Source organism: Anser brachyrhynchus, assembly GCF_964034855.1.
Source record: "Anser brachyrhynchus genome assembly, chromosome: 1".
NCBI lineage: Eukaryota > Metazoa > Chordata > Aves > Anseriformes > Anatidae > Anser > Anser brachyrhynchus.
Genome location: NC_137694.1, coordinates 124,501,122 through 124,573,210, shown reverse-complemented (window position 1 = coordinate 124,573,210; position 72,089 = coordinate 124,501,122). Strand labels below are relative to the sequence as shown.

The 72,089-nt window shown below is 43.0% G+C and overlaps 1 protein-coding gene and 2 long non-coding RNA genes across 32 annotated transcripts in view; 1 reads left to right on the top strand and 2 right to left on the bottom strand.

Annotated features, from left to right (window-relative positions):
• Positions 1 to 21,774: 21,774 nt before the first annotated feature.
• LOC308187897 lies at positions 21,775 to 31,303 on the bottom strand. The gene is made up of 3 exons (XR_013944994.1): positions 24,024 to 31,303; positions 22,921 to 23,151; positions 21,775 to 21,882 (listed from the first exon to the last, which is right to left on the bottom strand). It is a non-coding gene; the product is annotated as an uncharacterized lncRNA (long non-coding RNA).
• Positions 31,304 to 31,427: 124 nt separating this feature from the next.
• LOC308187893 lies at positions 31,428 to 40,579 on the top strand. Its single transcript, XR_013944989.1, has 2 exons — positions 31,428 to 31,804; positions 33,935 to 40,579. It is a non-coding gene; the product is annotated as an uncharacterized lncRNA (long non-coding RNA).
• A 4,360-nt stretch (positions 40,580 to 44,939) lies between these two features.
• DMD (dystrophin) overlaps positions 44,940 to 72,089 on the bottom strand; it is a 1,241,121-nt gene continuing 1,213,971 nt past the window's right edge. For 25 of the 30 annotated variants that reach the window (XM_080576230.1, XM_080576221.1, XM_080576219.1 and 22 more), the window contains 4 exons: positions 67,568 to 67,811; positions 67,092 to 67,215; positions 62,966 to 63,058; positions 44,940 to 47,424 (listed from right to left, as the gene is read on the bottom strand). In XM_080576230.1, coding sequence (XP_080432356.1) covers positions 47,327 to 47,424; positions 62,966 to 63,058; positions 67,092 to 67,215; positions 67,568 to 67,811 — 559 coding nt within the window. In that variant the 3' untranslated portion in view covers positions 44,940 to 47,326. Of the gene's footprint in view, positions 47,425 to 54,344; positions 54,377 to 62,965; positions 63,059 to 67,091; positions 67,216 to 67,567; positions 67,812 to 72,089 lie in introns of all 30 variants that reach the window. The other 5 variants (XM_080576246.1, XM_080576249.1, XM_080576244.1 and 2 more) reach the window with 1 other exon arrangement.

Sequence of the window (72,089 nt, the reverse complement as noted above, 5' to 3'; positions counted from 1 at the left end):
ACGCAGGCAAATATTCCCATTGACTCTGTTGCTCTGCATTCACTCAGCGGTGCCTTATCAGTGAGTTCATGCATGAGACTCACGGGTACAAATTATGCAGCTTTTTATAAACTGTCCATCTGAAAAATTTTCTGAAAGTGCTGATGCTTGAAATTACACTGTCTCCCTCTAGTGACTGCTACTGTATCTCAGTTGTAACTTGAAGTTTTCAAGGGTAGAGCATGTCCTACTTTTTTATTGCAGTAAAACCAAAGCCTCACTTTGGGTTGATATGGTTGGCACATCAGGGTCAATCACTTAGTTTGTGATTATCAGGACTTTTTTATTATTATTATTTTTATGCAAGTTTAGTACACAATTATATATATTTTTTATGTTTTAACAAAGAGCAAATCTGATCCTATAGAAGGTAAATATACCAACATATTTCAGTGAGGATTGGACACTTCATGCTAGATAAATGGCTGTAAGTTAAATTTCTGCTAGCTGAGATTCAGTTGAGAAAGTTTTGCTTAGCAGTTCATGGGTTAGAATGTGGAATGGCTAGGAAAAATAGTCTTTTACTCTGTTGCTGAGTTTGGCAACATCAAAGCCAAAATAATACTGAGTGTAGGTTGTATACAACCCTAAGAATGTCACCACTAATGCACCACAATTTTGATTTTTGTGTATCTAATCACTTCCTTTCTGTAGGCTAAATGAGCATGCTGGTGATTGCAGCAAGTGGAAGCAGGGAAGCAGCAGAGCACCTCGTTGATGGCAGCAGACCGGGTGGAGGCTTGTGCCAAAGAGCAGACAGCACGCCCTGTGTTGGGGCTATGTTTAGACCTTAGAAATACCCAGGTTTGATGGGTCTACACCTCCCAGCCTGGTGGTTGCTACATAAGTGTCCAATGAATGGGGAATTAGTGGAAAGTGCACTGTCTGTACCCATTTGGGGTTTGACCTAATAGGGAATTAGTGTGCTGGGTGCCCTTAAAATCATGCAGACTGAAGACGGAATAACAACACAGAGTTTGTCTGGCGTACATGGACGTAGCTGGATGAAGGTGAGGAACTGTGGATGAAAATAAGGGCATAATGCAGGAGCTTTAAACACAGCCCTGTGTTAAAAAGTCTGCTCCATGGGCTCCTAGTGTCAGCGGTGACCGAGAAGAAGTCTCCCAGCTGTAACCCCAGCATCATGGTGACTCCTGGGCACTTCCCAGCTTTCAGCCTGTGTTCGCCGTTTCACACCTGTGTAGCCTGGGTGAGAAGTGGCATGCAGCATTCAGGAGCTGACCTTTCTGAGTCCGGGTGTGTGCAAAAACAAACTAGAGAATGAAGAGCACGGCAGGAGGCACTGGGTTAGGCAGTCATGTATGGCTGTGGTCTCCGCTGAGGGATCACGTCAGCGTATTGAAAAAGGAGAAAAGTAAATGTCAGAGCTCAGGAAAGAGTACTTTAACCCTGCCTTTAGGAAGTTCATTTTAGTAAAAGGAGTCATGAACTAAAAAGGCATTAAAATCAGTGGCTGGTCCTGTTGTCTGAGGTCCCATGGACCAAAGCCTCCTCTGGCCTTTGGTTCATGCCTTTATCTTCATAAGAAGATAAAGGAAAAAAAAAAAAAAAAAAAAAGCTAACACAGGGTTTGCATTTTTTTCTGCAAGCTTCCAGTTTGCTTACATTAGCAGTAGCAAGTAAGCCCATCTTGCCTTCCTAGCACATATCCAAGTCTGAGCATTTGGAGGCAGAGTGGTACTTTTCGAACCAATTTGTGATCTCACTTGTGGAAATTCAGTTCTGAAAAATGCCTCACTAAATTAAAAGGGATTAAGACTGAGGCAGGTTGCTCTGCAGACTCATCCTGAGCTGTAGGACAAGTGTGTTTTGCCTTGTTTGCTCACCCTCATATTGTGCGTGGAGGTCCAGGTGCTGTGCACTCATTTCCTCCCTGGTTTTGCGCCCCTGAGTTCATTCCTCAGGCTCCCCAGTTCAGGTACACCAACCATGAGTAACGAGAAAGAGCAATAATAACTTGCTCTCTCGCTACCATTTCCCAAGGAAGGTACTTTGCTAAAAGGCAGCATTACTGCAATTTTACGGGTGAGAAAACAGGATTGCTGGCTGCAGGTAGGGCAGTGGGGGCAAGTGGGAGTGCAGCCTCTCTTCTGTTTGCATTCCCCTGACAAGTCTGAACGGTGCTTCTGACTCCACACAGCCTATCATTTCTCCCCAGTACAAGACAATCCGGTGACTGCAACACCAGCTTGAGGACACAGCCCGGGTCCTGGGGCTGTGCTTCTGACGGAGCCACTCGATGTGCGGGGTGATCTCCCATGTGCTGCTGCCACTTCTCCTTTGGTGGGAAGAGGGGATGGTGAGCCTGATCTCAGCCATAAAGCGCTTTGATCTAGCAATGTCAAATGCTATAAAAGAGTCAGACAATTAATTTAAGCAAGAAAGTGTTTTACCTTGGCGTATCAAGGTCTTAAGCCTCGTTGTGCCCTAGTTTGCAGCTGGCAACCTAAAAGGCTGATCCAGTCTCTTTGAAGCTCATAGTTAATTACAGGGCAGATTATGGGTTCTGCTGAGGCAGGTTGTTGCTTCCAATATAGAGAGACTTAATTCTGCATAAGCAAGCTTTGCTCTTCAGTAGCACAGGAGTCCTCCTCATGTTCAGGGAAAAATGCAAATCCTTCAACTTTTCTCTGCAGCAGCCACACTATCAGATTAATGGTGGCTTTTTCCTAAGAGCACCTCCAGCAAAGATCAACAGCTGATCTCCCAGTGCCCCCCTGTTCGCCTAGAACTGCAGTCATGAAGGTAGTTCCAGCATCACCAAAAAGTGCTTTTGGAGTACCAGCTTTGAGAATGCACGTAACAGTGTTCACCTCCCATGTTTTTTTCAGAGAACAGGTTATGACATTTACCAGCAGGTCTCATTTAAAGAAATGCTTATCCAGAACTGACTCGGTAGTCAGTCCGGTCAGTACTGAGATCAGTAAGATTTCAAAGGTAGAGGTGATGGTGATGGCAGTAAGTGAAATTGCCCAGTAGATGCAAACACCTTTCCTTCAGGTGCCCCCCTTTCTGCTGGGCTCCTTGTCCTTGCCTTTTCCTTGGCCATCTGTAGGTCTAAGTCCTCATCACTCGTGTCTCAGAGGAGTGACCTTGGCTTTCTCCTTAACCCCTCAGTGTCAGCAGAGGCACCACAGGCACTGCTCAGCAGCTGGGGGAAGAAAGCATTTTGGGTGCATCCCTGCCTCTGGGCAGCCAAGGAGCAGTCAAATGTCTCAGTCCTCATGACTCTGTGGGAAGGCCTGCCCAGATACGCAGGTGAAAAGCTGTGTGGTGATGAAGTTTGTTTGGAAAACTCAGTGTGAGTCCCTAATGAGTCTTTACCAGCAATAAACAAACTGAATTTGTTAATGCTTGTTGCTTATGATGCTAGAGCAGATAGATGTCCCTGGCAGTAGTGAGGACACATTGCTGACACCAGCGTGACTCTTCCCTGTCATACCTCATTTTTCCACTGCCAACACTTTCCCTTAATTCCCTGAAACAGTTGGATCACTGTGCCTTAAACTTAAAATCAAAACCAAGAGACAAGTGAAAGCAAGCCTCCAGCCTGGAAAAATGTGGTGCAAATGTTAAAGCTTGCTAAATCACAAGCGTCTGAAAGCAAGACATTTAAGTCTGGCGGCGTTAGCTACAGGAAGGGCTACCAGGCACCGCTATGACATCGGATTTCAGTGCCTAATTCATACTTAAAAATAGAAACTGAGATGAACTTGTACTAAAAACAGAAATCAATCAGCCTATTCATTACTGCACTTCAGAAAACAGCTGGGGCAGAATGAAATAGGCAAGTCCAAAGGAGGACGATAAACCTGACAGCTAAGTACTGGTTCTCAGTTTTTGGATCCCCACTGGGTGATATTTTCCAGAGTAGGGTTTCCTTTGAAAAAAGTATTAAAAACGGAGGAGAAGTGGGGCTGGCCATTTTGATCAAGGAAAGTGCTCCTGGATGTGCAAGTTAACCCAGATGCAGAGAACTGATTAGAAAGATCTCTGGCCCAAACCATCGTTATTATGTGAGCACAAGGGGAATAAATCAAGCTTTCTCAGGCAGCTCCAGTAAATATGAATTTATGCAAAGATTAATGTGTTAATGATTTATGCACCTGGCCTTTATCTGTAAGTCCTTTTCTCTGGGAATAACTCCGATTTCTGAGGAGCTCAGCACACTGGAACAGTCTCTCTTCATTACTAATTTTACACCTTTTTTTCTCTTTCTTTTATACCAGCCCCTTTTCCCCACATCTAAAAAGGCAATGTTCAGTTTGCCACTATTCAAACACCTAAAATTCAGTGCTTTCCAAGGCACAGGGCTTGAAATACAGCTCAATACCACCAAAACGGGGATACTTTCATCTTCTCACTGTAATATATAGCATTTACGCCAAGCTCTAAAGATGTCAGCACAGTTCTTAAAGTCAGGAAGTTCTCAGGCACAAAAAAAAAAAAAAAAAAAAAACTGTTTCTTTTTGGTTCTCAATAGCCCCATAAGGCCAGATTCAGACAGTGCAGGGTGGTTTGGGTTGTGCCCCAGGTGTGCACTGTCACTGGGGCTCTGCTGAGGGGACACGGGTGTCCCCTCCCTCCCTCGCACGAGCCCCCTGCCCTGGGCCAGGTGTTGGGGTGGCAGAGCAGAGCTGGCAAAAACTACCTCCTTTTTGCAGCTTCCAGAGCTGTAGCATCCAAAAGACTTGAAACTCACACACAGCCACGGTGTAGCAAGGTGTAGCCGCGGTATAGCAAGGCACACTGATGCTACGTGGTGCCTGGCTAGCACTGAGATGAGAGCATCATATAAACACCCAGAAAGAGTACATGAAAGTTTTATCAGCACTAATTTGAGATGACTTGCACGCTGTATTTCTTTTGGTGTGCCACTCCTAGTGAGTTCCTGTAAAATCTTTATACCTTACCATTCCCTCAAGCCTTGGATACATATTTTTAGTTAAAGTAGAGGAAGTAGTGCCAGTAGTATATAAAGAGCAAGGGTCATGCTGTTAAGTATTCCTAAGATGCTGATTTATTCTCTACTTCTGCCCATATTCCTTCTCTGCTTTTAGCCTGAACAATATTTACCCTACAGAGATTTTTCTCTGTAATATCACTGAGACAGTGGGCTTCACATTTCTGACCTGCAATTCCTCAGATGCACAATGGGTTATATTGGGTTTGTTCTTACTCCTTTTCCAACAATAATGAGTAAAAAGTGTACATTTGAATAAGCATAGCTTTTCACGGGATGTGTCAAAAGGCAAGATCGTGCATTTCACCTTCTCCAAGGACATATTTTGGGGAATGTAGATTCAGAAGGGTCCACCATCACCCCTGCAAAGCTGTTCCATGGGCTGCTAATTGAGATACGAGCACGGATTTTGCTGTAGGCTGCAAACACCTAGGTACCATGAGACATAAGGTATTTGCCAGCACTTCTGATAGAGTCAGAACAGAAATATAAGCAAAGCAGGTATGATATGGCTTAGAAAAAGAGCTGGGTATCAACTTAGGTCTGCTGTAGCAAGAGGTGAGTTAGAGGACACTGGAAACCTGCAGAGGTGGACAGCTCTCCCTGCTACAAATAAGAAAAGAAAAAAAACCCACATACTTATAATATAAAAACTTTTCCAGACAATTTCCAGTAAGTAAATCTTTGGTATTCCACCTACATCTATGTTGACCTGTTATCTGCATTTGGGGGCATTTGATCTAACTCCTCCGGAAAGCTTTGGTCACTTGGTGGCTGACCCTGTTGGTCACCAGGGGACATTTCAGAGCTTGCCTAGAGCAGCGGGGCCACCTCAGCAGCGCTGTAACACTGCTCAGGCAGGGTTATAAATGCTCCAAGCTCATCACTCATTGCCTTGAGGTTTCCTGAATTTCAGTCAGTGTCTGAAATTTTCCTCCTTTTTTATGTTATATTTGATAAGCAGTGATTCAGTAGGAGTCACTTGTCATGACCTGAATTGATTAACACAAAGTTTATGCTATGTATAGTGCAAAATAATTATTTGGTTTCTATTTAAATACAAGGTTATGATAAAGAGTGATCAGGTCAGTAAGGAGGGTTTATAACACAAAGACTGCGAGGGATGCAAGATTTGCCTTATGCCTCGATTTATTCAGTCCTACAGGCAAACATGAAAGTAGTATTTTCATGCCTTCAGAAAAGTCAAATGTTGGCGAAACAAAGCAAGCATATTTTCATGTCTTCACAGTGTATAAATGTGGAATAAAATTGTTGAGCTGAGAATACAGTTGTTTGCATTTATCTACAGGGAAAACAATTTCAACAAACATGACTATACTTACCTCATGTAAATAACAAATTACAAACCTTTGATTTTCCTTCAGCTTTTCCATTGAAATGAGAAAAGAAGAAAGTCAAAAGTAAAAATAAATAAATAAATAAATAAATCACCTCTCTGGAACATAGGTTAACTCAAATTAGAAAGAGGACACATTTCTTAGACTGAGATTTTTTTAACTTGTTTTTATGCACATGTTGAAAGCTTAGAGATCTTTATGTTGCCTTGCAGCTAGGGACTAAGAAGAAAATGTTTAAAAGACAAGGTATGTGATGGAAATTCTAAGAAAGTACAATTTTAATCTCCTAAAAACTGTGGTTTTAAGGCATTTGGCAGCATGCGTAATAGCAGATGTTTAACTCCACTGTTGCTGAGTTTTCTTGGCAGATATGGCTCAAGAATCTTGTGTGCTGAGGACATTACCTGAGCACTGAATTCACTGTTGTGCTCCTGGAGTATGTGGCGTGTTGATTTCAAATAAATTTACCCACGTAAATAATTCACAATGCATGTCTTTTTTTTTTCTTTTTTTTTTTTCTCTTCTTCTCTAATGCTTAGCATGGGGGTTTATCATCAACCATGAGAACTTTCTAAAAGACTTATAGTTCTTTCAGGCCAGTGCCTGAAGAAATGGGTATCACTGGACCTCACTGGTACAAATTTGCAGAATGAAACCTTTAAGATGGTGTAAAAGGAGAGTCTAGAGGTTTTGCTCCTCTCTCTTGAACCAACCTCCAGACTGTTCTTCCGTGGGATATACTCTGTTGCCTGACAGAAATGGTCTTGTTGGCCATATTTCCTCTTCACTCACAATGAAATTATCATTAGCTGTGAATAAATCAAGGACCTGAGCTCCTGCCAGCTGAAGCTAGTGGGAACCCCCTGACCAACCCCAGTGGTTTCTCATGAGGCTCTCATGGCTCTCCAGCATGACAACAGCAGTCAGACCCGGTAAAGGTAGGCCTTACCTTTACTCGTTTCACCAGTGAAGAAAATAATCTTCCCTATTTTCTCCTCATGTTAAGTGTATTGTCTTCAGACAGCTAAATAAACATCAATGTGGTCTCAAGTCATACCACTTAAGCAGCATACACAGCAGTTGTAATTTAATTTATTATTCAGATGTATTCCGCTATTGAAAGCAAAGTAATTGGTACAACATACATATGCCTTGGGGATTTTTCAGCATTGTAAAGTCACAATGTATTCAATGACAAAAGTAGCAGCATTTGGCATGCTTTTCCAATCCAAAAGTTGATTAAGGTGTGGTTGGTCACAGCAAGCAATGGCAAGTCAGATAAACAGGACCTAAATCTGAAAAATTCAAAATTGCCAAGTGATTTTATTCACAGGTTACCCCCCCAACAATTATTCTGCTGCTTGGAAATAGTGTCTGTCACAACTGAGTCACCCATGAGTTCAGCGCTGTGTCTCCTTGTAGTTACGAGGGAAGCGATGCCGGTCCTGTAACGCTTTCTGAGACACTGGGCAGCTGCCAGGGGAGCCTTCTGTTTCACTCAGTTGTGAGACTGGTGATGTACATACACACCTAGAAAGAGAAATTTCAGCATTTTGGTTCACAGCGAAGAGTCAAGGCAACATCTTACCTCTTAGTGAAGTCTGATGGGAGAAGAATGGCTAAACAAGGCAGCTTTCCTAAACACTAAGAAAAAAAAAAAAAGCAAAATATGTTGTCATGAAATTCTAGCACTGCACATCAAGAAAATGTTTTTGATGAGATCCTAGGAAGTGTAGTTCCTCAGCTCTCCTTCCACAGGTTTCTTGTTAGTCCCAAAACTCTGCTTCTGCAGGTAGGTCAGCTGCAGAGGTGCTGCATGTAAGGAGGTGGATGCCTCTGCCCTGCTTTCCTCCTCTAAGACTGCAGCTGCTCAGCAGCAGGTCTTTGGTGACTCCTGGTGCTGAGCCACCGGTTCTGCTCGCTGCAGTCACGTACGGGGGGACCCCTATCAGAAAACTCGTATCCAGTGAGATTGTACCAAACGTTATCAAAACCGCTGTCATTTCCAAGCAACAGGATCTTCGGCCAATCTCTGCTAGTGCCCTCTCATGGAGACCACTCAGCTGGATGTGGAACAAATCAAATGGCACTAAAACCTTTTAAAATGATAAATCTTGCACGGAAGAGCACTTACCGGCATTTGAAAGTGGGATGTATTTGACGTACGATTGCATTTCAGGTTAAAATGGTTTCTTTCCAAACTAAAGATTTTCTCAATGTATTAAGTTAATAAAACTGGATTGTGTTCATATAAAGACATGTGAACTTATAAGATAATTTTTTTTCCTACCAAGCTGCTGCTATGGCTTCTGTTGTCAGTGTGATTACCCTGCCTATTTCTTTGAGGTAATGTCAAGTATTTTTAGCCTTAAACTTCATTATAAATAGCCTAAAAAATGTTGGTAGGGAAGTGGGCATAAGAACACGGACTCCTTTTATTTTCTTAATCTTTTCCACATTATTTGCCTGCTCTTCATAAATATTATTTTATTTAAATAAATGCCAAGCATCCAATACCATACTTACATTCTTCCTTCAGTGCACATTTTTCAGCTCTCCATCACCTGTCCTTGTGTTGCTCAGTCATTTGCTCTCATTGTCTGTCCCAGCTCAGCAAACTCTGTGCTTTCTTCATGCTCAGTCTCTGTGTAATCGAGCTGTCCACAAGCACAGGTTTCTGCAGGGCGAGGCTGGGGCTGGTCTCTGCTGGGACAGTAAGGAAACGTTTGATTTCAGTGGAAACCAGTAAGGAAACATTTGATTTCACCTGATGTAGGTCAGCCCATACCTTAGAACTCCTTGTTCCAGGCAGCTCTGTCCTGCAGACAGCATGTGGATGACTTTTTAGAATTATTATTACTATTACTCTTATTATTTATTTATCTCTCTATTTATTTATTTATTTATGTTTATTCCTGAATGGATGTTCCCTTTTGGTCATGGTTTCGCACTAAGCCCCATCACAGCAGTGACTGAGCCGGGGGGGCATTGATGAGGACAGTGGTTACAAAGCACGTCCTGATCCAGCCCCGAGCAGAGCTGATCTCCTGCCCATTCCCATGCCACAGCCACTGGGTGAAGGAGACTTTGCTAGCACTGTTGACAAGTTTCATCCAGGGCTCATTGATCTGGGTTTATCTGTGAATTAAGCATCCCCATTACGTATTCACTGTGGGCACAGGGGTTACTGTGATATCTTAGACAAAGCCCTCTTTTGAGATTTACTGCTTAGCTTTCTGTTCTCCTGAGTGCCCTTTGATGCAGAGGGAAGAAATCAGAGGTTTTTAAACTTTAATGACAACAACAGCATTAGCTGGCTGCAGGTATGTGGGCCCGTGGGCTGCCAATGGAACCACAGGTATGTAATGTCCACAGAGCTGGCAGCAAAGTTTAGCAGGACTAAAACATTTTTGCCTTGATTTTCAGTAAACACAAGGAAACCATAAGAAAGTGTTTTGTTTTGGTTTGGTTTGGTTTGGTTTTGATTGCTTGTTAGTTTTTCCAAGCAGTAGTTTCGAAAGTATTCATCAACTGAGGAAAGAGAAAGGTAATATTCTAAATAAAGAATCACAGGAGAGAAAAATAAAATAAAATAAAATAAAATAAAATAAAATAAAATAAAATAAAATAAAATAAAATAAAATAAAGTAAAATAAGATAAGATAAATAAAATAAAATAAAATAAAATAAAATAAAATAAAATAAAATAAAATAAAATAAAATAAAATAAAATAAAATAAAAACAATAAAATAGTCTTGGAGAAAGAATTTGTGATTTGCAGGGACCGGGTGAGGTAGTGACGACCCCTCCAAGGAGAGAGCATTCTCATAATCAAAACATGTGCAAGGCACTGCTGAGTACCTGAAGGTCTTGCATGGCTGCGAGTAGCAGCAAGGTCAGCAGGAGCAAAATGCAGCCCATGATTCTGTTTTTGTAGTGAGCAGCTAGAATGGGAATTTAAAAACAAATAGTTTCTTGCTCCTAGAAAGCTTGGTGGAGCGTGCACTGACTTTTATTGCAGGGTAGGAAGGAGCAGAAGGGCAATTTCACTCAATGTGGCAAAAACTGGTAAGGCACGCGGATGTGTGTATGCTGATGAGCCTGCTGCAGGTGGGTCATTGGCATGATAATTGGTGATACCAGGCCATGGGCTTGGGCTGGGAGCACTGCTGTGTCCGCAAGGCCAGTCTGCTGTCACCGCGTAATGGCTGCGCTAACCCTTGGTGGTCTCATGTGTCCCAGTGTGTCAGAAGCAGTGAACTCCTCCTGGGAATGTGTTCACCTTGGGATTTAACGAGCACGTATCCAAAGGTGATGCACAATGAGTTATTGATTCCCACCTCTGGACTCGCTTTTTCATGTGCACAGGCAAAAAAAACCATTCAGCAGGCAGCCAGGGCAGGGAAAATAATTATACAGCCCTTTTTTAAGCCAAAGTTTACCTCTTTAGGGAAATACCAAGTGTAATGCCTTAAAGAAATAAAATGTCATCAATAATGTGTGCTTTGGGGTGAATGTTGTATAACCATTACCACTGAATGGCATGAAAGGTCTATGGACCACCTCACCCTGCTCTAGTAACAAATGTGGCTGGGATAGAAAAAATAGTGTAAACTTATCTCCCCTAGATAAAATATTTTTATATGTAAAATCCATTAAAAAGTAAAGTGAAATAAAGTACACACAAAACCCCAAGAGATTAATTGGTTTTAGGCTCTACAAAAAGCGAACAAGAGCAAAATGGAGTAATTGTTATTGAAAGTTGATCTGGAGAAGTGGCTGCTCCAACAGAGGCTGCTACCTCTCCCTAGGCAATAGGGTCACTGATACTCTCCCTGCCCAGAGGCACAGCGGAGCCCTGGTGGAGGCTGAGAGATGCAAACACCACCAAGAGCAACGGCAAAGCCCAGTGTCAGCGGGCGGCCCTGCGAGGTCTGGCCAGCAGGCCTGTGAAGCTCCACGTGAGCAGGAGGAGCGGGGGGCAGGAGGCAAGGCCTAGCACACAGCAGCACGTCTCACCCACAGACCAGGAGCACTAATTAACCCCCACTGGCAATGAGAGCACATCTGCATCAGGCCAAAGAACAAACATGGCATAACTGTACACTAATACCTGCTAGGGGAAAAATACTTTTTCACCGTAGAAAACAATACCGCAGAAAAGCAACAACAATGCAGGTAACCACAATTTACTGCAATGTTCCTCAGAAGCTGCAGCCACAGAGGATATTTTTCAGCTGTCATTAAGTATTTGAACACAGCAATGCCCCAGAATGGCACACATATTGCACAGCAGTGGGTTTTTGCCCTCCTGAGGGATTTGCTACAGGTGCCACAGATGCCCAGGGACTGACTTTATCCTCTCTTTCACTGAGTGCATGAAGCACAGCTAAATACTTGCCAGCAAGGCAGGGCAACATGACCTCACAAATTGGTTGCTCAGAATTAGAGGGTTTGAATTAACCATGAGCTCTAAAGGGAGTCTTGAAAAAAGGCCACATACAGCTACAGTAAGAGGGCAACCTGGTCATTTTGCCTTTTAAATGCATTTCAACATGGGGAGAGAGTGGGAAGGAGGAGGGGAAAGGAAGAATTATTTCTTTAGAAACAAGAGGGGGCATAAGGCCTCATCCAGATCTGATGTGAGGAAAGCTCATCTGTTGGTGCATATCAAAACTGGCCAGCACTGAAATCATAAATATTAGAGTTCATTGCCTTCTTATTCTGTGGACAGCAGAAGTCCTCAGATCAAGAATATTTTTAAATGTATTAAGATAAAATATCTAAGGCCCTTTCCTCTCTTTACATTCATCTGATTCAGCTCCCCAGTGCTCCAGTATATCCTCGTGCTGCACAGAAGAATCACACGTTTTCTCTGCAGATACCAAAATGTGCATGCAGAGTTGAAGAAGAGTGCACTGGTCCACAGTGGGTGCAGGTAACACTTCAAAAACACCTAGAACAAGGCCCCTGCTGACTGCCAGAGGCAAAAGCTGGTAGCTGATGGCAAAGCATAACGGTAATACACTGTGATGTATAATAGGATGTGTATAACATTTTCTGATCCTCTATGGATGAAGGAAAGAAGAAAAGGGATGCATATTACTCTGGTGACTAGGGATTATATAACCCTTTCACACAAAAAAAGCCAAGAATACGACTTTGTTGCACCAACCTAGCATATGCTTCTTCAGGTCATGTAGAAGGGTTTTTGGAAGTCAGCACAGTGTTGAAATGGAGAGAGGAGCCTTTCATGTTTAAAGGAGAAGAGAAGTCTCGCTGAATGTGTTTGGACTTTCTTCTCTCAGAATTGTTGTCTACTGCCTAAAATACTTTTTTCTAAATCAGCTGGAGAGTTTCTCTCTCTTTTTTTTTTTTTTTTAATAAAATTTTAATGAAGATTCTGCTAATGAAAGCTCTGTTAAAACCTTTCAATTATTACCACAATATCCCTTGATGTTTGTGGAGCACCAACTATTAACTGAGCTCCCAATAGTAAAGAGGACCCCTATAGCAGAATGAGAATTAAAATTGAGAAGCTCTTGGACTTCAGCATTACAGTAGGGAAGAAAGCTCTGAAGGTCATCAGGATGATCCAAAAAACCTTCCTGTGCAGGGAAGTGAAAATAGCTGGATTAGTGAAATACTTTCATTCCCAATGCTGAGTTTATCCAGAAGTCAAAATGAGCTGTCCTCCAGCATAAAAAGTATGTATGGAATTTGGATAAAGAAGAAAGGGTTGCTTCTTTCTCCCATACATGCCTCTGAGTGCCCTCAATGTAGCTGAAGTCTGTAAACTGCTGTATGCCATATTGCCAAGAAATGTTTTTTTAGTGCTCTTTTCAGTCAGTTTTGTAGGTTTTTGTTTTTGTTTTAAAAAGGCAAACAAAACCAGGCAGAAGCTCAGAGAACCTGGTAGTTCTGAGAGCTTGGGGACTTTGCTTCAGCACTGGCCATCGCTAATCATAATGATTGCCACTTCAGTCTTCCCTGGAAGGAATAAATTATCTGAGGAGGAGTAATATTTCTCCTCTAGGAGATCAGGAGAAACACTCCGCAGAACGAACGAAAGCCTGAGAGGCTTAGTGGATGGAATTAGATGAAATACCTATGCCTAGAAAAGTATGTGACAGACAGTCCATAAAAATGTGCAACCAAGTTGCTGTTGACTTGCCTAATCTATAAACGTCAAGTTTAGGTCTGAACATACACAGTAGTCTACATATAAATTTTAGGACAAATAGCAATTTATAACTAAGTTCTGCCCTACATTTCTACAGGTGTCAGGTGGAAATATGCAGTAGAGTTGCATTTGTCCCCTTGAAAGAAGTGAGACCCATAGTCACTGCATGGTTGTGCTGGTGGCACAAGTTACACTGGCTGTTGGCAGTTCGACAGAAAGCTGTAAGAAAATATCGCTAAGTGGAGACCCTTGAATCTCATTTAACTGCGATGAACAGCCCTGTAGTCTTAACTTCTTGCACCAATATAAAAGGTAATTGTACTACTTGTAGGGAAAGTATGAAGGAGGGTAAGAAGAGAGAAATTAAAGGCAAGAAGAGCAATGCATTCAGAGATATCCATTCAGTTGAGCGTACCACCTCTCTAACGTGCACAAACAATGAGGTAAGAGTTTTGGTGTATTTAGGCTCTTCACACCAGTTAATCACAAAATCACAGAATGGTTTGGGTTGGAAGGGACCTCTGGAAGTTATCTGGTCCAACCCCCTGCTCAAGTAGGGCCACTCAGAGCAGACTGCTCAGGACTATGTCCAGGCAGCATTTGATGATTTCTACAACCTCTCTGGGCAACCTGTGCCAGTGCCTAATCACCTGCACAGCACAGAATTGCTCCGTGGTGTTCAGATGGAACCTCTTGTGTTCCAGTTTGTGTCCATTGCCTCTTGTCCTGGCACTGGGCACCACTGGAAAGAGCCTGCTTCCACCTTCTTTGCACCCTCCCTTCAGGTACTTACAGGCATTGATAAGATCCCCCCTCAGCCTCCTCTTCTCCAAGCTGAACAGTTCCAACTCACTCAGCCTCTCCTCATAGGAGAGGTACTCCAGTCTCTTCATCATCTTGGTGACAATGAGACTCCACTTACATAACTCATTGCATGTCAAAGTTTCCACAAGGCAGAGAGCTCTAAAAACACACTACATGCCCTGAAGGAGTGAAAGAAGGAAAACACCCATCATATTGTGAATTAGACTCCCATCATAGCTTTCTCCCAAGGTGAGACCAGTCCAAGCATCAGAATTGCTTCAACACTGGTTATGAAACGTAGCCCCTGGACAGGAGCTGCGTTTGAACCACTCAAGATCCATGGGCTGCACCAATCTAGTTTGTAGTATTTTGGGTGAGGAGTGTAAGCGTCAGATAGTCCAGTTCAGATAACCCTTTCCCACAAACTTTCAGAAGTTTATGTAAGCCACTTGAGCTTCATGAGTAATACACTTGGACTAGTAATCCAATGGAGAAAAAAAAATAGTGTTTTTCCTTGTTGCTTTACTTGTCTGCAGCTTTTGTCTTGCAAGATCTGATTCATCTCCCACTTAAGCTGATGGGAATGATCTTTCCACACTCTGGCTGGAAAATAGTCTGTCTCATTCATTTCTGTGATTTGGGCTTCTGGGGAAAAGAGTTAGAGGTGTATATGTCAGTGGCCTGTTTAAGTGGCCATCATTTCAGCAGGACTAGCTGGCTACATCTTAGTAAATTAAATGTACCTAGGACCACACTCTGGTAATGAGGTCAATAAGCACAAATGGGTCTGAATCCGCACTGTCCATCTTTCTTAGCTCCCCGAGCAGCATAGCTGTACACAAAGTGTGTCATGGGATGGTCCCTGACCTGTGCTAACTCCCGGCCTGAGAACAGGGACTATTTTGGGAATACAAGTTACCCTGAGACAAAACTGTCTCAGGGACTGCTGCAATAGTTTAAGAGTATACCTGACCAAGTCAAAATGTCTGGGAACTTTTTACAGTGTTGAATAGTATGGACATAAGCACAGTCTGCTTAAAACGAGATCCAGACATAAGTATTGAGTACGGGCCTAACTGATGACCTTTCAACTTTATACTGACAGAAATTCTTACCAGATGCTTCATCTTTTTAATGCAAAGTCCTATCTTGAAAGACATCAGCCAGCACATGCAGGATAAGGAGATGATCTGAGACAACCAGCACAGCTTTCCAAAGGCAAATCACGTCTGACTAATCTGGTGGCCTTTTATGATGGAGTAAGTGCACCAGTTAACAGGGAAAGACTGACTAATGTCATCTACCTGGACATCTGTAAGGCCTTTGACACGGTCCCACATGACATCCTGATCTCCAGATTGGAGAGATACGGATTTGATGGGAGGACCATTCAGTGGATAAGGAATTGGCTTGAAGGACACACCCAGAGAGTGGTGGTCAATGGCTCTATGTCCAGGTGGAGGCCGGTGATGAGTGGTGTCCCTCAAGGGTCTGTCCTGGGATGAGTACTGTTTAATATCATTATCAATGACATAGACAGTGGGATACAGTGCACCCTCAGCGAGTTTGCAGATGACACCAAGATGAGTGGTGCAGTTGATACACCAGAAGGAAGGGATGCCATCCAAAGGGACCTGAGCAAACTTGAGAAGTGGACCCATGTGAACCTAATGAGGTTTCAACAAGTCTAAGTGCAAGGTGCTGCATCTGGGACAGGGCAATCCCAGACATGAGAACAGACTGGGAGAAGAACTCATTGAGAGCAGTCCTGCAGTGAAGGACTTGGGGTTCTGGTGGACAAAAAGCTTGACATGAGCGGTCGGTGTGTGCTTGCAGCCCAGAAGGCCATCTGCATCCTGGGCTGCACCAACAGAGGATTGGACAGCAGGTGGAGGAAGGTGATTGTCCCTCTCTACTCTGCCCTTGTGAGGCCCCACTTGGAGGTCTGCGTCCAGGTCTGGGGCCCGGAGCACAAGAAGGGTGTGGGGCTGTTAGAGCAGGTCCAGAGGAGGGCCATGAAGATGATCAGAGGGCTGGAGCACCTCTCCTGTGAAGAAAGGCTGAGAGAGCTGGGGTTGTTCAGCCTGGAGAAGAGAAGGCTCTGGGGAGTCCTTATTGCAGCTTTTCAGTACTTAAAGGGGGCTTATAAAAAGGATGAAGAAGGACTTTTTACTCAGGCAGACAATGACAGGACAAGGGGGAATGGTTTTAAACTAAAAGAGGGGAGATTAGATTAAAGGCTAGGAGAAAATTCTTTACTCAGAGGGTGGTGAGGCACTGGAACAGGTTGCCCAGAGAAGCTGTGGATGCCCCATCCCTGGAGGTGTTCAAGGCCAGGCTGGATGTGGCCATGGGCAACCTGATCTACTGGGTGGCATCCCTGCCCATGGTAGGGGGTTGGAACTGTGATATATTCAATGTCCCTTCCAACCCCCGAGCTGTTCTATGATTCTGTGATTCCATGATTAATCCCTATTTACTCCCTATTTACTGTTTTTCATGGTAAACTATTTAAAAAAAAAAAAAGAAAAAAGAAAAGGAAGGCACCTTTGCTTTTTGCCATTTTTAACTCTGTTTAACCTGGAACTTTATACAGGATAGAAAACAGCTAATATGTACATGATGAATAAATAGAAACAGAAATACTGCAGCTGATAAATTCAAATCTGATAATTCATGCAAGGTGTTGCAGGAAACAATTTGGTCCTGATACAGGTGTTTACAGTTCTGCTGTGGATGTAGGAGCCACAAAAGCACCTGGAAAAAATACCTGGGGGAAACAAACAAACAAAAAAAAGGCAAATTAGCCCTCCAGTTTGCTAGGAGTAAATTTTAAAAATATCTTGCGAGTTCTTCTGCCAATACTCTTTTAAATAGCAAAGCAGAACTCATTCACACTTTCTGGGTAGGATAAAATTTTGTTTGACACAGGCAATGACTGTAGCCAGCCATGATCTATTCTGCATCACCTCTAGCTTAGTGATGTACTGGGTCATTGTTGAAACAGCAAATTATTAGAGAAGTTAGAAGTACTACAAATGACAGTAGGTTAATGCCAGATTTCTTATCCCCATATATGTGACAGAATGAGTACAGTTTTGAAAGCTTCAGTATCAACCAGAATAGAAGTGCAGCTTTTAGTACGTTGGTAATAGTGTTATTAACAAACTATCTCTAACCCATACCAAAGTACTGTGTTCTATAATGACATCAATTAAAATACAATAATGGACTTAATAACGTGTCCCATAATGGAAAAAAAAATCGCATATTCATGTGGATTATCTCTTCATACCCAAGAGAAATATTCCGATGAAAGACACTCTAATGAACATAATGCTAAACATCCTTAATATAATATGAGTTAGAAATATGTCAGGGTAGAAAATACCTTGCAAAAAGTCAAAGAGCTGTCCAGAACGTTCATCAGCTGCCTTGCTTGCTGCTTTGAATACATAAATCTTCAAACACGCCACTAAAAAAGCCAGTTATTGGCCCAAGTCATTCTGAGCTGCACTTCCAAGTAAGTAGCCCATCAAATTTGGTCTTGCTGAGGGCAGGTTGTCTTGGTGGCTTCTTCCAGGACCAGCCTCTCTTGTATTAATCAGTACTGGCATAACACTGACATCAGTACCTCTTCTGGGCAGGCCACGGACCCTGATCCAACTTTGACACTCCAAGATGAGGTTGCTCACCTCTGGCTTCATGTGGTTGCTCAGGTTTGTCCATAAGCCTAGATCTTGGGACCAGGTTCATTTAGCTTAGCCTTAGGCACAAAGCTTGGCTGCACATCTTCAGAAAGGTCATAAAGAAAGTAGTGATAAAATAGTATGTTTGGGATGCAGCAGCTTAATGTCTTTTTTGACAAGTGAAGACTTTCTTCATCTCTTAAACAAGCACAGGAGCTGTGCTGTTTCTTCAGCATAAGCTGTGTCCCTTTGAGTTCTGTATTTGGAAATATCCCAGTCTGTATGTCTGCAGTCTACAGTCCCAGAGTACTCTTGTGTAGATGTTTGTTCGTCCTTTGACATACTGCAGATATATTATTAATTACTCTATTATCTACTTAAACGTTTGTGAACTGCACACTTTTTCAGCTGATATTTACAAGACTTCATTCATTGTTACTGCAATATTTCTTTTGCTTACTGGCCTTTGATAAGCATTTTTGAAAATCTAGCTACAACTGCATAATGCCACAGTGAACTACTCAATTCATTTTTTTACCAGGGTTCATCTTCACCCAGCAGGAACAGGCTCCCAGCCCTGGGAGCTGTGACAGTGCACTTCAGCCACCACCCACAATCAGCAACGTGAACAAGGCTCGGCTCAGTGACAGAGGTGAGATGCAAGCTTTCCCATCTGTGGGAATGCAGAAGACATCACACATTTGAGGTCCTGGCAAGGTCCAGCCAAGAATTCTCTACTATTACATCCAGGACAATTGAGTTAGGTCCAATGCAACATCTTAAGGTTTTGACCTGCAGTCCTGAGTGTCTACTGAAAGATAACAGGAATCTAAATCACTTCCAGAGACATTTGGAAATAGTGTCCACAAATGGAAAACACACTTAAGACTACAGTTATTGTGAACTCAATTACAATATGGGTTCAGTTTACAGTTCTTGAGAGATGAATTTAGGGTGGCATTCAAAATCCATCTCTAAGTTACAGTAAAAAATAGCAAAAGCCAACATTCTTCTCCTCAGTCCTCTTATTCTGACAGTGTAAATTGTTATTTGTAGCTTACCAAGACTAAATAACATCAGAAAGCATGAACACTAACAGCCAGATAAGTATTTAATCCAGAAAGTAATATGCAAATCTGCTAAAAGAAGTGTTTTCTTCTCAAAATCAAATCTCTTTGAAGAGGCACTCAACTCATTCAAAACCAGCAGTGCAGAATGAAATACGCAATGTGCCAAGCAAGAAAATATATGACACAGAAAGCAAAGAAAGGGGATGATTATTAGAGTATGTTTGTTTAGTAGCTACACATTACTTCTCTTAAAATACACTACTACACTATAGTTACTATCCTGTTGTCTGTACTTGTCTCTGTTTACCTTTCCAATAGTGGGATCTAATCATTTATACGCTTATGGCATTTTGTTGGTTTTGTTTCCTACCATAATGTCAGATTTGCATAAACAAAGAAATGGATAGACTTTAATGTGTTTTTAAGAAAAAAAAATCTAGTCACAGATATATTTAACAAAGTGAAAGAGATTTTCAAATAGAAAGATGTGACTAAGAAAAAGAACTCATACTTCAGAGTATGAGTAAAACTTCAGAGACTAAAACTTGCATGGAAAAATACACTAACTGGGAAAATCCAAATTTGCTCTCATACCAGTCCAGAAGCAGCTCAATCCCTGATTATTCTGGCTAAGCCCAGAAACATCTAGATTTGTCTCACATCAGGATTTGCTCAAATTAAATAGATTTCACATTAATACATTTCCAACCTCTACAGTAAAACAAACAAACAAACAAACAAACAAAACAAAAGTCCCTTCCCAATCAAGCAACTAGGAATGCTATACATTAATATGAACGACTGCCTATGATATAATTAACACCCATTGCCAGGGGACCCAGGTTTGGTAAAACGAAGCTCTCCACGCTCCCCCTCTTCTGTGCCCTGGCCACTCATGCGCCAGGTGAGGGGCATGCAGGAATCTCACGGCTGATCTATGCCATCCGACTCCTGTCACCCAGCACTTTCCCTTTTTTAATGAGTATCAAATGCATGCTGACCCCGAGATGATGATGGTGCAGAATATTTTTGGGTTCTTGAAGGTCACAATAAATTTTGGAAAGCATTATCAGCATAAAAGGGCTTTGGTGTTCTTTCATCTGAAGCTAGATAGAAACACATCGTGACCCTTACTGGACTCACATCAATACTTGTGAGCGATGTACAGCTCATGTGATGAAGAGACCAGCACCAGCACCTTTTGTTCAGCTTGCTGCTGACTTACAGCTGGTTGGCTGACGCCTGTATAGCAGCTAGCGGGCAGAAAGCCTCTATAAACAGACTGTCAAGTTTAATTGGACTACTTGGTAATTATTTTGTTATTAAATAAGTACGTGCTTTTGTGTGGCATTGACCTCTCTCCTTGGACTTACTGGGGACTGCGGCAGCTCAGCACTTCTCAGGATGAAACCCAAAGTGCCTGCTGTTCTTTTCATCAAATACAATTGCAATTGCATCACTGACGTTATTGCCAGCAGGAGTAAGCTTTAAAACTTGTAGAAAGCTTTTGAGCCTCGTTTGATCTACACATGGCATAACAGCAAGGCTCTCCAACGCTATTAAGCACGTATTGTGGAAGCGAGATTGTAATCGCTGATCCAGACAGTGACAATGCAGCCAAATGAGCCCTGTTCCTGAGTGTTTGTTTTCTCAAAGCCCCAGGGACAAGTAGTTTCGGGGAAATCTTGAGTTCATTAAAATCAAATACGCTCCCGGTGTGCATGATTGCCAGAGAAAGTGATGTGAGCGTTCCCTGGGCAGGGACCAAGCAATATGTGTGTGTGTCCGTGTGGTAATGTGCCCACTGTGATTTTTAAGAAAATTTAATGAATTCCAGAGGCCTGACTTCATGATTTCTGTGTATTGTACAGTAGCAATAGGTGGTTGTTTGTTCATACGTAAAGTATTTCACTGATGGCTGAAGCAGGAATTTTTAGGAGACATTTATTTAATGATAAAAAATGTGTCATCAAGTCAAATGTGCTGATGCTACTTCTGTAAGCTAGTCTGCCTGCCTGGTCTCATAGTCCTACCGCACACACAGGAATGGTGCCGACCGTAATAAAAAGGAGTGTCAGCATACCCTCCTCGTAATGACAAATGCTATTCACTCCAAACAGGCTTTTTTTTTTTTTTTCAGAGAGGGAAAGGCATAATTTCAGGCTTACACAAGGCAGCAGGGGAGGCGAAATTCCTAATCCTGGCATCAGCCCCGCAGCCAGTGCCAGCCCCACAGCCCTCCAGGTCAGACCTGAGGCTCTCATCTCACAGGCCTCTGGTTCAGGTAAGTTATGTTGCTTTTTCTTCAAACATTTGTTCAGAAAACCATGTCCAAAAATTGTGGTCTGCTTTGTTTTACCACTAAACCTCTTTGGGACTGGAGACGTCATGAATCCAGTTAAAATTAATGAACACGGTCGGCTTTGTCTCCCCAGAGGCAGCAAGCCCCCCTAACGTGTTGTGGCCAGGTACCCAGGGCATGCAGATGTCCCTGGTGGTTCAGGGAACTGTTCAGAGGGGTCCAGACTGGAAAACTTCTGGATTAGTAAATCTGTCAAAGGGCTGTGGAGGGAGTAGGGTGAAAATATTTCCTTTAAGCAGCCTAGCATCCCTTCTCCAAAGGGACAGCTAGTGAGAGACATGCCACCGCTTCAGGCAAACCCCACGTCTCACACTTGGCTTTGTGCACTTGACGTACTTCTGTTTGGGTAGCTTGCTTGCAGAAGGAGTGCTGCCTTCTCCATTTCCAGCATCCTGCAGAGAAAAAGTATCACTAGTAATGAAGCAAACAATTAAAGCCCACCCAATTTTACTATTCAAACACACCTAGAAATAATTACATTAATCTACTTAGCACTTGAGAAAGAAAAAGGTTTTCTGTTTCACCTAATGCAAGTCACTTAATAGCTCATTTGACTTTGGTTTCCCAATAGCTAGTAAAACAAATGCTACCAAGTACTTTTAAAGAATGTGTTTTTGCTAGTAAAAAGTAGCTACTTAGGCTGGACCAGCTCAGATTTAGCACCACCAGTTTGTAACATTGCACATAAACTTTCATGAGCTCACTTCTAGACAGCTTCTAGCTGTTGGCAACCATAAAGGTAAAGAAGACACTTGACAACTTCATGCCTTCTTCAGCCTCTCTCTGAATGCTGGAGTCACTTGCCTGTATCTTACAAAACATCAGACATCTTTACTCCACATCTGACAACAGGAGGTGAATCCAACCTGCTGAAAGGATCGCTGCTCTCTGGCCAAGAATGAACTTGTCTCACGAGTGCGTTGTGTTCTCAACACACCAAGCCCCAAAATAAATTGCCTCTTCTCCTGTTAGAGCCTGGGAAAAGTCTAATTGTGTGATGAGCTAAAATAACACAATCAAATTACCATATAGCAACCAGGAAGAAATTAAAATAGCAGCAAGGTCCTGTCTGGCTCTACAGCTGGAGCACGGCCAGCTTGCAGGCTCCTTTCTGCTGATGCTCCCTTGCTGCAAGCGAAGTCTGGCACCCAAGGCACCTTAGAAAACTACCTGCAACAGGCTCCCAAGCCACAAATAGGACTGCAGCTAGTTACATGGAAAGGCTGGCCTTACATATATGTTACAGCCCTAAGGTTTTGGGAGATGTCTTTGCCATGAGTGAAAATGTATTTAATTAATCATACTTGATTGCCCGACATATTTTTAATAAGTAATACTTACCATTACTTGTGGAGAAACAGAGATACGTTCTTTGTTGCATAAAACACAAAAGGAAACACTGTCTCCTCTGCTGCAAAGTTCAAGAGAACCTGAATCTGCTGAACCCTTGACAAGAGTTTTGGACAAGGAGATTCCTCGTGCATGCAGCTGTCTCTCAGATGTTTCAGTGGGGTCACTCTTCTCAGAAGTCTCCTTTCCTGGAGGGCAGAGTTGATGCCACCTTCTTGTCCTGGGACTCTGCTTTGCTCAGCCAGCCCTTACAGAAGCTAGCCCAGAAACCAGGCACTTCTCAACCCTAATGAACTGTAGCACTCACACTGCTGGAAAGACAAAAAAGAAAATGCAAAAACAACTCAGCCCAAAATCTTAACTGTACTTTAAATGATTACTAGCAGAACTAATTAGTTGTTTCTGATTTGCTGAATTCAATCCAATAAATTTGGCAAGAATGAATATATAAATATATATTATAATATATAATATATATATAATATAATATATAATATATAATAAATATATTCATTCAGGGATCAAACAAGCATCCATCATCAAAACTAGGTGCAAGTGACAACTCGTTATATCTAAGCAACCACTATTGATCAGCAAAACCCAGGCCCAGATTTTGCAAAACTCTAAAATTCATCACCTGGCTTTCAGAGGCACCAGGTATGCAGCAATGTTAGCCTCAGGGGAGTCTGGCAGTGGCTTTGCATCAGGCCATTTCCTTAGCTGTGTAAGTGCAGATTTATAAACCTACACTTCCATTTAAAATTGCAGGGTTTTATATGCTTGCTAAATCCATGCCATTTCATGAAAATAAGAGTTTGAAATCATAAGGTAGGCTAATGGACTTTAGAGAGCTGTGCTCAACACATTTTTCATGTTGCTGTTCTAATCCTAGTCTCCCTGTGGTCCCCTTTACAAGGCGGAGCTGTCAATATTTGGCAGGAAAAAGGAATCTGCATGGAGGAGGGTGGAGGCCAGCAAGGAAGGGGCTGCACCTGCACCGGAGCTGGGAAGGCTGACCCCGGGGTGCTCCCCACTCACCTTTCTCTCCCTCCTTGGAAAATCCCCAAACCAGCCCCTCCACACCCCCACCTGCCCGAGTCACAGAAGACCCCAGGTGGGAAGGGGCCTTGAAAGACTGCCAGGTCCAACCTTTTGTGGGAAAAGGAAGCCTAGAAGACATTACCTGGCACCCCCTCCAGTCATTTCTTGAAACCTCCAGTGATGGGGACTCCACAGCGTCCCTGGAGGGGTTGTTCCAGTGATCGATGGTTCTCTCTGTAAAAAATTTCTTCCTTATATCAAAGACAAAACCTCTCCCGGTGCAACTTGTACTCATTGCTCCTTGCCCACTCCATGCGGCTCCTTGTGAAGGGAGAGCCTCCGTCCTCCTTGTAGCTGCCCTTTAAGCACTGGAGGACTGTGACCAAGTCCCCGCCGAGCCTTCTCTTCTTCAGGGTGAGAAGACCGAACTGCTCCAGTCTTTCTGCATAGGGCAGGTCCTCACGCCCTTTGATCATTTTGTGGCTCTCCTTTGGACCCTCTCCATTCGGACCAGACCTGGACACGGTACTCCAGGAGCAGCCTGACCAGCGGTGAGAAGAGCAGTATGGTGGCATCTCTCTCTCTGCTAATGATGGCCGTGTTAATCCCCATGTAGCGTCAGAGGTGGTCATTTTGACTCAAACCCACCCCAAGCCCTCACGTAGGTGCAGCAGGGAGTGGTGAGTGAAGAGCAGCCAGCAGATTCATGTCAGGATGAGGCGCTGCTGGTGAAGCGATGACTCAATTCCTTCCATAAATTGCCCCCAAATCCCCCTGATCCCCCAAGGGAAACAGCCAAACTACACATTTTCTTCACAGGAGAGCAGAGGAGAAAGAAAAGGAGGCTTTATCAGAATAACAAATACTTTTTACTAATAAGATCTGACAAAGGGTATGACTCACTCTCCTGGGCAAATATTATCTCCTATTGACAGGGGAAGAAAAATTGTGCTAACTCTAGTGGCACTAGCACTCATTTAGCTCTTCCTATTAGGAAGGTGATACTGAACCAGCATTGCCGTCCGCGGTTTCATCTTCTGCTTGTGAATTTCTCTGCTTTCAAAAAGCGCTGCCAGAACTGATACTGTCAAAAACAACTCTGCGTTACAGGGTTTTTCCCCTTTTCTGTGACCTTGGTGATAATTAAGTGTCTCGTTCTCACAGAGAAAAAAATGTGAAGCATGAATTGGGCCGGCTGGCCTATCTGCTGATTTATGGGTCAGGTCTCTGGTTGTTACAGACAAAATTTTTACGTCTCTGATTAAGAAGCCCTGCTGATTTAAGGATCTCACAAGAAATGTGTGCATAATGAATTATCTACAGATTACAATTCAAATTGTTCCTGGGTGATTCATATCACCTTCCTTTATTAAATTACCATTTTAGAAGTCTAACAAGGGCAATGCGAACCGACAAGTTGTGACATTTTGCCATATATAGCAGGTCAGCAGAACAGCAAGTTTGGGTAAGTGGTGTTTGGCCCTAGTTTGATACGCCAGTGGAAAGCAAAGGCTGAAGGAGATACAAGAGAAAAGCAGGTGTCATTACAGGATAAATGCTTCCCTTCACATTTCCACCTCTTGTGGTTCTGAATCTGTTGATTTCTTTTCCTTGCCTGAGCAAAAGTTTCCAGTGAGCTGTCTGCAGTAAAGCCCCAGCTCCCAGTGTTACAAAATGGCACTGCCTGCTCTTGTTTAGGAAATGCTGAGGGCTACCAGGCATCGCCAATATATATCTGGGGATGGGGGACATGATGAAAATACATATAAAAAGTTGTGGCACAGCAAATACTGTTTTCCCATTCTGGCTTCTTCTATTAGCAGAGGCTTATCAGGTCTCCAAGCGGCAGGCTGAGGAACCTGGAAATGCCTGCTGTGTCCCATGCCTGCTTGAAGGGCTGTGCAGCAAATCAGCGCTGCAGACAGCACCTGTCTCTCGTGGTCTGACAGCAGAAGGAAACACAGTGAGCTCAAGCAGTGAGAACTGGGAAATGAAAAAAAAAATTAATGCAAATTACAATTACAGCATAGATTTTCACATTGGCTTAGTGTCACCTTGCATCTTTCTCCAAGCGGATGCACGATAGCAATCTCAGTCTGTACATGTGACATACATCAGGAGAGTATTAGAAAATGCAATTACCCACTCTTAGTCTTTACCTCAACACACCCCAGTAAGAGGGCTCCACTTGTTCCCGTTCGTGCTTCATAAGCTGACGTGAGCCAGGTCTCAGGAGGATCCCCACCCCTCCAGGCTTTTCCAGAACTCTCATTTCCTTGCAGAAATGCACAGAAAGCATGGAGCAGGTGGCAGGTGGTGGCCTGACCCACAGCACTCGTGTCCCTGCAGCTCTGGTGAGGACAGAGCGGGGAAAGGAGCTGCTCTCTATGGAGAGGGGAGAGCAGTCCTGCGTGGGAATCAAATAAACGTGCAGGGAAATCAGAATATGGTATCTGCATTTTGAAGGTGCAGTAAAGGCATCATTTTACTAAATAAGCAGTAAAGGCAAAAGACAACTGCAGTAGTTTGACAAAGAGACTGATGCTCCTGTAAAACGGTAGCTCTGTAGTTGCTAAAGTCCTGGTGTTTCGTATTATCTAGCCATTACTAATGCTATAAATGAACAAAACCATTTTCTGGACTTCAGTAATTTTCACCTTCAGAGCCTCTAAATAGCATCTTCATGGCAATAATTTAGTAAGGCCAGCAAAACAAGGCTTCAGTAAATGCACTTAAAAAGTAGTTAATACACACAAAACCAGACCATAACAGCTTGTACAACAAAAAAATGACTTTATGCAGGAGGGTTTCCATCTTTTCCACAGGGAAATCCTGGAAGAGTTGTGTTTGCATACATATGCAGAGCACACACTCTAAATCCAGCATGTTTGGGATGCCCAGGGCTTTACAGAGCTTATCGAAACACTGCTCAGCACACGTAGCTCAGCCTGGAGCCGGACACAGAGGAGTCGGTGCACTTTCCTGCAGAGCACGCCTGCTCTGGCTCGGTGCTTCAGTCCCGGGGCCAGACCTGCTGCCCCAGCTGAGCCCTCAGGTGTCCTGAGGCCCTGGACCATTGCCCTGTGCATCCTTTTTAATGCTGGGATGAACTGTCTGGCTCAAAAAGAGGCCTTGTTGGGGCAACAGATGCAGAAATGCCCTCCAGGAGCAGCAGGACTGAAGAATTTTTATGAGCCTGGGTGATGATGGCCAGAGCTGCTGGGAGACATGCAGTCCAAAACAGCACAAGCGGCAAAAAGAAGCCGTTCTTATACCTGCCTTCAAAGGATGCTGAAAGGTGTTTCTGAATTGCTTTTTCTTAATTTCCGAGTTCTTAATTTAAGAACCAATTGCTTTAGTAATCTTTCACAAGTCTTCTCCAGTAGAGGAAGCCCTAACCTTTCCTCAAGTATCATTTTCTTTGCAAAAGACTCTCTGATTTAATTCCAAACCCCACTCAGCAACTGTATCCCTCCTGACCTCAGTGGCTTACCAGCCTTTCTGCTTTGCTTTTCCTCTTTTTACCCTATTACCAGGAGCAGTTCTATATATGTGTGTGTGTGTAGGTATGAATCTATTTATGTGATCCCTCTCTAAATTTTACATTGATTTTGAGGAGCTCTGGACTCAGTTCTGGGATATTACTAAGACAATATACACAAGCCATTTAAAAAACTCTAGGTATTTAAACTCTTTGGCAGTTACTCCTCTAAATTTCTTGTATGTATCCTCTAGTAGCTAGTTCTCATCTTAATGCCTATCCTAAAAGTTGAGTGTTCTTATAATTTGACTTTTAATATTTCTGTAACAGGTCTCTTAGATTCTCTCAGTAGAGTATCATCTTTTAGTCAACTAGGCTTTTCTTTTTCCCTCTCAAAGTTTTGTTTGTTGTGAAAGTCATTCAGTCGCAAGCAGAGACTCTCCTTTTTCTGGTGAGATGTGGAGGAGAAGATGAGAGAATTATTTTGAAGAGTGGAGCTGGAAGAAGAATGAAAATAAAAGCTGAGCTAAAAAATTAATGTTATTTATCAAAATTGTTAAATGTGGGAATCCAGGCTAAGAAGTGAAAATAATAGTTATTTACCAGCCATTCATTTTAATATCTGCCAAAGATTAAAGTGGGTAACAAAATGAAATTCCAGAGCAGACAGAGCAATTACGGGCTTCTCAGGAATGTATTTCTTCCTGGTATTTAAAAGGACCTTGGTGAGAGCTGGAGGTGTCTCGCCGACCGTGCTGTGACCATCCGCTCCCTGTACCAGGAACCCCAGACACTGCTCTGTAATGGGAGCAGAGATCAGGGGGCAAGTTTCCAGTGGCAGAGCTGGTGTCTACACTGGTGTGGGTATTTCTACAGAACACCAAAACCTGTGGTGTGGATACGTTGCACCTCGTGCCAAAACTCTTCCACATGAATGACTTACCAAAATAGGTTTCTTTTTACTTCACAGTCAGCAAACTAGAGTAATACTGGGTTTTTCATAAGTTATGCCTTCTTGAGTTACAGGTCCATTTGTCTCTGAATTCTTGGAGAATTTACTTCAGCATAATCAAATTGTTTAACACGGCTCTTTTCTGTTCTGCTCTGTTATATTTCCACATTTGAATCTGCTGCCTCATTTCATATGTATTTCTTTTTCCAGTTTTTTTTTCTTTTTCTTTTTGCATTCTCCTTCACTGCGCGTTTCCATTTCCATATATTTGCAGGTGAGAAATTAGCCCTGCAGACCATGTTGTTCTCCATGTCGGGAGATTTTGCTCTTGCCTGCTTCCCTGCCCTTTCCCTGTTCCTCCTTCATCCTCTGCCTCCTTTCTCCACGCAGCAGGTCGAGGCTGGCTTGCCTCTCCATCAACACCCTCCCAGATCATCTCTGCTTGCTGCTTTTATTCTCTTTTACCTCCCTCATCCTTCCTCTTCTGCTTCACTCCCCCTCATCCCAGGTGTGTGTGTGTCTGCATGACACACTGGTAGCAGGTGACTGCAACTGCTGAAGGTGGTGGCACCTCACCATGGCAGATCAACTCCCCTTCCACTATTTTACTTATGGTTTACTTACAGACTTTTCCAAAATCTCGTATGGGCTTTATAGTGACTGGGTAGTGTTGGGTTATGCAATGAAAGGCTGGTGTCCCCCTCACACAGAGGAGGACGGAGGCACACAGGTGGTGGGACCCTGCCCTGGCCCTTCCCTGGGCTGTCACAGGAGGTGGCCAGCCCCACGAATGGGGGGACATTCATCACCATGGGGCTGGGGAGAGGTCCCAGCTGGCCCCAAGCCATGCAGCCCCCCTGGCAGCCCCTACAGGTGGCATCTTTGCGGAGGCTGAGCACTGCCCTGACTCTGCCCTCTCTGTCCATTGGTGTGATGGGAGTGGAGCAGGGCTGGTGCTGAGAGCTCTCAGAGCTCCGCATGCACCATCTGAAGTGGAGGAAAGCTCAGATACAGGCTGTCAAACTTCAAATAAATCCTGCTTCAATTCACCTGGAAAACATAGTTCCACATGGTAAAGCTGTAATCCCTGTCGAAACCTCTTCATGAGGGCGAAAAAAGAAGAGAAGCCGTAACATAAGTCAGCATGCTAGTGCTCAATACTGCGTATTGGCTTTCTTTGCAGAAAAAAAATGTTTGCGATCAATAGCTTTGACTTCTATTTTTGCCTACATCCTATTACCCCTTCAAGCGACAAATAACTAAGGCCATATTTTTAGACCAAAGCCATGAGAAAAAGTCATTAATAGCTTGCAACACTCAATCTGTGTGCCCTTGGATTACAGTTTTAATACAGCATGCCTTGGTGTTCAGAGTACTAACTCATGTGTAATCGGCCGTTTCACACACGGAGCGGAAGAGGGAGGTATTTCCCCTCGGGGGAGTTCAAAGAAAACAGACTTTGCATGGCAGCCTCAGGGATTTGTCATGCAAAAAGGCCACTGGAGTTCTCACCTTTAATAAAGTGAGGAGAAAATAAAAATAAATCCACTTACTGAAGTAAAGGGCATGTTGGAAACAGATGGGATAGAAACCCATAAGGCCTCCTAACCAAAAGGATTACCTTTGGTGAGGGCAGTGAGGTATCCCAAGCCTCCAAGAACAGGGATGGGGAGGCTCTAACACAGCCAAAGCGAAAGCCTCACCTGCTTCTACTCAGGCCCTGTCATTTGCAGGGAAAAGGAGGAAGGAACTCAGGGTGCTGCAAATCCATTTTGGTAGCTCCTGGCCCCACGCAGGCTCAGCTGGGGACAGCAAGCCTCCCCGGCCACCGCTGCAGTCTGCCTGTCCAGCAGCCACGTCCGGCACCCGTTAGAGGTGCACGGTGAGCTGTCAGGACACGTTCTCTTCCCTTCCTCTTTCTGCGCTCATTTTTTTATTTTCTTCCCTTGTCTATTCTTTCTCTTGGTTTTTGTTGTTTTCCCCCATACCGCTTCATTCCATTCCTTGCCCCATCGTCTCCCTTGTCTCTCTACCCTCGGCCATGCCTTTGTCCTCATTAGCTCCCGTTCTGTTCCCCACTCAACCTTGTTGCTCCTTCCTCCTCCCTACCTGTCCTCTTGTGACAACACAGCCATAGAGCACAGCCATTTTTTAGCACAGACTGGAAGTAGTGTTTCCCCAGGCAAGTATCTCTCCCCATGCCCCTGTGTCCCTCTGTGGACTAGTGCATGAAGTTGAATATAGCATCAGAAACAGCTGCTTTGCTCATACAGCCTTTCTCTCTCTCTCCTCCCTCCTCCTCCTTCTTTCCCCTGTATCCTTCAAATTTTGTACATACTTGGGCAGTGTCATAGCCTCAATTCGATTACAAACTAGCATGGCTCTGCTGAGGCTAGCAGGCAGGGTTGAATTAAAGGCTCCCATCAATGCCCCACACTTTCTCGCAAAGTGAAAAAAGAAACACATTGTTTTTCAGTAGGAGAGAGACTTGATACAGAATGATGAGAAAGTAGATTAGATTAATAACAAGAACAAGGAAATGGTAGTAGGAGTGCACTTCAGAAGCCCACCACTCTTCCATAGCTTTCAAGCATTTCTGTAATATTTGCTAGGGTAATAGAAAGGAGCAGCTGCAGACAAAGGCATAGACAAATTACAAACTGCTGGTAATATCTGTATTCAGGACAGCTCTGAAATATATTCGGATGCTGTCCCATGAGATATTAAATGATACTGTTATTGCATTAACCTACGGTTAGTTACTTGTCTGTTGCAAACGCACTGCACTGTCTTGGGCAATTTCTTTGCACAAAGCTTTCAAGGACAGTAGAGATCAGAATAACTTGAGACACATCTGTGTGTCTGGGTGTAGGGTGGAGCGCCGCACACTCTGGCCATGCTCAAAGTAGATTGGGCAGGGCCATACATCTTCATTAGAATGACACCACAGCAGAGGGAATATGCACGTGGACAGTGCAAGTACAGGAATACCTGACCACGAGCGTGCAGCCATGCACTGAAATGCCTTAAAGCAGACTGTGGCAGAAATGAGCTTCCTGGCTCCTATGTGAGGGCATCCACTTATGCACATGTATGTATATGTGTAACTACAATATAGATACATATTTATAAATATATACAGTATGCAAAAATATTTTATATCTATTATATATATATATAAATTATGGTTCTGCATCAGAACATACCTTTTGGAGGCTGGGTTTTTATTTTTTCTGAAGGAAAGCCTAGCAGTGACTAAGACAGTCCTTTCATACATCAGAATACTGCAAAAGTGCTGACTTGCAAATGTGATTTTCTCTTTCGGATTGGGAGTGAAGATTGCCTCTCCCCTTTCTTCTTCCCTGACTGTGTACTGTGCACAAACCTTTTGGCTGATGGAGGTCCTAGAGATGACTCACCTCTTCCCTCCAGGACTTAGCAGCAGCTCTGCTGTGAGCTCGACAAACCATCAGACCTGGTCCTCATGAGGGTAAGTCCAAGAAATTCCCAGGAGACCATAGTGAGAATTTGATTTTCAACCAGCCTGATGGCACTTAAATGTCTAAGTCCCATGTACTTTTCATTCAGCACAGAGACTCTGACACACCATGTACTTTTGAACATGTTGCCTTCAGTCTGCTTTGTGTCACTGCTTCCTCTCCGGGAAGTGGAGAAGTGTTTCTGTCTTTCAAAGGAGATGTTACAAAGACTAAAGATCATAATAGATGAGAAAAGTCCTTTATAGAAAGTGAGGGCACGCATTCATTGACCTGAATGGAAAGGGAGTCCTGGACTGGGGGAAGGAGGCAAATGGGAGTGAGGTTTGTTTTGTTATCAAGGATTGGGACTTGGAGACAAATCTGTGGCCACGCCAATTGTAAAGGCAGTAGCAGCACCTATGATTGCACGAGAGAGGGTGTGGAGGGGGAGCACCCCAAGGCCCCAGACCTGCAGAATTTGTCCTTTTTCCCCCAAAGCCCTGGAGGGGAAGGCAGCTGCAACCAAAGACAGCAGGGAGCAGTCTGGGATGTGTCCTCTGCTGTCTTAGGTATAAACCCTGTTGATATCAATCAGAAATGCAGTGCAGCGTTCAGAACACTCTCCTTTGGGAATTTTGAAATAAATCAAAATCACATTACATAGCCAAGGTTGCTGCAAGCTTACACATGCTTGAAGTGCCTCCTTTTAAAATCAAAAGCTGGGTTTCCTTTTATATTTTTTTCTCTTGCCACGCAGTGTTCATCTTCTCTCACTTTCGTTGCTTTCGTTTTTTCCTTCACATACATTTTTATCCTTTCTTCTTCCCCCTGGCTGCCCTCTAAATGTAAAAAGCCAAGAGTGTGGCAACATCAAGCACTGGTTTGGTTCTCTTTAAGGATGCTCTTTTATCATGGTTCATTTTTTTTTTGTTACCAGCCAGTAGGTGGAGCACATCCACTGTTTTAAGTACCACCGGACTTTTTGTTTTCCCGTTTTTTTTAACTCCTGTAAAACAATCTATCATTTCTGCTGCAGTGAATCAGTAGTTGCAAGGTAGTACCACACTATACAAAACAGCTAATCTTGGTTGGGCCTCAGCATTATACCACTGTGACTCATGTCAAACCATGTGGGGCCAAACACTGGCTGATCTAGGTGGGAGATAAAGTCTGAAAAAAAGACAAAAGAGCAGATGTTTAACAGTTTCCAGTTCTGTGCACTATTCTACCCCCCACCCCCCCCCGCACACACACACCCCGCACCCCCCCCCCCGAAAAATCTGCTACACAAGTGAGCGTAAGCCTCAGGACCAGAGCCCGGGCTCTCCTGCCTTTCCATGTCAGGGATGCAGCCATGCTGATCCCTGCCTCTCACACCTCTGAGGCTGCTGTGGCTGCTGCGCTTCTGAAATGATGTCCGAGCACTCCGCATCAGCCCCTCAACCAGCACAGGGGCCCTCCCTTTCCCACTGACATTGGGCGTATGAGAAATCTTAGGATATCCATCATTTCTGCCTGAGGTTGCACTTCTCTTCTCTGTGACATTTTTCATGAGTACAGGGGAAAAAGGCAACAGTAACAACAAAAAAGCACAGACCAGCTTTTAGGCAAACAAGCCCATCTTTAGTCTTCAGCTTTAGCCTTTTTAGCCTTTTCCCACAGCCCAGTTTTACAGTTTCATGGTTTTTTGCAGGGTCTCAGCTAGCCTGACTGGCATCACCTGTGTCTTCCCAAAACAGCATCTCCATACCACCAATATCCCACCTCCTGGCCACATTCACCTCTGGAGTGTGGTGGGCATTACAGTAGATATTAATCTTTCATTTCTCAGAGTATTTTTAACAGGCTGGTGAGTGTTTAGAAGGTGCCTTTGCAATCTGGTCATGAGGCAGACTGATGCTTAGTACTTCCAGCAGCCCCTCCCCACCCCACCCCCCTTTGCCCCCTTGAATGTGCTGTATAAATATTCACCGATGATTTAGAAAGCCAGTAGAGAATGTGCAAAGTAGGTAAGTAGGATAAAGAGCCCTGGGTTGCCCTCAGTCATCAGGACTGAACCTGCCTCCTCCCACTGTGTTCAATGGAGGCTGATGGATTTACACTAGCAATAACCTGGCTGGTTTGTTTCCTACTTTGAACAGAGAGAATTTGCCACTGACCCTCTTGGTGCCACATCCATCCTCCTGACTCAGTGGGAGAGCCCCCAGCTTTGCTTTGGTCTGGGTACCCACAGGAGCAGACCCACCGAGCCCAGCCTGCAGCTAGGAAGTGCTGCACAGCCCCATCCCGTGCCGTTTCAGAAAGGCACCACCATCAGCGGGCCACAACACAGCCCTTCCGCTGGTGGTTGTGCTACAAGCAGTGTGTGCCCTTAGAGATAAGACCACAACAGGCCTCCCTTCAGCGGCCATACAAAAGCAGTGCAAGCAGGGGGACTTGTTTGCTCTCAGTTACACCAACGATCTCCTTGAGGTTTCTTGCTCATTCCCCACTCCTTGCAGTCTCCTGTTTTGCTGTGCCCATGACTGCTGTACTGAAGTGCATCGGTCAGCTGCAGGCTTGAAGGTGAAGGCAGTAGTGTTTGTGAGGCCAACAGTGGAGACTCTCCTCACGCAAGACCAACATTTCATCTCCGCACTGTGACACAGCTGCTACCTGGGAAAAATAACAGAGAAACCTGAATGTGGTGCACTGTGGCCAGCGGTCACTGCTGTGTGTATTTTCCAGAGTTCATTTTATTCCCTGCTGTAGCCCTCCAAATTAAAAGCAGTCTGGTTATTTACATTTGAAAATTGGATGATATGCTGGACTGCTATTTCTCTATTGACTCTGCGCTGCTAATACGTTTAGAAATTGCCTGTCTGCTGCAGATAGGCACTGCCTGCCTGGAAACGTTTGGATTTCCTCTATCAGCATCACAGAGGGAGATGCAGAAAATAGGCAAGGACATTTGATTGTTTGCTCTTACCTCCATCCAGCAATAACAGAGAAGCCTTTATGTTGGACACATCTGCCCGATGTGCACTAACAGCCTCTGCTCTGCCTTTCCAAAGAGGGCAAAGCCTGGCCAAAGTTTCTGACAGATGCAAGTGAAAAATTCAATTTTTTTAAAACTGCAGATGTTGTAATTAGCTCATCCAACTCCCTGTGTGCCAGCTCGAGTCACTTGCAAGGCAATCCAGGCAGCACAAGCATCAGGGCCTACGAGCCAGCAGAACATGGCGCTCCGCTGGGCGCCCAAGGTGGCTGCTGGGCCTCACCACCCTGCTGGCGCACAACATCCGTGCCACACACCACAGTGGCTCAGTGGCGCTGAGTTTGTAAGGTGAAGAACAGAACAGAAGCTGGTTTTCCACCAAGCTGGCAGCAGTGTATGGTGGGGAAGGAGCAGCTGAGAGCTGGAGAGGGGAAATGCTGTTTTGCAGGTGCAGCGCTTGCCTGTGAAACGTGCTTCAGAACGGGGTAACACTGGATGGCAAAGACCCTGGTGGGCAGGGAGAAGCAGAGCTCCCGAAGCCCGTAGGACAGAGGCAGGTGAAGAAGAGGAGAAGAGCTGCTGGCAAAACAGATGGTGGGGGAGACGAGGCCACTGGAGAGAGTGCAGTAAAAGCTTTGTGAGGAAGCTTGCCAGAAGGAGCATGCAGCAGAGGTGCCGCCAGGTGACAGAGACTGAAGGCGCAGGGCTGTGGCCAAAACCAGCTCTGCAGCAGGGCTTTCTGAGCCTGCATCTGCCCATGCTCTTGGAGGCCATGGGGGGGTGATGACACAGGGCAAGCTTGTGGCTGTTACAAACTGAGTGACTGGGAAAGCCTCCTTGGCTGCCTCTGCACCCAGCCATTTTATCCACTGGAAATTCAGGGCTTGTTGTGTGTGCTAGTGCTCGGAGAGAAAGCTGCTCCTCACTGCTCACGTGGGCATGGCAGACACCTCTGCCTGAGGGGATCCTTGGAGGAAACTTCCATGTGGTCCTTTTGGGCCTCTGGGCGTCCTCTCCTTCAGCCTCATCTCCTTCTGCCTCTGCCCCACTGCTCCCACCCTTTGCAGGACATGCCATATTCGCATACTTAGCTTGAAAACTGAAAGTCTCAGGAATTTTTGTACAGCTGGCTAATATTTGGGACACGGAGTTGCTTGTTATTTGCAGTTTGAGAATGAAAAGGCTTCTCTTCTGTTTCCTCCACTGTGATCTATGTTTGAGCTATCCAGCCTGGCGGCAGGAGCAACAAACCCTGATTTCACACAGATGACCTGAATCAAGGATTTCTCAGGTGGAGCCTCCTCAGCCACCTCTGCCACCTCCTCCCCACCCACCCCACATGGCCCGTGGGCAGTAGTGTGGATCTTGCTCCTGTCCCCAGGCACCACCTGGGTAGCAAACAGCAAACGGCTGCATGCCTGGTGAGTGTTACAAAGCTGTGCGAGTGCCCTCAGCAAACACTGACAAATCATGAAAACCCTTGCAGAAAGTCAGGAGTAGTTTGCAAATGATTTGCTACTCATTCAGGAGGCTACAGTTGTTATAAATCATCACTGTTTTGCCCGTGTCCTTTTGAGCTGGAAGGGCATGGGTTAATAAAAGTTTGATTAGATATATATATTTCTATATAACCCCTGCTGCTTCCACACACATACGTGCCCCCAGCTGCTCCGCAGTCTGCAATGCAATCACCAAGGTGTGGTAAAGGAGCTATGCTGCCTACAGAACTCAGGAGCTTTGTACTGCAATGGAGAGAAATATTTATTTCCTCAGCTGTGACTAAAGAGAATATTCCCTGTGTGCAGGGGTGTTTGATGATCATGTATGGCTGCATTTAGCATGATCACTCATGGATTCACACACTAGACCAGCACAACATCATACCTATACATCGTATTAAATATTACCTGTGTGTGGGAGCAGACACGTTTCACGGCTATTTTGTTAGCCCCTACAGTTTTAAAGCTTTTTTTCCCTTTCATTCTTTTCTTTAGATTACAGGGAAATTTCAAGTGCCAAATGATTTGCTCCTTGCGCTGCTGTTTCTTGCTTTTACTAGAGTACAGCACACAACCTGGGGTCTTGCATCCTGTACGAATAACTCAAGTGAAACCCACGGCACTGACAAGCACTCCAAATTAAAATGCCGGTTTGTGCTTACAGAAACGATGCTCATCAGAGCTTAGCAGAGGGCCATGGAGTTCAGAGGAAGATCAGGAAATCACACGTTAATGGATGGCTGCCTTGGAAAACAGCAGTAAGCCGGTGCTCCTGCCTTAGCCAGGAAAGCCCCATGTGAGCCTTTCATAAATTAAACTATTTCTGCCTTAAAGAAGCCTCTACTGCGAGCACGCTGCTAAACAAATTGCCCCACTGCCTGCTTGACCTTGAAATATTCTTCTAAAATGACTGAGCCCACATGTAAACCTGATCTCATCTGTCACCCACTCCACCCAGCACATGCACACACCAGGTCTCCTCCAGCACCCATTCCAGCACAAAGTATCCCCTGTTTTCTGTTTTCTATCATAATGTTCTCACTATGTGGGAGGAGTGAGTCTGTGGTGAGCAAATATGGGGCTGAGGAAAAAGCCCAGCCTCGGGAAAATGAGAGGACTTTTTCTTGAGGCTACCCACTGCCTTGCACTTCTGTAAATTGCAATTTGATATATTAACCCTTTCCTCAAGCCCTCCATAAGCTCTGGAAACTGCATCAGTATTGCTGATAGCATCATGCACGTGTTCATCCTAAGTAGGTTATCCTTCACACTGCGCGGCTTCAAACTGTCTTGCTGCAGTTCATCAGTGGGGAAGGATATTTTGGGGATGGGCCCATGTCTTTTCTCCACATCACAGGATAAAGTGCTACAGATAATGAATCCCACCTGTAGGATTTCTCAGTTTCCTGTGCAGTATCACACCGTAATACACGCAGAAAATATATGTAACTCTCTGTCTTTCAGGATCTTAGGGACTGTTAAGTGACCATCTAGTTCATGGCATCCTATACTTCCCTAAGGACTTGTTACACTGAGACAGTTCGTTGTAGTGCACAGCAGAACCATGCTCAATCACAGATTGGAGCTGCAGAAAATCAGGACACACACAGACACAGCTCCTCTGCACTGTGTTTGAGAGCATGGCTGTCTGTGTACTCTGTTGCCATCTTTTGTGATCTGGCCGAGGCACAACTTGCTCACAGTGGCACTTTGTGCACATACAGCAAGTGCAATGAAGCTGAGCTAATTCAGTGTCACACACGTGTTTTGGCAGCACCAGTAAAGCCCGGTACAGTGGGCAGGGGTGTGTGTGATGCTGCCAGTGAAGGAGTACTGTTCCCACGGCTGCCAGAATGAAGTGAAGGGGGCCAAGGGAGAAGGAAAGGGAAAAAAGGAAGGAGTAAGACCAGAACCCTGACTTCAATAGCCTTTCTTTTGTAAGCAATACTGTTAGGTGTCCAGACTTAGCAAATTCCAAATTTAGATAGTGTCATTAACTTAGGTTAAAAGGCATTCCCCATAAAAAAGTGGCAAGGTTTCTTAATGCTAGAAACAACCTTTTGCAGAAGTTATAGGTCCCACCATCATCCTCTGTATGGTTATACAGTCTTTTCTTACAGTTTTACAGCCCAGGGCAGAAGAGCCCAGGGCAGGTGCAAAGCCTTCACTCTGGGATATTGCATGGGGCATAATGAGGGAAACAAGTTTTTTTTTGCTGACCCTCTCCTTGCTCACAGTGATTTTTGGGGTGACTCATTTTTCTGCTATTCCTTTTTTGAATAACACAACTCTAAACAGTGGAAAAGGGGTGAGGAAGAAGAAGGTGGCTCTTGAACACCCCCAACCCAGCAGAAAAGAAGGCTATTCTGGTAAATAGGCTCCTGAGGGGTAAAGCAATTGCAGGGCCCTCCCTGTGTGAGTGGCACCTGCAGTCAGGTCACAGCTGTGACTCACTTGCAGAAAAGAAGCTGTAGGAAATTACATGAAAGGTAAGATCTTGACTGACAACACTATTGTAGTGCATTTGTACATGGGGCAGCAGCGGAGAAACAGGTATCAAATGCTTTGTATAAATCAGATGGATCAGTCAGCAATGTTATTCTGCAGATGCTAGGCAAGGAACAAAGTGATCGAGTCATTCACAGAGCCCAACTGGAGAAAAATTCTGTGCACTGGAGCTGAGCAAATGTCCCCTTATCCGTGGAAATGGAAAATTTCCATTAGAGTTGGGGGTAGCGGGCAGGAAGGCCACCAGAGCACAACGGCTAACAGTCTGGAAAAAATAATACAAAGTAGTGCACGCTATAATGAAACAGCTGCCTTAGCAATAACTGATGGGAGTTGCTTAATGGCCATGATTTTTTTTTCTTGTACAAAAGAAAAAAAAAGTGCCATTTTACTCTAGGCAAAATAAAGGGTGTCTCTTGCAGCCTGCTATTAAAGGGGTTTCCTTCTAAATGGTGGAATCATCACTATTATTTTTTCACAGGTAATTACTCACCACAGTTAATTTGAAGCTGCATTTGAAGTGGAGATATCCTATTTTACCCTTTTCCCCTTAGCCTGTCTTAATATTATTATCATTTGCTGCTCCGGTGCCCATAGCAACAGCCTCTGAGTTAGCCGCTTTCCCCGAGCGAGGGAGCGCTGCTAATGCCTGACATTTAGCCAGCGGGCTGCGTCTCTCCGTGGGCTGTGCCTGTCCAGGGCTGGCAATGTTTCCAGCTGCCGTGGCGCCCAGGGGTGGCCCTCAGTCAGCAGCGGCTCCAGGGTGCGCTCGGGGCCCCGTTTCCTAAGTGCCACCCTGGAAATTTGGCTGCGGCATCCGCAGAAAGCCGCTTTAAACGCTAGCGGTCTGATTCTGCCAGGTAAAAATTCCCACAACTGCACTAGATAAAGTCTTCCAAGCATTTATCTTTTGAAAATAAGAGTCACTTCAGTGACCTGCCTTCACAGGCCACGAGCCGAGCAGATTGTGGCCACCCTTGGAAGCAGAGCCCCTTGGGCTGCTCTGGTGGCCACAGCCTGCGGGGCCTTTGCGGCGCTGCTGGTCGCACAGGCCAGCCTCTGGCCTTCACACAAAGTCCAGCCACACACCACCTGGCAACCCTTTGTTGTTTTTTTAAAAAATCCTTTTTTTTTTTTTTTTGATTTAAACACCACCAAGATCCACAGAGGAACAAAGCAAGAAAAAAATGCTGAACACCAAAACCAGCATACCTCCCTCCCTACGAGGGTTTTAATCACCTTTTGCACCAGTGGATTAAAAGAAAAAAAAGTGGGTCTCTCGCTAAAGGCCCCATTGACAAAAGGGAAAACTTTGATTAACTCCGGATTAGAGACGTCAGGAATGCTACGGCAAGGCAGACAGCCCTGCCCGGGGTGCTGAGGAACAAAGAGGAGCGTGTGCGTGACGGCAGAAAGGCACGGCTCCTGCCTGGAGGGCCGAGTGCCTCGGCGCATGAAGAGCAAGCGGAGAGCCCAGCAGGACGGAAAGGGGGCAGAGGGGCTGAGCCTGCTCTGTACGTGAAGCTGGATGTTAGAGGGCCCTGGTGCGCTGCTCACGGCGTCTGACACGCAGAGGTCAGGACTACTGAGCCCTTGCAGCAAGAAAATAGGGAATTCTTGGGCCTGGCATGGGTACCTGCAATTGTCAGGGGCTGGACTTACAGATAGAAGTGGTCTTTAGCCTGTCTTATTTTGTTTTCTCTCTGTTTGCTTAATGTAGAAGAGGAAGCCAGGGGAAAAAAAAAAAAAAAAGAAAAAAAAAAAGGTAGAATGAAGTAAGTGCACAGTAATTTGCTGAAAGGCTCACCAGCATTTGTCTTCCTGCAAGATCTCGCTAAAGGAAGGCTTTGAACTTGCCAGTGAGCTCAAAAAAAAAAAAAAAAAAAAAAGATAAAAAAGATGAAAGAAGCGAAGTTATAGCCTTCATGTCTTTTTCACCTTCTGCCAAGGCTGGAGGGCTGCGCCAGCTCTGCCAGGTGTGTCAGTAGAAGAACAGAAGAACAGCAGCAGACATTACACGGCGCCAGTGTGCTCGTGGCCACTTCCCCTAGGAATCAACATTCCTGAAGGAACTTCAGCAACTGCTGCATAAAATACTGCTCTGGTGCTGTAAGACGCATGGCTCGTTATAATCTACAATTAAACTGAATTAATGTACATGTTCAAGCTTTATCTATTTTGACAGAAACAATTCCATTTATTTTTTTTCTTTTGACTGAACAGTTAAGAGGCACAGCACAGCAAAGAGCCTTTGTATGCATGTGTGTGAGTGCATGTGCAAGCACGGATGTACACAGACACGCACACCCACACAAGGAGGAACAGGTTATTGGGTGCCTCTGTGTGTGTGCATGTTTGTGCAGATGCATGGATGTAACATTTTTTTCTAACATACCTAATATTTTCTCAGGACCGTGAATTTCCAAGCTCATATTTCTGGTTGGTAGGGGGAAAAAAAAAAAAAAAAAGGTAGTTTCATGTCTTATCACTTGCAGCTGACTGCAGGCTTTATCTAGACGTTCTCTGCTGGGTGCAGCTGGGAATTATATTGGCAACAGCCATTAATCTTCTGTGCAGAAGAAATATCTCCTCTATCAGTGTTAGAATAAAACCATTTGTCTGGGGAATGAAGCACAACTAAAAATTATCCTACTGCAGAAATAAAAATCTTCTCATAAGGATATTTTTGATTATGTATTAGCACTGCCATGGATCATCGATAAGGCCATCTTTAAGTAGTGCAAGCTTAGCTGCAAGCCTTTAGGTGTCAGTTTTAATCACGTTGTGGGACACACTGCTACTGTTCTGACAGTGCTCTAACCTCACGCTATGTCCTAACACTGCCAGTGTACAAGCAGGTACCTGTGTAAAGCTCCCTACATCTGCAGCACTTGACTTCTCTTCCCATAAAATACTTCAGGGTCCTACCACTCCTTTCACGTACCCTGAAGGACCGGCCTCGTGTGGTCCCTCACCAGACAAGGAGCTTTGCTCCCCAGCTGGTCACACCGCTTCACAGTTCAGCTGCTCATCAGTTTGTTGCCTGCTTCCAAGTCAGAGGAAAAAAAGAGCTTATGTCCTGCTGAGCTGGGAGCACCACTGCAGCGATGAGCAAGAAACTCTGTCCTCCCTTGTTTGCAACAGAGTGCTGAGGAGCGAGCTACAGTGGCTGGAAGAAGCTGACATGCTGATGGCAGCTTCGTGGCAGAAAGGCATGCAGAAGTTGAGTCAGGGTGTGCCAGGGACTGAGCCATCTTCCTGCAGCTTCACAGAGGTCTAACCGACTCGTTTATTTTAACACTTCACGTTGTTGGTTGGATCTTCAGATTCAAGTAGACCATGTGGGAAGAAAACAAATATAGGAGTGCTGAAGGAATTAACATGATTTTCTAATTATTATTATATTTCCTGTTATAGAAGTGCATCGATATAGGTGTTTTGGTCCTCCCCTCCCCACCCCTCCCTTCCCCTCCCCTCCCCTCCCCTCCCCTCCCCTCCCCTCCCCTTCCCTTCCCTTCCCTTCCCTTCCCTTCCCTTCCCTTCCCTTCCCTTCCCTTCCCTTCCCTTCCCTTCCCTTCCCTTCCCTTCCCTTCCTTCTTTCCCTGTGTTGCAGTTTTGAACATGCTGATAGATTGCAGCAAGGATGTTGCTGTTTCCAGAGATGGTCACGTGGAGAAAAACCTCTTCCATTCAGCAAGAGAGACAACAGAAGATTGTGGGGGTTATGAGAGAGAGAGAGGAGAACCTTCCACGGGTTGGATTGCTTAAGTCAGCATATAGAGAGAATTTGCTTGGACACAACTAGCAAAAGGCATGTGCCAGCATGTAAATAAATACTATATTAATTGTAATGCTCAGATAATTTTCATAAAAGTAAGTCCTTACACCTGTCAAACAATTCCCGTGTTGACTGATGAATATGAACCTTGGCAGGGCAAGAAGTAAGGATTTAGGCAATAGGCTGAAACAGCAACGTGGTGAAGCCCCACAGTTCACTTCTGCAGCTACACGATCTCCTTAAATCTCATCCCTCCCTTAACCACAAGTGCTTTTTCACCAGGTTTTCAGGACTATGAGCCACTAAATATATGCTGTAATCATCGTACTTAGCTGGTAAGCAGCACTACCAGCTCAGGGGGATTGCAGTACAGAGGCGCTGCGCCTCAGTTGTTGCAGGCAGCCCCGTCTTTCTTGCAGTCTCGGCACTCTCTGGTGAGCTGATCCGCTTGCTCGGAGCTAAAACAAACTCCCAGGGACATCTCTGAGTGGAGTGTGAGCTGGTGGGGGAGGACTGACTGGGATTTGGTGTGCCAGCTGACAGTGTGAAGTAAATTTCACCTGTCGGTATTGTTCAGCATACCACGGGCGCAGGCTGCCTGCGGCCGCGCACACTCCACACCGCAACGTGGGAAGGGGTGTGAGGGATGGGCACCCTCAGCAGGGATGGCCATGGGCTCCTGCCAGACCCCGTGCCCCAGGGCTGCTTCCCCTTGCCCAGGAGTGAGAGATGACCCTCTGGGATGCCTGGGGGATTTCCATACAGGTGCCCCATCAGACCGCTGAGCTGGCTAGTGTGGCCTCAGCCTGTCTAGCTATCCAGAAGGTACAGGAAGGTCTGTGAAGTTTACTGGCAAATGGCAGCACATTGAGCACAGCAGCCAAAATTAAAGAATAATCATCTTCCTTTCTCCCCAAAAGTGAAGAAAGCACATTGAACTGTTAACTTAAAATGAGCAAATAAGTCTAAAAGTGAGCTAAATAAGCCTACAAATTAGCTAAATAAGCCTAAAAAAACACATAAGGAGAATGTTTTTAAGAGGCATTCAGAAATGCCAGGTTTTATCAATGGGATGGGTGGGCTTGTAAATAGTGGAGCTGCGGGAGCGGGGAAATCGATGAAGGTGATGGGCAGCCTGCACATGCTGCCTCTAGGAGCTGCAGCAGCCGTCTCTTCACGCACGTTGTGCCAGCCCATCAGCATGACCGGTGCGAGGCCTGGGAGAAGCGGCTGACAGCATGCACTGAGCTCTCGGCAGGGCCCGGGTTTGCATTTCCCGCAGCAGACGTAGCTCAGGGAAGGCGGGTCAGGCCATGCACATGTGGTTTTGCCTTTCCCTGCTCCTCCTGGTGCAGCAAAGGAACGAGGCAGCGTTCAGCGCCTCTTCTTCCCCGCTCACGCACCCCTCTGTACCGTTCACAGACCTTACACCTCGGGCTCACCGCCGGGCTTAAAAGCCAGCGGTGTCTCCTGATGCACAACCAACCTCAGCACTGGCGACAGGGAGAAAACCAGCCTCCCTTTTCCTTAAACCAAATTAATAGGAGATACCTCGTCACTGATGGCTGCTGTGCCTCATGGATTGCTAACATTTGGATGAGACTCAAGTACAGCAAAGCACTCATCGACTGATGTATGTATGTAGGAGTGAATCCAGAGTAACTCGAGTCTGGAAGAGTAGATGTGGGATGCATATTTATTTCCTCAAATTAATGAAATGAGGAAATTCATACCTCCTCCTTCATGGTATTATCAAAAGTATGTGCAAAGATATGCTTCTTTTTTTTGGTCTTTTTATTTTATTGTTGTCAATTATATTATTTCTGCCACTGAAAGGTAGCTCAAAGGCAGAATCGTGATACAACTGAGTGGAGTCTGGGTATGAAAACCTACACGTCCTTATTTCTTAGATATGAGATGGGACCCATGTGAGCAGCCTCTCTGATGGGAACACACACTTCCCAGAGCCCTAAAGAAGAGGGGGTTGTTAGTATTGTGCCTGGTGGCAGCGAGGCCACTTAGGCATTAGACTGAGGAAATGGCAACATTTGAATCTTGCCTCCGCTTCACCGAGCAAAACCGCCTGTGGATTGCGCTGAATTTCATCCGCCTCTGAAGCAGCGCACACCGGTCCCGCAGAACAGCTTGCATGCTTCGAGTGGCTTCTGCTTTGCCCAAAATACTGATGGGGAGAAAGAACAAAACCAGGAGGAGCCTCTCGTCCTCTCCCAACCAAGTCCTGAGTGCTACGTGGGCACTCTGCGTACAGAGCCGAGGCCCGGCGCCGCCGGCACCAGGATGCTGCAGATGCAGGACGTGAGGCAGGGCCACCGGAGGGGAGCTGCTCCAGACGGCTGCAGAACCTCAGTAAAAAACATGACACGTTTTATAACATAATTGCGTGCTTTATTGATATACACAGTAAAGCAGTATATAATACAATAGTAAGGCATATATTTGGTGAAATTTGATATGTTGTGAAAAATGCAGTAAAACTGAAGTTTATAAAAATAATTAGTAAATGTTACAGTGTTGGTGTTAAAACACAATATATTATGATATCCAAGTAATAACCCAGTACTGAGTAACAATGAAATAACATGCCATATGGTATTTATGTATTCAATTACACTGATTATGTTTTACAGTTTAATACTTTGTCATTATAAGGAATATGAAATAATTCCCAAATTATGCTTAAAAAAGCAGCGATAAAGCTTTCAACTTTTTAAATATTTTTGACAGACTCACTCCAAAACTAAGATCTATAAAGTAAAACAAACAAAACAAAACCCTGATGAAAACAACCGTGCAATCCATTTTCCTCCATTTTTTTTTTTCTGAAGAGCAGGTTTAATGTATAAGGGAAAAAAAAAAGAAGAAACCCAGCTCTTTCTCAGATCTCAGTTTAAACCTTCTGATAAAAAAGACCGTGAGAAACACAGAGGGTTCCTACTGTAATAAAGTGTTAAAAAAGCTCTTTATTATGAAAGCAGAGACTTGGGGGGATTGTACTTATTCTTTGTAAATTATTGTCATTATTCTTTAAATGATGTGACCTGTTCACACAATGGACGAGTGGTGATGTAACATTATCTGTACGTAATTGTCAGGAACACCACAAAACCAAAGTGAGGTAGAAATAGCATGACTAGCCATGTTCAATGTTAACTAGCATTCAAAATAAAATCTTTCCCAAGTTTAATTACACTTCATACAAGAAGAGGTAACGGATTTTTACTCTTGCAATATAAAGTCAGACGGTGTGTTTCTATGTATTCTAAGATAAAATTAAAAGCTGGTTAAGAAAATGAAGTGGTAAAGCTTTTGCTGACAGCACCTCATACCCAAACCTACCTCTCACGAGTTGCAGTTAGGTGGCTAATCTGTTTTTCTGTCAGTTCCTCTCTTTCTCACTTTATTGTTAATTGTGCGGTATTACTTGTAGAGAGAAATGGGGAAGGAGAAAGCATCAGGGCCTTTGTTTTGATGATAAATATATCATGGAGCAGTGTGGCTACCTTCACCTGATTACCATACACGTGTAAGAACAGCAGTAACTCTCCTACAGCCTTTCCCAAAGGTTGCTCGCTGCATTACAGCTCCTTGGGACCAGCCGCTGTAGCAGGCTGAGACAAGAATTGCGGAAAGGTCCGTTTGTATTTCCCAGAGGATCGAGTAGCTCTGTGTTCGTTAACAGCACCGGACGCTATACAAGCAAAGATGCTCAGTGAGAAACCTACTTGTGCTTCATGCCAGAAGCTGAGCCCACATGGGGTCAGGAGGGAGCTTCCCCCTTTCTTCTCTCGTGTGCAGCGAAGTGATGCTAACGGTGGCAGCGGCAGGGGAGAGCTGTGCCCCGCTTCTGTGAAGCACGGGGTGCTGGCCTGGCCAGCAGAGTACCGGACAGTAAGGTCCAGAGGTTTGATCCGGTAAGGCAATTTCTACGTTCCTTTACTAATAACATTCAGGAATTTAGTCGGCAGAGGAAACACCGGCGCATAGGACAGTCATTAAATTCTTTCCTTTCCTTCCTTCTTTCCGTTTTTTTTTTTTCCATTCATTTTTTGCAGACTCTGTCATGTAATGTGCTCTTTCGTTTAATTATTGCAAACTAGCTGTGTGATTCCTGTAACTGTTAATTTTATCGGAAAGAGGTGAAATAACTACCTTCGCTGGAAGTCCAGGAGATTTTTTGTAAGCCAGCCCTAGTCAGACAAAACCAATGAGAAATGTAAGTTGGCCGTTTTGATGTTGCTGCAGGAAATACTTTTTTTTTTCCTTCTTTTTGACAGGCAAGGAAAAGAACACAGAACATGAATCTCTCTCTGATGCAGCTGCAGAGCTGAAATGATACTAAACAAATGCACTGCCTCAATATTTTTTTTTTTGTGTTTTTTAAAGGGGGTTTCTATAAACAATTATTTTTATAAAGCACACTTTAGTTTACAATCTTTCTTTATAACTGTTATAAATTTTTTTAAACAACCCGAAATGCGTTCCATATAAAGAAATGGCAAGTTATTTAGCTATCAAGATTTTACATGTAGTTTTCTTATAATTTTTGTACAATTGCATAGACGTGTAAAACCTGCCATTGTTAACAAAACAGTAACAGACTTAGGAAACTACTGAAATCTACAGTATAGTACCACTACCCTTCACAAAAATATAGATTTGTTTTCTTGTAAACTCTTACAGTCTAATCCTCTTTGTAGTATGAATATTATAAAAACCATGCGGGACGCCTGAAGTTGTAAAACACATCTTGCTATTCTAACACCTTGTCGTCGGTCATCACTGTAACTAAGGTTTCCATTGCTCTTCCCAAGTCATCTGCCATGTGGAAAAGGCTTCCTACATTGTGGCCTGAAAAAGAAAGTCAAAGAAGAGGATATTAAATGAGAAAGAAAATACTGCAAAAAGAATGAAAAAGAAAAGGCCAGGTACAGATAACATCACTCTGCGAGCAGCTCACCACCACTCTCAATGGACTACACCAGACAGTCTCCTGGACAAGCATGTGTCATCATTAGCAAAAGCTGCCCGTTTCGCTAAGCACTTAACAGCAATACTAGCTTAAACAGCCAGTGTAAACTACGTTGACAGTAAGCCAGCATGTTTGTGTTCCAAAAAAACCCCAGTAGTGAAGAAACTATTGTAACAAATGTTCACCAAAAGCCACGATTAAATCCAATGACATCACAGGAAAGTTTCCAACTGGTTCTGCAAAGTGTTTGACCACTCAATGTTCTATCAAGGAGAAAAACAGAAACAAACAGATCAGCAGTAATTAACTACATCATTAAAGCCAAGAGGTCCCAACAGGATGTCCGCACAGGTAACTAAAACAAAGACCAAGCTCAATGTCTGCAGTTTATTCCATGTTTTTAATGATACCCTTTGCTTTTCAGTCCAATGAAAACAAAGATGCCGCAATTACCAAGCAACTACTACGCAGTGGTTTATTTGCACATTTTTCCTCACTGGTAACCACTGTAAAGTCCTGAGATGCTATAACCACAGCACGTGGACCTCCTGTGCAGAAGTGATAAATAAGCACAAAAATTCTGGAGATGAAACCTGTAACTTCGTCTCACACTCATTTTTCCATTGTTGCAAAAGGAAAGTTAAAGGTGGCAATGCTGATCAGCAGCAAGGAATTGCTTCAACAACGTTAGAGACTAAACAGCCTCAAAGGTAGGGAGATTGAATTGCCAAAAGTCGTCATTCGAGGCACCTGGCGTTCAGCTGGACTCCAGCTGCTGCTCAGAAGAGGGTGGGTCTCCTCTCTCAGTCCTGCCGCCCTCTACGACTGTCTCAGATGCCCCCTGGCATCTCACATGACAGAAATATGGTTCGATCAGCTGAACCCCATCTGGAGTCTCCCTCCTGAAAGTGTATGACTGCAGAGGGAATATGACAGAGATCTGGACACCCCAAAGGATAAGCACTCAGTTCAAGATTTCTTGCAAGGACAAGGAGGAACAAGCAGACAGAAGGTCTTAAAACAAACAGAAGGAAATTATATTCCACACAGCATATAATTACATTACTGAACTCATCACCACAGGCTGATGTAGAGGCCAAACATATAAATGAGTTAAAAAAGGCATTAGAAAATAATCATGGAATCAAGATTTATTTAAATGCAAAGTGCATGCGACCTCCAGCTCAAGCAGTCCCCAAGCTGCAGAGTGCCAGCAAGTGGAAGTATTTAGCAGGGGAAGAAAACTCAATAAAGCTCAACGTTGCTGTGGCTGGAGGGGTTGATTTACTCCCTGAGAGTACTTGCAGTAGAATATTTGTTTGGGAAAGCACTGAAACCTCAAAACTGTCTGCCCACAACTCTGCTTCTCGGGCACACTTTGCATTAGCCTAAGCGCTGAGTGCTTGCCATGGTCCAGGAGAAAGCAGCACCCAAATGAAGACAGGACATGACCGGGACATCCCAGATACACCTCCCATGCAAGTCACTACCTATACGGTGCAAGAGCCTGACTGTTAACATTGCCCACCTACTGCTGTTGTCCCTCCTGCCACAACTGTCATCTTTAACAACAGGAACGATGCTTCCCTGTGGGACAAACCAAGCTCGCCAACACAAGCTGGAAGAAATGCCCGTTCCCTTCCAGATGTTCAAGGATTGTGGTTGGCATTTCGACAGCGCACAGGAGCCTGGAGTGATGTTAGTCAACATTCACCAGCATGTACGGAATAGAAAACAGATGACCTGAGAGATATCCAGAGAAGCTTGTTTATCCCAGAGAACTACTACCACCACTTTTTACACTCAAATACTACTTTTTTTTTTTTTGAATGTAGCTTTCACTCCACAAAATTATGTCACATCTAAATGGTAACTACTCAACAAGCTGCCAGCTTCACAGTGAGCTGTGCTGTGCGTGGCACTGTGTCTGGTATCAATACAAAGAAACACTTGGTTCTAATCTACTTGCACTAATGTACAGAGAAATAGATGCATCAGACAGTAATTTCATATATAAATCATTAATGTAGAGCCATCTATTCATCCTAAGCAAAACCTTCTAATTTACTCATCAGCTTGTCAAGTAAGAGCATATGAAAAATTGCTGCCAAGTTTTGGTCAAAATATAGCTTACTTTAAAGTAAATGTGTGCTACCACATTTATTTTAGATGGAAGGGATAATATCTCTTCATTGCACCAGGCAGGCTGTAATTAAATGCTAGCATAAACTTTCATAAGCAATTCTAGTAATGGTCCTTAATCTTCATCTACCTCTATTATAGATCTCTGGCTGAGAACAGTCCAGGAAATTTGACCACAGAAAGGGAAAATCTGACACAGTCATAGGAAAGCAGTAATTTTAGGTGAGAGATTCTCAGGTAGACTGAAACATCACTGCCGCTGCTTTGCTCTACTTTCCAGAAACTTTGATATGCTTAAGTATATTTATAGCATGGGGTATCAAGGCCGTATCAAAATAACGCTGGTGTAACCTGGGTAACCTGCATCATCCCTACAAATCATCCATACTGACCCTGCAAGCTACTTTCAAGCAGACTCCAGGCTTTAAATGTGCTTCTTCCTCACCTGCAGCAGCCCACAGACACCAGACAGGAGGGTGCTGGGAGCTGCAAAGTGTTAACCAGCAGCAGGAGGCAACACTGCCTGTGGGATCATGATCCCTCATTCGGGTTCATTGCCATCTGTTATTTCTAGGAACAGTGATGGGATTCCAGGACTTTTCAGGGACTCCAACACCACTCATTTCCAGCTCAGGAAGAGTGATCACCCTTCCATGGATTTACAGCAACTCGAGCTGCTAAAGCCCATCTTCAGAAAAAAATAGTATTAGTTAATATTATTTTGTTCTATCAGACACAGAGCTGTGAAGATAACAAAAGCAAGCTGATTTTATAGAAAGAGTCTACACCTAGAAAGAAAATATAAAATCAAAAAAATCTTCAATCAAAAGAAAATATGAAAGTCTTCCAGAAGTCTGCCACAGTAGGTGCAAAATGCTGAATCGCTCAGGCAACTACAACACAGGCCAAGAAGACCTAACGGATCCAGAGATCCCTAGATTAAATACTTTTAATGCATACAAATTACAGGAACGTATGCTAATGCTTTCTTCTTTTCTCTATTAATTTCTCTGTTATTTGTGAAATAACCACGCTTTTAGTCTGATCTCCCTGCACAAAAGCTGCAGGGGGTGAGGCTGAGGCGATCACGCAGACCTAACTCCACGTTCTCCCTGCATCACGGGCCACAACTTCCTCTGCGGAGAAGCCGAACAATCGCGTGCCTCCTCCTGAGCCATCCGAGCTCAGCACCCAGGGCACGATCCTAACCCTCCGCCGACTGCAGTGCGCGCTAGCAGCTGGGCCGTGAAGCGCACCGCGCCTGGAGGGGAGGACGCGGGGCAGCAGCGCAGACAGGCAGCGCCGCTCTGCTCCTGCCACTCGCCACGAACCTCAGCCAGGCACCACCACACTGCCAGCGGTTCGGATGTGGTTTGGATGTGAATCAAACAGCAGAGCTCTGAGCCGGGGGGCCCGGGGGCTGCTACACACGTCCTCCTGCCAGCTCCGCACCCTGTGGCCATCCCTAATGGGGGCGGGCGTCCACACCGAGCCTACCAGCTTCCACGTTAAGTCTTTCTGAAGCTGCCAAAATCAAGCCTTCCAACACGCAGTCACTTTAGGTGCTTCTGTATTTATTTAATGATGTCTACCATGCTTTGGGTTTGGGCTTTTTAAGGACCTCGCACTGCTTTGCATTACACGTTGAGAGGTGCTCACCATGCAAACTACCTCAGCGTTAAGGACATCACCAGCCCAAGAGCAGTTTTGCAGCACAAAATAAAAGATAAAAGTCCTTCTTTTTTTACCTTACGCCTCCTTGCAATGGAACCAGAGGCAGACTGGACAGGTGGTCTAATTTAGATTCATGACTCCTCACCCGCTGCAAAGTGACCCGCACAGCGGAGTACGGCATTTCACAGGTTTTCCGCGAATCCTCTGCAGGCAGCCAGCCGGGCTGCGGGCAGGCAGCACCGACCTGGAGCAGGCTGCCCTTGCTCTGGGGCACTCTGGTTTCTGAGCCCCTTTCCTGTGGCTCTCATGACCTGAGCAACCTTTTGACTGATGCAGGGAAAAATATCCGGGATAAGTGCTATGGGGCAGTTAGGATTTTGCTTCTCTTGCACATGGGAGTGGCAGTAGGACAATAAAGACTGCAAGTAGTTGAAAACAACATACGCAGTAATTTCTTGGTACTCTACCTGTAACAAATACACCCTCTTCTAAGAGCTCAAATGCACTGTTTCTATATAGCTCTGCTTTTTCTTATTGAATACTTGCTTTCTTGTCCTTTGTGAGATTGAAAAGTAAGACACTGACATTTTTAATTAAGAAGCAAATGAGAAAAGTACTGTCCCCAAAGCACTTAGAAAAATATATATCATAGCTTCCCACTCATTATTATTAATATTTTTCATACGACTCCACAAAAGAAGGCATTAATTCCATTCTTCTTTTTTTTTCACATTAAAGCTGAAGAAGTTTTATCCATGCTTCAGGCACTGAAAGGTTGGAAGACGTTATTTAAGAAAACTACTAGCACAGTCTTTGAAATGCAGCAATAACACTCAACATGGGCATGGACAGTGTCAGCTTAGACATAAAATGGAGGGAATACTAATACAGGTGCATTTGCTTTGAAAGCAGGAGATTCCTCTTTCTGCAGACACTAGCTACATCATTTTTGGTTGCACACAGAATGATGTGCCTCGTACCTGCTGAATTTGCTTTAGAGGCTATACTGGAATTAAGGCCCTTGGGTGAGGGCGCAGTAATTGAATATCAATCTCACAGTACAGCTTGTCACAGAAATAAATGTGGAGCATTCAGACTCCAAAGAGTGGACAGAACGTAAATTAAGAAACCCCAGCACAATGCAGTTTCTTTTCAGCAGCCCAGATTTGTAACCCTTCCCCCACCAAAGAGAAATCCTTCCTCTTGGTAGCGTGGATTTTGATACCCTTATTCATATCGAGTAATGCCATGAAATCCATGGGATTACACACAAAGACAATACCTAATGTGAGTAATGGGATCAAAACCTGGCCTAGTGGGTTTAAAACTGCATGATCTGACGTTGCACAAATGGGTTCACGCATAAAGCAAAAGCTGTTCTGTAACTTAGCTCATATACTTCACGGGCACGCAGAATTGTGTTTTATATTCAGGTCTGCAAGTTACTAAGCACCCTCTGGCAATGCCAGTGAGCACAAATACCACTGGAGAGCAGTAAGCAATTCACCGAAGAAGTCAACATTTTTAGGGTTATGCTGCTGGAATCAGATCAGGTAAAAACATGCCCATTTTTCTAACCTTTTATATTTTTAATTGTAGCAAATGTCCTCAGCAGCAGAACCTTTTCTTTTTTCTGAACAGTATGAATAAACGTGAACCAGGATAATGGAAATCAACAACCTGCTTTGCTCAGTTGAAGAACAACTCTCAGACCGAACGTGAGGGGCTGAATACGAAATCAGTTCCATGCAATTTCTGAACTGGTGCAGTCTGAAGACATGCCAAGCACCCTTTTTTGATCCATATGAAAGGATCTGACATTTCAGGACAGACTTCATCTGCACTGAGGATCTCACTCCTCAAAACAGCTGGACCCGTGCAAGCTGCATACGCAGAGAACCACTGTACTTCAGGGCACAGTGGCAGAACAAATCCTAGCTTCTCTGGAGCAGCGTGTGGCTGGCCGGGGGCTCAGAGCAGCCCGACTCAAAACCCCAGCGTAGTGCCTCCTCGTGAGCCCGCCCCGCTGTGACAGCGGGTGCTTGCAAACTGGGTTCAGCCTCATCCACGCTGAACATCTGTACAGGAAAGGTCATTTCACAGCTACCTGCAATTGCACTCGGGCAGTCTCTGAATATTTTATCTTTATTAATAACGTTCCCTAGGAATTCATCTTGCAAACGTTGTCTCTGGTTGGAGAGTGAAGAGCAGCTTTGAAGAGGGAAAATAAAGGCTCGCTGGAAATCCTTTAAAAGGTGCTGTGACAACACGGCGCAAAACATTTTCCTCTGTGAACAAGCAGCAACGTACAAATTCTGAAATCTGTTCTGCATCAAACCAACCACATCCAAAGTGCAGTGAAAGCCGCTGCCCGTTTACATCGCTGAATACAACGCTGTGGAGCTGGCGAGTGTTAGTAACATTCTTCACTGTGCAACAGTACATCAGTACATTAACACACCCCAATCTCTTATACCTCTCAACTCTCACTGTTTTAAGGAAAAAGGAAAGAAAATATTTCATTACATGGTTGGTATACTGGCACACGTATGCAAATAAAATCCTAAGTATGTAAGCAGAACAGCAAGAGACATGGGTCTTGCTGTTTTGTTCACACACGAGAATGGCAGAATATAAGTCAATGGCAGCAGCATTATTCACTGCACACATTTTTCATACAAAGGTTTAATTTCAATGCACTGTTTCCTCCTCCCCATTCCTGAATTTCCATCTCTGGGAGGATGTAAGAGAAGGCACGTCTCTGGGCTAACACTGTCTCCGTGGAGAGTTGAGAGGTACGGTACTGTTAGAGCACACATGGGGAATGCACTCAGCAAAATCAAACAAAACCAAAACGACAAGAAGACAATCCCCGCTCTTCAACAAAACCAAGCGAACCCGTGCTGCTGTCACACACATGCTGGGCACAGAAAGCAAGATGTGACAAACAGAAGCCATGGCAGTGAGCTTGCATCTCACTAACCTCTCTCACTGGCTTTCCAGGGGCATTTCTTCCTTTAGGAACAGAGAGAGGAAGTGGAAGAAATATCAGAAAAAAAAAACCAAAACACAACAACACACGCGAATATACTTTTTACACTGTAAGAGACACTTCAGTTTTGATTTAGGAATTTAATATTAAATAACTGCATTTCTGCTTTAAACAAAGATTGCAAGTACATTGAAATCCACTGACGATTCTGGGCTGATTTATTCAAGGAGAGTTCTGTAATCTGCTGTTTGGTTTTAACTTAGCAAAAACACTTGAGAAAACCACTAAAACTGACATACAACCCCTTCAGTTGAGGATAAGGATGACAGAGAAAATCTAAATTCACATTCTGGGCATGCAAATTTCATCAATTTGAGTACTTTTGCTAATTAGTATTGGTGGTAAAATCATGCTTCCCAACTTCAAAATTAATTTATCCAGACACATTACATTTTATTACTGCCTACATATATATCTGCATATACATTCATATATACACATGTTCACACACTTACTTTACCTCTCAAGCTATTAGGCTGCAGTATCACTATTCTCATGTTCAAGATAAATGTACTACAGATGATATTTCTAGCAAATTGATTTGCATGCATTGTAAAAATGGGGGGAGCAGAGGCACAAAGAAGGGAAAAAAATCAAGTAAAGGGTAAAAAAAGGGAGAGTTTCTCAACAATTTTAAGCTGCAAGAACAAAACGGAGCAGGCAATAATGACTTTAGCTGAAAAGATGCCTCTTATGAAGTTGTACAGAAGCCATTCTTTGATCAAACAGATTCTTCTCAATCACTTAGTGTAGTGCACTTGTTTTAAAAAAGAAAGCCAGGTGAAAACTGACAGCAGGAACAGCCCCCCCACACACACACCCTGTATGTGACAATAAAAGCACACCAAGTGACAATAAAGCACTCGCTGCCTCCACAAGCAGTGCTCCACTGCCACTGGTGCATTACTGGGAGCACTGGTACCACCAGACTGTAAGTCTTAGGCAAGAGAATCTGTGAGGTAGATGCTGTTCAAGAAAGAGGATGATCTTTGTCCCAGAGCTGCTGTAAAAAATGTAATTGTAAACAATGTACGAGACAACCGGGAGAGAGAAAGCTGTGTGAGAGAGAACACACCAGTCAGCATAACAGTGACCTAATTGCTGTTGAGTTTTTTTGTAGGTGTTGTGGCCTGCATAAAGGGCAGGGATAGAAGATGATAAATAACTTTGCAGGTATTTTACAAGGAGGAGAACAAGGGTCAGCAACAGAGAAAAGCTGAACAAAGAAGGTAATGGGGAGGAGGAGAGGACAGAGAGACAGTGAGTGGCATCACTGACCAGTCACAGATTGGAGCCACTATTCAAACACAAAATTAAAGTGACAGAAAAGGCTGGCATAACCTGTGAAGGGCCTTCACAGTGAAGGTTATCATTTATAGAACAGAAAAGGTTTTATTCCCTTCCTTCCCTTCTCCCTCTTCCTTATAACATACTTACTATCAGAAATGATAATAAAAACGGCAGTAATATTAGATTCTAGGTCATGTTCTGGATGTGGGATTTTATTCTGGACTTAAGGGGAGCCCTGACTCAGATTAAATCTGTACTGCACACAGACGGTGCCGCACAGAGGTACTAGGGCAAGCTTGACTGCTGGCAGAGGTGTAGCTTCAGTTTTGAGGACTTACCATAGTTTTATCCATCCTGTTTCTTCACAGGCTGTTACCTCCCTGTGGAATTTCATGCTATTCTGACTAGACAGCTTTATTAATGAAAGGTCTGTTCCTTTCCACCTAGGTCCTCGCTATGGGACTTCTGTGGCTAAAACCCACCAAAGACCCAGCTGCAGTCCACTCAGCCTGCCTTGCAGGCCTGCCTAACTCAGCAAGACGACAACTGAGTCCCTACACACCCTGCAACCTACTCGGGTGTCTGTATCGGGAGCCACAAATGCTCAAAAATGCCTCCTAGGAGGGAAGAAGAGAACCCCTCACTGACAGAAATCGTGTAACAGAAAAGCCTTGACAATGAAGATATAAAACCCTTTGCACACTTTGATCTTATTCTTAGGAAGAGCTCCAAGGTTTAGATCAGTCAGTGGTCTTCCTGAGACCTCCAGAAACTGCAGCACGGGTGTGAGAAAGTCCTGGAGCATGAGGGAGGCTTGGGTAAGAGGAGAGGAAGAACTGCCTACATCAAAATGCTAGATCCTTTTGGAGCTTTTAAGAGATGCCTACCCTGTCTGCACGAGCATCTAAATTTGTGGCTATTCAGTGCCTAGTTTAAGTATCTATGTGAGAAGGAAAGACTGGATTCTACCTGAAAAGGAATGGACTTAAAGGTAACTGGGAGAGCTCTGCTACACACTAAGCTGCTGGTGAGCGATCACCCTAGAATTTCTTGAATGCAACAAAGAGTAATGCTACTACAGTAAAAGCTAATTTCTTTTGGAAGAAGATTAAAAAGGATTTAATGGATTTTACTTTATTTTCTTCTTTGTATACAAATATATACAGTTCTGAAAATTTGTATTCTTTGAGACATCACAATACTGACACAATGCACGGGTGCCTGATACGTATTGCTCCTGCCCAATTCAAGATTTCCTCCCCTCCCAAAATAAAGGAGTCATCTTTTTTTCTCCTTTTTTGGAAATCTACATGACATTGCATCACCCACAAAGTTATACAGAGAACTACCAAATCAAACCTGAAAGCACAGGCACTAATGACAACTTCATGCACCTATGCAGTTTCACATCAAAGCACAGAGCACTACTGCACTGCTCCTCTCAGACACAATGCAGGAGAAGGGCAGGCTGCAGAGGGGAGAGACCTGCAAACAGTATTTAAAAAAAAAAAAAGTTGATTGAAGTTTTGTGTCATTCATTAACGTATCCTCAGTTTACATCAGGACTGAGTATTAAAAATCAGATAAGGTCGAGCCCTCCCCATCACTACTGCAGAACTCTGCAGAGCAGCTCAGCCACTACAGTACAGCACTCTGCCACAGGCAGAGATCAGGAAGCTACAGAATCACAGAGGGATAAGGAATCTCAGCCACCTGGGCTAACTGCTGTGGTATATATACCATATCTACACCACAGCACAGAGGAAGGGGATACACTCCAGAAGAGGCCAGGCTAGCTCAACTAGGAGAGTATTTCCAGAAGTCTGTGCAGTGTAATTACTCCAGTGTATTCTTCTTGTGATTCAGTAAATCAGGAAAGAAAAACCTGAGTCATGAGACGTTTTGCTGCCAGAATAAAAGAAACTCCATTATTTGCAGTGATCAAAGTTACTAGTCCCACTTACGTTAGTCCCGTTCACAACAGAGTGACAGAGCCTGGCTGATGCAAGACTGAGAGAAGAGAATGTGTCTGGCATGCTTTGATGTGAATGAAATAAAAATAAAACAAAACCTCCTTAGTGCCATTTACTTATTGTTGTGAGATCCTGTAATTTCACTGCACAAGACAACATCTGTATTAAGCAGCACCAAGCTAAATAATTACGGTGAGTGCTGATCCCTCTCCAAAGGTTTCCATGTGATGTCAGGGACATTTAGCTAGACATAGACCATCACGGTCGCATTTCTAACCACCTCACTGCTCCCACTTCCACAAGCAAGGGCTCTGCACTGAAATCATGGGGAGCTCTCTCACTGAGTTCAGTAACTCGAGAATTTCTGTCCCTAAATTCACCTCTGGGTTTCATTCATAAAAAGCATTTGCCACAAAACTGTAACCACAAAACAGTCTGGTTCACCATAAGATCCAACTGAAACTATACAACTTGTTTATCCTCAATGCTGCAGAAGAGATGAATTTGGGTTTAAAAATACTGTCCTGCCAATCTTACTTTCTAACTGTGAACTAATTCCCTGGAGATTTAGTAGCTTGGGCACAAATACAGTGTGAAAATGTTTTCCTCTGTGGCCCATTATCTACCAGGGTCAAATAAACCACTGAGGTGGTATTTAATAGTAGATTTCCACTAAATGTCAGACCTCTGGCTTTGACATCTGTTTTGAGTTAGCACAGCAGCTGTTTGAAGCAGCTGCAGTAGTTGTGAATTTGCTGGGAGCAGCAAAGTAAAGGAGGAATGGATGGGAAACCTCACAGATTTAAAGGAAAGAAAAACTCCTTAAGGACAGCAATCATCAGGTATTCAGCAGAATTTCCCTCTATGGAAATCAAACAGCTTTCAGCACCAACAGTCAGCTGTGCAAGGAGCACGGAGGTCCTGCGCTACTTAGGAAATGCTAAGAACTGTCAAGAGGTTAAACTGAAGAAAAAAAAAAGCAACAATAAAAGGCATATAGGAACACAAGACATTTCATCTGAGATCTGTTTACAAAGAGCTGTGATACGATTTGTTTAAGGCATGCTTCTTTAAAATGCATTCAAAATGAATGCTATGAAGTCTTGATGCCTCTTTTAAAACATCTCTGAGTATCAAAAGCTTGGAAAATATCATAATCAAAACAAATCTATCTCCAGGTGAGTGAAAATTAATTACTACTAAATTTTATTGCTTTGTTTCAGAAGTCCAAAATAAAAGCTTTATTTGTTTTAGAAAACTACTTTGCAACATGATCAAAGCTTAATCTTCAAATGGCTTTGATGATATTTAGACTAAACATTGATTTTAATTTCTATCCTGTGATGTTCAACTACATTTCGGTTCACCCAAGCACAGAAATTCTCTCCTTTTCTGTATTCATTGTTTATTCAGCTCTTTGAACTTTTCTCATAAACCAAAGCCTTCAGCATCCAGTTCGCTCTTGTCATCTTGTTCTGCATTCCTCCAATTTGTTGTTATCCTCATGGCACTGATACCCAGAATTATATTCCTTATTCAAAAGCAGTATCACTCCCTACACTGTGACATGCTGGAGTTGGACATTCAGCTTAAAATTTAACATGCTTATTTTTACAGGCCACGAAGCAAAACAATGTTTAATGTACTGCTGATAACTTCCCAGGTCTTTAAATACATCCCCAGATTTCTTCAACTGATTCCAATTTCAAGCTATATAGATGGATGTCCTTCCCTTCCTGGATTTCATTTTGTTATTCTCTTTTCATTTTCAGTCTAGGTAGGTTTTGACGTGTGCACAATGTCCTCTGTAGCTCTTCAGAGCATAGTCTATGAATATCACAGCTGACTGCCCTTTCTACATTAGTATAGAAATAAAAAAAATTATTTCTAATACTAGTCAATATTGGACTTTCAACCTATCTTCCTGATAGTTTTAATTCCTAAAGACAGTATGCGTTATAGGTGGTAGCAACTAATCCATGTAGCCTGAATTCATCTTTCAAGTAATATTTTTTGAGTTACTCTAACAGAACACACTTATGAATGCCAATCTGGGATGGCGGTGTTTCTTGCATCAGACGGTTTTTTAATTCTACTTAAAAAGAAGAATTAATTTAAGAGAATTTAATCTTTATACATTTGTGCTTATTGTTCATTTGGGTTTATTGTTCTTTTTCCTGAATATCTGTAAGTGGCTTGACATTCAATGCAACCTGTAATACAAAGAAATAAAATGCTACTTCCACCACTTCTGAATCCTTATATTATGCTCTCTTTTCAGTCTGCCTTGCCACTGCTTTAACTCTTTTGCAATTACACTTCAATGCTTTATTACAGATTGGAAACCCAAGATAAAGATGTGTTTCCAGTGTTTTCTTGGGACCAATCAGCTTTGCTTCCTTTTCTCCTGTCTGCAGTCTTGTAAATCCCAAGAAGGATCCCTGATACCTGTGGAATCTGACTGCATACGGATGGCATCTTCTCATAATGATGGCCTAAATGAGGCTGTGGCAAATCATCTGTGGATGTAAGCTTTGTTTATGCAATATCACGATATTCAACTGAGAACATCACTTATTAAAATGAGAGTAGAAGAAAATTTCATTATTGAAGTTTCCACAAGGTCTCAGCAAAACTGACAATGTCAGCAGCCTTCTACAACAACCAGTGACTGGAAAGCCATTTGCACTGGTTGTATAACAAACTACTTTTTTTTCCATAGATGGTTTGACCTTTCCTGTTCTTCAATCAAAAAGAGTTATATAAACCTAGCATTCATGCAAATGAATCCAAAACTATAATGAAGAACTAAGAAACCCAATTAAATGTGGCACTAATCTCTTCATCCCAAACTGTAAGGTTCAAGTCACAAGAAGTGAACAGCTTTTTCTCCCATATGGACCAATCTTACTGTGTAGTAGCCAAAGAGAGGGGAAGAGGCAGATTCTTGCAAAGCCCAGAAGTGGTTTGGTCAGGCCATGGGGAAGAGTCCTGTAGGAAGCCTGACTTTGCCAGACTCTTTCTGCTAGAAAATGGTTTTGTCCTCTACAGCTGCTAGTCAGGCAGGAAAGCAGGAACAAACAGCAGCTGTGTTTTAGAAAACTTGATATGAGTGATATATGATTTCACGGACAGGAGGGCTTGCAGAATCCAGAGGCCAAGTACTGTGGAGGAGTCTCTCTGCTGTAGAGTCCAAGGACAGAAAAATAAAGGTATCATATTTATAAGCAGTGGGAAAACAGAGCTCTCCGAATCAGCACTATCTGTGGCAATAAATTGTTAGCTGAACATACTAACTCTAATTTGTTTTCATTTGTCTCAGCAGGGTATTGTCCCACCAAATACTTTACCACTTTCACTTCATCATTTCTTGGTACCGAATGTATTTCTTGCAATCTCTTTGAAGGATATTTATGATCACATAATCCACTTTTAACTCAGTTACCGAATGAAGAAAAAAAAATCAGGAAATGTATTATTTCTCCATATTGAAATTACCACATTTTGCATCACCAGAATGCAAATATGAAATTATAGCTTAAATTTCTGAACTAAAATATTAACTAATGTTACACATTTCAAATCTTTTTTTTTTTTGACTAGACTGTACATTCTGTTAGTTTTATTATTGAAGCTTTCTATTTTTCACTAAGGAAATAAAGAACCTTTTCTACTCTCAGACAGCAGGGAGTAGTATCTAAGAGACTGATCTCTACCTATTCATACACAGGAAATGAACCGCTGTATTTTAAATAACTCATTAACTGTTGTTTTGAAAATTGCTCCTATTTTACTTAAGACTAAGCTTGTTTTTAAGAAGAAACACTGTTTGTCAGTGTCATCATCTATGATAACAAATTAGATACCCCAGTGAAGTGTGAGCATTTTAACATATGGTTGTCTGCAGCTAGACACATAAAATTATGCAAGGTCTCATACATAGAATGTATTTACAAAAATGATGGTCACTAATAAGAAAGCACTGGCTGCTGAAACCTCGCGTACAGAGCAACTTTATGAATATGCCCATTCTTGTCTACATACCAATATTTCAAAGATTTTTCATCTGTTGTGTCTGAGAGTTAATACAATAGGTAAAATGAGGGCTGGACATATGACAGCCTCTCATATAACACTGAGGAGGAGATCAGTGTAGTTAATGATACATTGTATTAGATTGTCTTAAACAGTAGTTTTCTATACTACTCCATCTTTCAATCTGTAGCATGAGTTATTATACAGTTTATACTGCCTTCTCCTTTTCCACTGCTCATAGATGATGCATGGTGAGAGCTGAGCTCGCTTTGAAATCAAAGGATGGAGAAAATTTGACTTCACTGAAAGTCTAGCATGATGGTTAAGGCACGAAGCTGTGACAGAACTTCTGAGGGACGTGTGCTAACTGTGCAAGAGGCCCTGAAGGCTGTCTATGCCCCTGCTGAAACCCACCCAATAGGGTATCTATCAATAGACATGGGGTCTTTCTTCTGCCAACAGGTTTATGTCTGAGCCTTCTTTCACTGAGTCAGGTAACATCTCAAACATCCTCCCTCCTGTTAGGAATCTATGTCATTTTTCTTGGCAGCGGGGTATTTTCTCTGGGCTCTGAAAAGACCATTCCTCAATGAAAAAAGGCTGAAAAAAATAAAATTCCAATAATACAAATGCCTCTCTTTAGAAAACAACATGAATGACCAAAATGGAAATACTGGAAGAAATGCTGGGGCTGTATAAATACAGCCTATGCTGCCCAATCAAGCAGTCCAGTTGCTTTTCCTCTATCACTCAGAACTTATGTACCACAAGGTCAAGAATTTTGACTCAGAACTTCAGTATTATTTAGAACCACATTCTTCTTGGAAAAAGGCAAGAAGAAAAAATATGGTAGGATGTATTAAAAATAAATCAGCAAGGACAGACTGAAGGAGAGAAGCTGTGAGAAGAACACAGCAAAAGTGGAAAGAAGAAAATGCTAAGGAAAAAAGAGTCCAAGAGGATGTTGTTTCATCCACTTATCTAGCAACTGCTACTTGTGGAAGAAACTTGAGGTATAGAAGGGGCAGGTGGGCAGGTTGCTTCTCCACTCTAAACTGGACAGGTTTATCTACAACAATTGGTAAAATAAAAACAAAGAACAGCAAAATAAAACCTGAAACCAAACTCAAACACCTGAAAAGATAAAGGAATGGAAAGCACTTTTAATTTCTGCTCTGCCCACAACATCCACGACTCATTTACAAGTGCAATACTCTCCTCCACTGGCACATGCTCCTGGGTGGCTGGGCTTACCTCTGGAACTGGGGAAGGAGTTGTTAAGCTGCTCCATCACTTCCTCCAAACCTGTGCTTGTGTCCTGGGGAGGGCTGAGCAGGTCATCCTCGCCTGGAAAGCAAGTGCAAACCACTGTATTTAAGCCACTATGAAGCCATTTGGTAACACCTTACTATTGCATATGTCCTTCACAAAGCTAAGGCTGGTCACTTAAACACATTTTCTACTTAGTGTACAATGAAAATCATCAAGGTGAATTTTGTTGACTCTTTATGCCTCTTATGCTTCTCTCTCTTTTTCTTTTTTAAGTGTTAGGATTTAAGTAAAATTAAACAATGAATTTTTAAACAATTAACCCTAATTTTAACTTGTAGCAAGGGATTTAAGAAATAACCTGCTGTGGTAAAAGAAGTGGGGCAAAATGTCTGCCAGGAACATTTCGTTCTATAAATGATGCTCCTTGTTTCAGCTTCTCTTATTCTATTAATGGTAAAAGCAATTGCTGTTGTGAGTGCTGCTACTGAGGAGCTCTCTAATAGCACTGGATTCATGTTAGCGCTGCTTTGCCTAGCTGCATAAATCAGTAGAAACCTAGATTCTCATCTGCATCAGTATTAATATTTCTGACAGTTTAATTGCATCAGATTGGCGCTCCAAGAACATTCAATTGTACCATAAAAGGGTTTAGCAGCAGTTTAATAAAGCGAAATACATTTCTCCCACTGAATAATTTCTATAACCTGATTATAGGGCAGTAGCTTAATGGGAAATTCAATATATTTTATTTTTACTGGGGTTATTTTGGTCGTGGTTTCCGATAACCAAAATCCATCTGTTGATTTTACTGTAGACCCTAGCCTTTAGTAGAAATAAAGCATCTGAAAAGAGAATACACCTAAAGGATGCTTAGAATGAGATTCTCCTTTTACCAGATTTCTTTTATCCCTATTAATACAGAAAATGAATTTTGCCTGTTGTAATAACCACAGAGAGATATACCCTTATTTTGAAAATGACTTAATGACCCTTTATTCTAAAGTCTTGCCCTGCTCAACTTCAGTAATAAAGTACCTAGAAGCTAACTTGCTAACTACCTAATAAGCTACCTCGCTGTTAGCTTTAAGATTCTTTAAACTTTGCCACTGCTGCATGCTAGTGGGAAGTCTACTAAAAGAGATGCTAAAGGAACAATTCAGGGCTGCACAGATTCCATATTACTCAGTGTAGTGTTGGCCTCACCTTAGGACTAGGAGTTTCAAAAGACTTATTTACTGGCCAAGAATTATTTTTCACACCCCAGTAAACAAATTGGGTTAAAATATCTGTAAGAAGCTCTTAATTCACATACACAGCTTCTTTTAATGGTCTAAAAAATGGCTGCTGAGACTGCTGCAGTTTGTTCAGCTTTCCGCTGGTGCTGGGTTCACGGACCAGAACAACCCAAGTCACATCATAAGCTATTTCTGCATCAAGCGTTGCACCAACAGAGGTGCTTTAGCAAAATAAGTGTCCTTCCAGCCTCTGCTGGATGCCAAGGTGAAAACTTAGAGCAAGGTCTTACCACTTCTACCCAGGCTGAGTACCTTATCAGCAAGCCTGCAGAAAACAGGCGTTTTAATGTTTTTCAAGTTTTTCTTCAAAAGAAGGGGGCACTAGTTCTCCTGTCCTGGCCAAAAAGAACTACCAAGAACTACCGTGGCAAACTGACAACAGGTACTGACTTCCAAACATCCTGGTAAGTGCTGATACACCTTGAAATGTGTTTACCCTGAAGACTGCTCTATCTTTATTTAAAATACACTGTTTTTATTCTTTCTCACTTGGATGATTTTTTGGAGCATTTCCTTGTAAATAACATAATAAAATAAGACATCAGCCAAGCAATCTTCAGATGTCAATTACCACTTTACCCAAACCAGTCTTCCCAATTTCTTTCTATAAGGGGCTTGGAAAGCTGGATGGATGGCAAATGTTCTGGTGGCACCTGAATAAATTAAAGTTCAGCAACAACCTCTGGGCTCACAAGCCTCAGAGAACCTCACTACCACTACAGTACTGGAGGCAAAAGTCAATGATTAGGGCCTTCCCATTAGGACTCTATGAGAAGAGAAGCAGAACCTTTCAACTTGCCTAGGTGTCTCTGGTTATCAAAGGATAAGCTCTTCTATTTGCAAGTAAGGCTCTGAGTGGGCTGCTGCTTTTACCAACAGGTTGGACACCACCAGTGGTGGAAAGCTTTTTACAGCAATCTCTCCTTGAGAAAGCAGAAAGACAGGAAGAAAAAAAAAAAAAGTCTCCTGTCAAAGAGAAAAACATATGAAAGCTGCCACTACATTATCTCATTGCCTGAGAGACCTATAGATGCTCAGCATTTTCTTGAAAATTATTACTCCCTCCCTACCGGGAGCACGATTCTTGTATGAAACCACTATATGTATGTATGAAAGCACAATTTATGACACCATTCTGGTTCCATTCACAATTCTAGAATATTTTAAATTGTGCTTTAAAAACCTCTCAGACTAACAAAAAATGCTTTCTGGTGTGAAAGGTGACAATAAACTGTATTAGCTGCAGTTGGTAATTCTTTTTATAAACTCTGTTCCATACTGCTGACCCTGTTGCATTGCTGGCTCTCAACATGATCATAGTGATAACGATTCAGCATCTCACCATCCTTCCACATAGTCTCGATTCAACAAACAAAAAAACCCAATTCATGTCTAAAGATTTGTTTCAAATTAGGAAGTTTTAGCAGATTATATGATTATATGCATGTTAATTTATTCCGGTCTCACAATGTAAATTAGAATAATTTTAGATTAAGTCAAATGAAAGGAAGTACATTATTGTATTCCTGGCCTTCTAAAGGCAAAAGAATCTGTAAGGAGTTTTAATACGATGGTAGGGAATCAGTCTTCCCTTTTTTCTTGAGCACTTTAATAAGCATACTTTGTGTGATGGAATTCATGATGTTTCTTCAAAAAGTCAACACAAATTATTCCACAGTAAAATATTTACTCACTAGTAATGCAATTACATGATTCAAATCAAATTCCCGTTACCCGTGACTGTACTCTCATCCTCAATATTTAATTTCCTACAATTTCTTTTTTTTTTTTTTTGGTGGAACCTATGGAATCCATCTTGTTTGATACCAGCACAAGTTGACATTTCCACCCACACTCAGGAGGGAAGACAGACCTCCTTAACAAGTTGCATCTCCCACAGGTCCTCATACCAAGAAGAACATCCCTTCCCATTCTTCTTCTCACTGGGATAGATTCTTTCACAAAACACAGTGAAAAGCTCCCACTTAAGCCTTCTACTTTTCCCAAAAGCCTCTCACTGATGCACGCTAAATACATTCTTGTGTATGAAGTTGAATGTTATTTTCAGATTTCAAATATTATCTTGTTCAAGTAATTTAAGTACGTTTGCTTAAAGATGCTGCAAGGGATGACTGCTTTTTCACTAACATAAAACGCTTACCACTTGCTAATAAATATTATAAAGCAGACAGGAAATCAGGAAAATGCTGCAGAACAGTTACTAAAAGCATTGAAATAATAATTCCAACCTCAATCTACAGCATATTATTACTCAACCTTACTCCACACCTCATATGACGTTTATTAGCACATCTGATGTGATATTTACAAAAGACACTAAATGAGTACTGCTGAAGAGTGACAGCTCTATCCTACTGCTTGAGCAACAACATATTAAAAATAAGATCACATCAGTTAACATGGGGATGATTAATCGTACATTTGATCTCTTAGCCATAATTAATACTATGTATGTTTAAATCAGCCATGTCATGCTTCATAGTTGAAAGTCAATCTGAATGAAACCGTTAGATAGTTTTTTTGTTATGTTTGTTTTCAGAATTCAAGCCCTAGCTCGGTTTTGCATTCCATGTCAAAATATCCATGCTACGGTGTGCATCATGATCAAAACCAAAAGCCTGAACAATAATGAGAATATGAAGAGCCAGGTGACATTGAAGACTATCGCAAATGTCTACTTCATTCTCACTTGAACTAAACAAGGCAGCAGAGTAGTTTCTGCCTTTAAGGATTTTTTTTTTTTGAAAATGGAACATATATTTTTTATGACAATCTGAACTTAGTGATCTTACCCATGGTTTCTGAAGTCTGGCTGCCAACTACACGAAGAAGCATTGGCTGACTGCTGTCTGACCTCTGCAAAGAGGTAGAAGGAGACGATAGCGTTGTACCATTTACCTTGGCATCTGCCTGTGGCTAAAAATTGAGGAAAAAAGAAGAGATTGTTATTAACAGTTCAGTAGAGTTGCACAAGTCCTTGCATCTCTGTATATATTTTATTAATTCAATAAATACACACAATTTTCTTTTTTTTTTTCAAGTAAATACATCCATGCAAACAAATGATTTAAATTCTGAATAAAAAAGCAATACTGAAGTGTGATTTTACCACTTGCCACTTGCGGTCTACAGAACAATTTAATATATTTTGCTGACCAGTCTCTACAGATATGATTTTGTGGTATGTTAATTGTTATTGATAACATTTCACATCCTGTTTGGAAAATCGCTCTACAGAAATCTCAAAAAGAAAGGCCTGAGGACTCGCCTGCTCCAGTAGCTGCCTCAGCCTGTGCAGCTGTGACTCCAGCTGTTTGTTGTGATCCTCCAGAATCTGCATCCTGGCCTCCAGGCGGCCCTTGTGCTGGCGAAGCAGCTTGGCTTCTGCAATGAGCTCAGCATCGCGGGGACTTTGCGGAGAAACTGGCATCATCTCAGGTGGGGACGGCAGTGGAGACAATCCTTTGTGATCATGCTGTTGCTTCAAACGGTCGTACTCTGCCTGCAAGTTTCTGTTGAGGAGTAACAAGGAGGCAAAGCTTTTTCAAGCAGAACAGGTTTATTTGGGCTGTCCTCTGCTAGGGGCAGTCAGAGTGGACCTCCTCTCCTGTGATGTGACACCTGCAGCCACTGGAGGGGTAGAGGCTCTGTGATAACACCTGCCTTTGGTTCTGCTAAATCCAAATCCATGTAGGATTACAGCTCATAGATTTGCACAAAGCGGATATAATGCAGAACAGTGATACAAGCATTACCCAAAGGCTGTCTGCATCACGAGAGTTCACAGTTAATTCCCTTCCAGGGCACATAAAACAGAAGGCTGGCTGGGCTCCAGGCACCATCCTGAAGCACAAGTACAACGTGTCCTGGGTTCAGTCCTCAGCTTCCTGCATTTTATGGTTGCTAGCAGAAGTCAGACTGCCTCTTCACTTCCAAGCATGAATACACTCTTGTAGTAATTAGTGCTAAAAGAGCGATCAAAGCACTTCACAAACACTAATCAAAGCTTACACCACCTGGCCAACCTATTTCACAGATGAGAAAATTAAGACAGAAAGAAGGCCACAGAAAAATTCAGAAAAAAAACACAGAATTCAAGAGTTCATTTGCAACTCTGCTGTCATTAATTAGGTCACATCATTCTCCTTTCTTTATATGTGCAATTGCATTTACAGTCTAGCTCTAAAATTAAATTGCAGTGCATATCACTAATTTGGGGGGCTATAAGTTTTACCTGCTTTCAGACAGCACCGCCTACGGTGCTACAGTCTACTGTGACTTTATGGCGCTGTTAAGCTTGTTCTATTTCATAAAACTCCAGTTTTACTCCAGTAAAACTCTCCATAGATTAGTATGATCTATAATGGTCCATATGAAAAAAATCTACCAAGAAGTAAGAGCACAGAAGGTAAGAAACTGAAACCTTGTTGGGGTTAACACAGTCCAACAATGTAAAATTAGTACTTGGCAGCAGAAACTTTGTACGCAAGGGAGGCCTAATAACCTGCACTGGGATTTTGGTGCTCTGATGTTCCTTTACTGCTTCCCAGAGGGGGGGAAAATGGCTCCATAGACAGTAGCCTGCTAACTGCTTACTCATCACAAGCAGCGACCCAGATTTTATTTTTTTCCAACTTGCTCCTATTTGAGCTTGTGAAAACAGGCACTTTTTCCAGTTTTGCCTGCAAACCACAATACGCTCTGACAGTTTGGTCTGGAGGCTTAATAGCACCTCAGAAACCTCCCCAAAAACACCATTAAGCTCTGAAACATTTCTAAAGGTGTGTTTCTGTGACCAGAACAAGAACTAAAGCGGTATGCATCATTTCACATGGATAAGGAAACGATGCCAAGCATAAGGACAGACCATTGACTGTTCTTCAAACACTGCACTCCTGCCCCGTGGCAACTGAATGATGGATGCATCTTAACCTGGGACAACAGTAGCAACCCCACAGGGGGTTACATGGCATGATCCCTCCTCTGCAGGAGTTTAAGAAGGTTAAAAATATATCTATATCTATATCTATATCTATATATGTTAATCCTTCTTAACTTCTGATTGTCCCATAATTCAAAATTTCTTTCTCTAAAATCCACACAAGGAGTGGACAGAGACTTAGAAAAGTGTTCAAGCTGTCAGACACTATCTATGTTCTTTCTTTTCATCATTCTGTGAACAGCTAAAAATGCAATCCCATGAAGGGGGATGACAATTTCTCTAAGAAAAAAAAAAAATCCCACATAACTGACAAATGAGAAAAGTGCGTGGAAGACAAACCAAGAAGGTGCTATAAAAATCAGTTATTTTCTTCCAAATCAGACATTTTTTTTAAAGGAAGATTTTTGCTTTAAGTAAATATAGAGTTTAAAGTTCATGAAAATTATTTGGATGAAAGAAGGGTTATGCTGGGTGTTGCCTTCCATATGACTTAATGTCTTCTCATACTGTTAACTGAATGAACTGGTGAATAATTAATAAAAATACTAAAGGGAATAGAAATGAGAATGACAGCAATATCACAGAGTCTTACTACACACTAAAGTTTATACAGGATTGATCACTGAGCTTTTTTTTTCACCAAGTCTGTAGATTGTGGCTATCGCTGCCCTGTAAGGAATTTCCCAGATGCATGATGCAGGCAATACTCTACTAACAGGAGACTTAAAAGTTTGAAGGTTTCGAAGTGCTGTAAAGCAGAAGATGAAGTACCAGCCTAAGGGAAACTAAATAAATGCCCCTGCTGATACTTACAACATAATCAGGTACTTTGTTACAAAGAAATCTACAATCTTCCCCTCGAATTTCAAGATAGAGAAGCTCTTCCAGTAAATATATTATGGAAAATCAAACGAGGACCAGGGAATAATTCAGATAAAAATGCCTTCATGACTGATTCAAACTAGTTAAAAACTCTTTCTGAATTACTACAGAAAAAGAATGTTGTAAAAGGATACCGCACATTATCCAAGCAGAGGCGTCTGAATTTATGAGTTCTACAACACGATGCAGTAATTCTGTTAGAAGAAGGAATGACATTTTGAAGAAAGCCCAAGAGTTTGTCCTGAGCATCTGTGTCACTGAGTTTGTAGCTGTACCTTTTCATTCCAGTTACAGAGTCCTTAGTCCAGAGAATTAGGACTCATTATATTGACTGCTTTCAGAGCCGTAAGAGCGATGCAGGGTGCAGATGATCAATAGCATCCGTAATAACTGAGATCTAACATACAGGGAATTGTATTTACATAGGGGAAAAACGGTTGAAAGTCAGGAGAAAGAAATCATTTGAAAGCTGCTGTAACACCATCCTAGAGGAGAAAACGATCTGTTTTTATTCCCACCTCTGGAACAGTTTTAAGCTGTGTGGTGAAACAGGAATGCTGCTGCAAGCCAGGCGTCCAAGGAACTGTCCACAGCCCTCAGAATATAGCATCTGTGTCTCAAGGAAAGGCGCTGTCTTACATTTTCAGCATTAAATGGGAAGTTAGAGAAAGGGGAAGCGAAAGCATAATCTCTCTAAATGAGTGTGACTGAAGCAAGGATCGGCAATATTCAGAAGCCCAGCCTCGCTGGGTGACTGGGTAACTTTCACAACTGGATGTCACAAACAAACAAAGCTGATGCATCCTCTGATCACCGGGAAAATATATTCTACCTCAGTAAAAGAAATATTCAAAGAAAAAAACCATGTATTTCATTAACCATGCTTCCACCTCTTTTAAGCATTCAGGAAGAAAAATAACAGAGGAAGCATGCAATGTAACCCTGATTTATGCAACTGTGAAGATCTGGGTAGTAAAGAGCTCATGAGTTATTAATCACATCTATCACTGGCAAGATTAATTGCCTGGTGAGGGAAATCCTAGTGGACCAGATTTGCTGAATGTTCCTCTCAGAGGCAATTGCAAATTTTTGAATTCGGGTTATTTTTCATCTACCTACAGAAAACCAGTGGTTTGAGGAAATGGACAAAGCTGGTAACTGAACCATGTACTACCTCTATGCCTCATTAGAGTACCACTATTTGCTTATGATGCTTCACACTTAGAAGATTTACTTCCACTTCTTCAGTGCCAAAATAAATACAAAAAGGAGTCAGAGCATATTTAGAAATACATCACTTTCTAGCTATTGGCAACGATACAGAAGAAACTTAGTTGAGGCCAGTTATCATTCTTCAGGTTTGAAGCAAGACTCTTGCTGCATGAAAACAGGGTAGCTTTGAGATTTGGGATGTTAGTGCTTCTCCAGCAGCTCACAGCCCACTGCGCTCCCACTGCAAGTCAGGAAAGCAAAGGAAAGGCAAACAGCTGATCCTGGAAGTGTCATTTACTAAGTTCTTGTTACAGAACAGCTAAAAGATGGGAGAAAAACAAGAAGACAAGAAGAGAGAAGTCTCCCTTTTACAGAAGTATTTGATTCAACTAACATACTAGGCAACTTTCATCTTTCTAGCCATTAAAATAGCAGAAATTAATTTTTATTATTTGCAAAAATAATTGAGACCATCTCAAAACAAAACCATACTTTCTTTTTAATGCCAATACAGCACCTCCTAGTCTATAACTTATGTAATGTACTGCTATAGATGGACACAAAAAATCTGTCCCAGCTGTTTCAGAAATACATTCACTCTTAAGGAAATTTCAGAATGTTTTTAGGGCATTTTTGTAAGTGTCTGGGTTTTTGTCTTATATTGCAATGTAGTAATACCGCCTTCTACAGCAAGATTACTTTATGTCTATTGGATACATCAAGAAATGTTCTTATCACAATATTCAAGGAGATG